Source organism: Rhododendron vialii, chromosome 13a (genome assembly GCF_030253575.1).
Source record: "Rhododendron vialii isolate Sample 1 chromosome 13a, ASM3025357v1".
NCBI lineage: Eukaryota > Viridiplantae > Streptophyta > Magnoliopsida > Ericales > Ericaceae > Rhododendron > Rhododendron vialii.
In genome coordinates, this window is record NC_080569.1 from 11,591,873 (window position 1) to 11,662,790 (window position 70,918).

Genomic DNA, 70,918 nt, shown 5'->3' on the forward strand with positions numbered 1-70,918 from the left:
AAAAGCACAAAACCAGTCAAATACTGCGGAAACTGAAACTAGAATGCCACAGATAATGCAAATGGTCTGAAGATATATTACCTTTCTAAGGGAGAAAGCAGAACACAGTGATGTTTTGTTTCAAATGAAAAGGGTGCTGCAGAGCATGAGGGCTGGCCCATCATCACATTTCCTAGAAGGGAAGAAGGTTTCAAACTAAATATGGTGACAAGCTTGTACAGGATCATAATAAAGCTCCCTTTACTAGGCTCAAGGATTTCTGCTCTCAAAAATGTTACCCCTCTGGAAGTACTTAAGGTAAGGAGGGCACGCATTATCTAGCAGCTGATTCTGATTAACAACTACTTCCAAAGGAAACCTAACACCTTTAGATGTTCATTGCTCGGTTTAATAAAAAGATATGAACTTGTCAGAAGCACACGCGTAGGAAAAGGCTTTGGCACCAGGTGGTACAAGTGATTATAAACTTCCAAGTTATCTTCCTTGAACAGAAGTGAAGCTTCAATGAATCCAATTGGGGAAACAAAGATCTCATCTTACAATTCTTTTAAATTAGCATAGGTCTGAAGCGTCGACCTCAAATTGGAAGAGAGCAATAAAATGATAAATAGTATACAATTGCAAGATGCACAGATCAAAAGAAAGAGTTCTGCACGTCTATAAAGTATAAATAAAATTCTTGGTCGTAAAACCAGAAATTATTTGGCCTACTAAATACTTCCTCCGTCCCATATTGTTTGAACTTTTTCGATATCATGTCAGTTTTCAATCATTTGTATATTTCATTATGAATCTCCAACAATATGTAATATAGATCTTGTTTGATAGTTCTTGATTAGATCTATAATACAAAATTTTCAAAATTATGAAAAATATCATAAATTGGGAGATATAAGAATTTAAAGAATGGCGCGAATATCGAAAAAGACCAAAGATTTTGGGATGGAGGGAGTAAGAATTTGTTGTGCAACTTGTGCTAACATGCGTGGTTCATATTGACCCAGCGTATTATTAACCATCTATGCTTCAATATCTTCATCAAACCCCCAGTAGGTCGAACAATTTCAAAATTGAGATAGCAGCCTATTAAATACAATTACATGCAATATTCCCAACCAAACTTTAGGAATAAATTGTTTTCATGTAGGAAAAACTATCTAAGTTACCTTGCTTCACATTCGGCACCAGAATGACCTGGGACGTACATAGAGGCCAACCGCTCCCAGTTAACCTTGGGCAAAAACGATCTAATAGTCTCAGGGGCGATATCAAGATCCCTAATTGATGCAATCATACTATCAAAGTCATTTGAATCTCCAGAGGATCCCTCTACATCACTGTTAAGCAAAACTTGTCAATCAATATACAGTTGAGAATAAATACTCTATCAAAGACGTAAATAATAATTTTGGAGAACAATTCACATATATGATGGACAAATATATAATAGAAGATGGTACTCCTATGAGAAAAGAGAAGGGCTCTCCTCAAACATGCTAACCTGAGTTAATATAGTAATTAGCAGTATAATTTTCCCAGAGTTTAACATTGTTAAGTTATAGAAACCATTCCTAATAAAACAAGCAAAGCATTACAAGTACAAAGAAAATTAAGCCATAACCTAATAGTATCCATTGTGATGGGAAGTGAACTAAAAAGCCAATATTACTCCAACTCCAGCCAATTAGCAAATATCCCTTCCAGACATTGGCAAGCCCATTCTCAAAAGAAATATGGAAAAACATGAAGTTTAAGGTAATGAGCTGCACAAACATCAGGAGTTTATCAAGAGAAAGCGTACCTGATTAAATCAACTGACTTGTGAAGCAACAGTTCTTGGAATTGCTGTTTTATTCCCTTGGCAAGATTCTCCCTTTCTTCATGAGACCACTTTTCATGATTCAACGAGATTGGAAATTTCTTCAATACCATTCTATAACTAGTGACATGAGAATTCTCATTAGGGCCATAATATAAAGGAGAGCCATTTTTCCCATTCACCTGCAAGAACCACAAAGTGCTTATTCAAATACTTACTTATTTGGACAAGAAAATATTCAATTGAAGCTCCCAAAATAGAAACAGACTCAACATGAATGGGAGACATGCCTACAAGATCAGCAACGGTAAAGTGTAAACCAAAATTCCAAATCAAAGTTGACATAAAATTTTGTTCCAGGGGGAATAGTTTCTAGTGTTTGGTGTGGCCGAAAAACAAAAAAGTCAGCAGTTTCCATTCTCAATAGGAAATGAGTGGATTTTGGTGGGTTTTCCACTCTTTAAAGGTGAAAAACGTTTTTCTGCACCACCACCACCCACCAGCACCATCATTACTAGGGGTTGCAACTTGCAACCTAACACAGGAAACCATGTTCCATCCAAAAAAAAATTCTACATTTTCCTCTGAAGCAAAAGTAGCATAAGACCATTAAGTAACTCTCAATATCTAAACCTACCTGCTCTAAACCAATCAATTGCAAGCATTTTTACCAAATTCCACCTAGTTCGTTGAAGGATAATATTGTTGATACAACAAATGGACATAGAACAGGGTAGCCTAAGTTAATAAGCACGTGAACTTGGTATTATTCAACCCCGCTCTTCTGATAGAGTTGTAAACATTCTTGGCAAAATTCCAACTACCAATTTGTGATTGGTAATACGGACGTAAAAGGGGCAACCCTCACAACTTGTTCCAGCAAGCTGTCTCTAAACCCGGTCCATTTACTAACTAATCTCCCTCCATCCCTCTCACACACACACATCAAGTAATAATGCTGTGATTAATGCACACTCCATGGCCCAAAAAAGGCCTTAATAAGGCACAACCAAACTTCATTTGAGGAAGCCAAGCCTCTTCAATCTGCAGTACATGAAATCCTAAGGTGCACACCTCGTCACCTCCCGTGAGGTCCTTGCTTAAAGAGGTTCATGGTGCAGGCTGCACATTAATACTTTAACTGCTCAATCATATACTAATCATCCTGTTAAAATAAAAAAGCATATCAAAGTCTTATTTGGTGAGTCACTGTGCTTAATTCAAGCATCTTATATATTCTGTAAACTAGGTTCATAGGCTTACCTTTGACAGCTCAAATTTGATTTTTGTAACACTCAGTCTTCAATATGATATATGATCAATTGATGTTTTCAAGTTCCGCATTAGAGTTGGTTTTCAATATGAAGGTTTAGGACATCTTGAAAGGGTTGTGATACTACTTGATGGCTTAATAACTCAGAAGTTCCTCAACCAAATAATTCTGTTCAGATTTAACCCCTCCGGCTAAAACCAACCCCACAAGGCTTACATAATTACATGCAAAGACTAGTCTTACATATAATAACAACGCCCAACAAATGAAAACATTTTGAAGCTGGTAAGAAATCCAACAAAACTGAAGCAATGACTATATCAAAGGCAAAAAAAAGTTGACTAAGAGATTGACCTTGGAATTAGCCCTTGGCTTTATGGCTGAAATCAGCTGGACACGAGCATCCTTCTTCTGGGACAATGCTCGCCCAGTCCTTTTTTTGCAGCTAACCTGAAAATCTCTCAGAAGTTTAACACGCTGCTTCAGTGTTTTGTTCTCTTCAATCCTTGCTTCAATCTGCATCAACTTGCTTCTAAGAAATTTCTGACAGGCCCTGTTCTTCTTGATGGCATCAACAAACATCTGTGCAGACTTTGGGAAGCTAGAACCGCTGCATGGCATTATAGCCAAACCATGATCATCTGGTTGATGCCACTCAACTAAGCCTGATGAACTAACCCCGTGAGTAATGTTATTAATTGATTCGGAACTCTGGGAGGTGGTGTAAAAATCTAAAGAATCTGGAAATCCCTCAGAAACATTAGTGCTGTCTACAACTAAGTTATTGGAAGTTTCCTTCTCCAAGGCTATGCTGTTGGAACGGACATGCTCCACTTTACTCATAAATTTTCCCTTGCCATTTTTCTCCCTGTCTGCAAGGAATAAGAAACAGATGCATGAAAAAGGCTACAAAAAGATAAGGTGAAATATGAGGAATGGATGCAGATGCAACAAAGAAAACTGTGGACCCCACATTGGCATGGTTTTAACCTTTCAAGCCATCCTATCTACGTCAAATAATACATCAAACCAATAGGTATTTTTCTTGATATTCCCAAGTAGCAAAAATGACGTGGGGAGAAATTACCTTAAACAAATGTCTATACAACAGCTAAAAGGAATTACATTACATGAGCAATTTAACACTGACTTAAAGAATGCCTATTATCTAACGTCTAGAGATTGATATCTAGGCTTATCCAAGCAAAACCATAGAAGAAATGCAGACGCATTTGACAACAGCCACCCAAAAGAAACAAATATCTCATTTGAAAACTATGTAATCATTTGGTATAAACCAAATGTGATGAGTTCACAGAGATTTAATTACGACTATTAAGAATTGAGATCAATATATAATAGGTACATGAAATAAGTTTGACGAAATAATCCATTGGGGGAAAAAGAGTTACTCCATCAAAGGAATATATCTTTTTTTTTTAAACTCTGATGCAAATGCACCTCTTTGATGTATTGCTTCTTTGGGGATTTGATACAATTTCCAGTAGTCATATATTCTTGTGTTGGAACGTGATACTTATGAGTAATACTCGAATGAGTAGGATGTTTCGTGTATTTTTTATTCCCTATTTTTCCCTTCCCATTCAATGGAGAAAGTAAAACTTTCGGCTACTTCCCTTTTGACCAAAACACTTTAGTAAAGTATAACTTCATTTAGTGTGTTTGTATATATGTACAGATTACTGCCCGATTTTCAGTTCAATTATGTGGTTTAATGTTTAGCCACGTGGTCTTCGTTGTGCGAGTGCATCATTATTATCTGAAAACTACTATAAACATTATCTATTAGGCTTAGTGTTTCCACAATGAAGGGCAAAGGGCATGATAGAATGGGCATGTATCATCCTTGTTTTTGTCGGCACCTCGGTTTACTTCAATTTTATTTCCTATTCATTAAATATGTCGTCGTTGTTTGATTCTGTAGACACTTGCTAACATGTGATTTTAAAACTTGGATTGTCACCAAAAACCAAGATAAACAAACACCAGTCATCAATTCGAAAACGAGAGTAGGCAAGGTAATCACCTTGAACATATCCGGAAAAACGCTTTTGAATGGCACGGAGTATCTCGAAATCGTCCTCATCATCATCTGGGTCCGAGAGAGCCGGCGGGAGCGTGCTGAGGGGCTTGAGAAAGAGAGGCGCCTCCGCGTGATTGCATGCCGACAACCTCCGCTGTACCCCGCGAACCAATTCCATGTCGTCGTCATCGTCATCGTCGCAATCAGAGGCGGTGGTTTCATTGGCAGGGGGTTGGAGGGAATTGAGGTCGGTTCCCGTGAGAATGCAGGCCCTCCTTAGGGCTTCCATGTCCTCGTCCAAGCCCTCGTCGCCCTCACTCCCGGAGAAGTCATCGTCTTCATCTGCGTCAGATACCATGTCGATTGGGGGTTCTGAGTTCTGAGGAAGAGTTAGGGTTTGTACATTGGGCGGGGGCGGCCTAAACTGGAAGAGGGGGGGGGGGCAATTGGCGGTAATATGTATGTGTACTGCCAGTACTATGAAGTCTTACGAAAGCACTTAATAAACCCAAACGCGGTCGTTTGGTTTCCTCTATTCCGAAAAGTAGAAACCCGGTCCCCCTGAGTTGAGTTTTGTTCACCCTCCACTTAAAAGGGTGAACATTACTCTCCTTCCTATTGGTTGAAATGATGTGGACTCTATCACAGAGATTTCATGCTTTCCAAAAAGTGTATTGCATGGTAAGCAAGCATGACATCACTTTGTAGTGAGGTCCACACCATTTCAAACCAATGAGAAAGAGGGTAATGTTCACCATCTTTTAAGGAAGGTGAACAAAATTGCACTCGGTCCCCCCTCCAAATTGAGGATTGTCTAGGGATTCATCACCACAACCGCTAAGCACAAACCGGTGACCGGTGAACAAAGTAATGAAATAACACTTATATTGGGCCTAGAGTCGTAAACGAGCCAAGCTTTTTCGAGCTCGAGCCTTAACGAGCCAAGCTCTTATTGAGCTGAGTTTAGTCATTTACTAAACGAACCTCTTTAATCGAGTCGAATCACCCTAAACGACTCGAACTTTTGTTGAACGAACCAAGCCGAGCTCAGCTCGTTTAGCCTTCTTAATCGAGCCGAACCACTCTTAACAACCCAAACTTTTATCAAACAAGCCGAACTCGTGAGCTGCTCGGTTCGTTTACAACCCTTGAACCCAAATCTCAACTCCATTCACAATTGTCAAGTAATGACCAGGCAAAGTAGCCTGCCACGTTGGCTCTGTCGTTTATAGCTCTCTTCAGTTGCGTAATATAAGCCTTGTAGTAGTTTATTATCCTTGTGATGTCGCGCAATCCATTTGCAAGCGTAACATTTCCTGGATCATCCATGCCTGCAGATCGTGCATAGAACTATAGAAGCAACATAACAGTTAGGCCTCTTAATACTTCACTATTATTAAATGGTAGGAATGAAAATATAATGCATAGGAGTAAAAATAAAAATAAAAAACCCAAAAATTAAGGCACACCATTTTCGGCTAAAATCATCGTAGGATTGCCATAATGTTCCTTAATTGAAGTCACAGCTTTGTAGAGCCCCCGCGGTACATTGTATACAACCAATAAGAGTAAGCCTGCATGTATTAAAAAAATGACGTAGTAAATTAATTGAATATCCCGCGCTAATCACAGTAGCCCCGTTCTGCTAAGGTTTTCATGTTGGGTAATGATAATGTCAAAATTGTTTCTGTTAGTGCCAAAACTCCAGCGCATAAAAGCCTTGTATACGGCACATGGTATAAGCCTTTTGTGCACTAGAATTTTGACACCAACAAAAATAATTTTGGCATTATCATTTCCTTTTATGTTTTGAGTATTTATTTTTTTCTTTACGAGACCGTTCATTCTCTCATGATACATCACATTTAATTTAAAAAATAAATATTTATTTCAAGAATAAGTTCTTAATTTAATTAGTGGAACACACCTATGACATCTAATTACCTTCATTTGTTAGCTCTAAGCAACTACATTTGATTTGCAAGCATTTTTAATGCAAGTTTACTAGTAACACTTATATTAAATACAGTTTGTGAACGAAAAATGATTTTTACACTCCATTTTTTTTGCTTTTATCCACATAAATTTATAATATTGTCCTTAAATGTGTACAAAAGTGTATTGAATGATAAGATAGTAAATTCAAGTGGGTAGAAACAAAAACAAGAGTGTGAATGATTAAAAAGGAAGTGTGAAAATCAATTTCAAAATTTTTATTTTTATTTATAAAGTTACAATTGGACCCGACTACTCAACTCAAACTTCGAAGGAACTAGTGGCCCCCAATTTACCATTAAGGTACTCACTCAATAGAGAATCGAATCCTTGACCAAGAAGAATACTCTCAAAGTGAGTTCTTTGCCCCTGCCACCGGAATAACCTTGAGTGTGTTTTGTTGGAATAGGACTACTTTGTGAGTTTATCTTGATTCTCTATCAATTCGAAACCGTTGACTTGGTAAAAATATGACCTTCGTGGGAGAGATCAATCCGTCTCGGTCTTCACGGGCTGCATTCTTCTTCGATTCTAATCACAACCGGTGGTGGCGCCATCTCTCTCTCTCTCTCTCTAACACTAACAAAATCAAGTTTGGGGAAGAAAACCAAAAACAATTCTAATTCTTCTGCAGTAATTTGGGGATCTCGAAAAAGTGATACAGAGCAGAGCCCGAGTAGCCACCGCTTTTCTCTTCTCCACTTACCGTATCCAGGTATGTTTCGCGATCCACACCCATTTCCCACCCCAATCATATTGCATTCTCTTTTCGGAAAATGCTCTTGTTCTTTTTTACTATCAATTTGGGTCCTCCTTTTTTTCTTTTCTGTCTTTTTGCGTATTAATGTATGTACATAGGAATAAGCTTCACCTGTTTTATCATAAAATGGCGCCCAGATCGTTGAGCAAGTTTTGAGGAATTAATGTACGCCACTTTACAACTCCACCATGTGATGCTTGGACTCTTATCAGTCATTTAGCCGGTCCCACCTGATGAAAGAGGCGTGTTGTGCATTAGGAGGTAACGGACAGCCAGCTAACTAGCACATAAAAGACCTGTTAGATTCTTATGACATGAATCCAATTATGGAGACATCAAATTCATGGAACCGACTGCTTGATGGAAACTCAAGGCTTGGTTTGATTTGGTTCGCTGTGAATGAAAGTTAGTTTGGATTATAGACCGCTCATTCATTTGGTTCATCTTTCATTTTTGGTAGATGGAATACACCATTTTGTTTGGGTGGTTCCTCTATCCGGCCCGGGGAAGGCCACATTGGACACACCCACCACCTACTTGTAAACTGATAACCAATACATGGCCAACACATTTCGATATATTCATCAGTTGTTTTTCCATGAACAGGAGCTGTAGCCTTTAGCTAATCTGTTATAGTTCCTTGTTTTCCTTTAGTTTGGAGTCTGCATGCTCACTTAGAGGAATCTATGTTTTTGAACGAATTTGTGGTCCTATGGCTTTTCTATTTGTGTTTGTGTAATTAGTAGGGGCATGAATGATGATTGTCATATTTCTGTAGATGTTGGTCTTTCTGGTTATTCAGAACAGAGGATTTTGTTTATTTACCTTGTTAGTATATGATTTCGGGTTTGCTGTGTTTAATTCTTTTTTTTATTGAATTAATCAGCACGCTTCTCCAATTTTTCTCCAGGATTAAGGTCCTTTCAAAAATTGCAGACTTCTGAAGGCACAAATTTGCTACTACATTCTCACAATCATTGGTCCAGGGTTTGAAAATTGATGAAACCTGAAGTGTTAGAAATCAGGCTCATGGGAAGATAACCACGAAGTTGGACCAAATTTCTATGATTTCGAAAAACAAGTACTAAATAATGTGGTGGACAAACTTACCCAAGCGATATGTGATTGTCTTCTTAACCTTCATCTGCACTTGTGTATGCTACATAGAACGTGTGGGCTTCTCAATCGCATACACCTTTGCTGCTGATGCAGCAAAGGTGAACCAATCAACCAAAGGCACCATACTTTCAGCATTCTACTATGGCTATGCCTGTTCACAAGTCCCAGGTGGATGGGCAGCTCAGAAAATTGGCGGAAGGCGTGTTCTCCTTCTCTCATTTATGTTATGGTCCCTCACTTGTGCTTTAGTACCGGCAGACCCACAGGGAGTCATGGTTTTAGTAATTGCCCGTTTATTAGTAGGGGTGGCACAAGGGTTCATCTTCCCATCGATACACACTGTCCTAGCACAATGGGTGCCACCACATGAACGGTCAAGGTCTGTTTCTCTCACCACATCTGGAATGTATCTAGGTGCAGCTATGGGAATGCTTGTGCTTCCAAGTCTAGTGAAGTTTAAGGGAGCCCAATCTGTATTTCTTGCTGAAGCAGCTTTAGGTGCCATGTGGGCTCTACTTTGGTTCAAATACGCCAGTGATCCACCTCGTGCTGAGCATCCCAAAGCAGCCGCTGCTGGATTTGGGGAATCTACTTTACCAATTGGAGGGATTCAGAAGGTAAAACAAAGCGCCCAAATCCCATGGAAAAGGATAATGCTCAGCTTACCAGTTTGGGCAATTGTGATAAATAATTTCACTTTCCATTACGCTTTGTATGTGCTCATGAACTGGCTTCCCACGTATTTCGAGCTGGGACTCCATGTTAGCCTTCAAAAAATGGGTTCGTCGAAAATGATGCCTTATCTCAACATGTTTGTGTTTTCAAATATTGGTGGAGTTATTGCTGACCACTTGATTACAAGAAGAATCTTGTCTGTGACTAAAACCAGAAAGGTGTTAAACACCGTAGGATTTCTAGTTGCTTCTTTTGCATTGATGGCACTTCCTCTCTTTAGAACATCTGGTGGGGCTGTATTCTGTTCTTCTATGGCTCTTGGTTTTTTAGCGTTAGGGAGAGCTGGGTTTGCAGTAAATCACATGGATGTTGCTCCTAGATATGCTGGAATTGTTATGGGAGTTTCTAATACAGCTGGCACATTGGCTGGGATTATTGGGGTTGATTTCACTGGAAAACTTCTCGAAGCTGCTAAAACTGATCATTTGGATCTTTCAAGTCCAGAAAGCTGGAGGGCTGTTTTCTTCATTCCAGGGTTGCTTTGCATCTTTAGTTCTTTTGTGTTTTTGCTGTTTTCAACTGGTGAGAGGATTTTTGACTGAGAGGAAGCTTGGTTTTGCATGTTATTCTGGAGCCCTTTGGTGCCTGGTCTCTGGCAGTATATTACTAATATTGACAAGGGATATTTGTTCAAGTTATAAAGCCCTGAAAGACGAAATCAACAGGATCGTTGAACACTAATTTGCTGTTATAGGCAGATTGCGGATATGTGTTGGCACGTGGCAGAAGCTGACTTATTCATTTTTTGGATTGGTATACCCATATTTTGCACAGACTTTTTTATTTACTGAATACATAAGAATACTTGAGGTCACCCTTTTTCTGTGAGGTAGGTTTTTTCATTCTGAATTTCGGAAATCGGATGATGTAAATCTTCTGACTGGTTGATTAAGGCAATTAGTATGAGCTAACGTACCCCACACATTGTATGAGACAACCAACTCTTCCTGATCTAATAGGGAAACTTTCTGTTTTGTCATTCCTATTTCTTTCTTGATTTAAGCTTCTGAGAACCCTTTTTTGGTGGGTGAATTTCAAGCTTCTAAGCTCCTTGCGTAAATTGTTGTGCAGTTTTACTTTCTCTTTCACAAAATTTTCTTGTTCTCTGGACTGTCATTGGCACATGAATGGACTTTTTTGTTATTTTTACATTTCTATGCATGCAGGCTTGCATTTTGCTGTTAGGATTATGACTGAAAATGGTGCTTTTGAGGTTCTCTTTTCTTTATAGATGGGGGTGGATACTGGCCAAGTATTTTCCTTTTCCCATGTTCCATCCAAAATTTCCGTTTGGATTTGATTTCTCACGTTATTCTTTTCACCATGACTACTGTTCCATTGTTGAAGCATGGCTGCAGTTCCATTTTGAAGCATGGCTGTTAGTTTTGCCAGTCGTTGTCTTCAACAGTTTAGTTTGGCTGCTGCATGAATCTATTCTCTAAATCTGAGCATTCTACAAAGGGGTTCCGAATCCCAGTTTCGCAAATATTCAAGCTATTGCAAGGCTTGCAATGAAATCTGCTGCAAAAGATGCCAAACTACAGTGGCTTATTGCTTGCATGCTTCAAGTAAATTGAAATTCTCAACATATCTGCTCAATTTGGATGCTCGTAATCTTTTGTAGGAACAGGAATCAAATTCCTAATAAAAATCAAATTTCTAATAATTCGATACGTGGACTAATTATATTCCGCCGTTTGGATTAATTAAGTAATCTTCTCTGGGAATCATTTATTTTGGAAATATCCTAAAGTCCAACGTTTCCTTTTTATATTTATCGAGCCAAGAATCCAAAATTCTCATGGGGGGTGGGAGGGATCAGATTCCTCTTGTATTCAGGAATATGATTCCTCCTAGATTAGGAGATCAGTAATCTCATTCTCATTCCCACTCTTCACAAACATAGAAATGTTGGAGTTCCGGAATCATATTTCCATTGCCCCCAAGATACTTGCCATCCAAACACAGCTTTAGGGTGAGAAACATGATTTGTCAAGATGGTTGTCTCACCTGCCTCCCAGTGAAGGCGTGAGTTCGAGCCCCACGGAGGGTGCGACTGGTGTCCAAGGCTATGAATAGCCTCTGGACCCCTTATGTACTAACATACTAGTAACTAACTACTAATTCCCCCAGAACCCACTGATGTACAAAGATGACCACACAAAAAACACAGCCTTAGGGTAACTTTTCGAATGTCGCATTTATTCGGAGGGTTTCTCTGTTGCATTTATGTTACAAAAATGATACTCACACAATAATTCAGACACAACAATTTACACAACCTCTCACATACATGTGGGCTCCACACACACTACTGTGTGTGGAGCCCACATGTATGTGAGAGGTTGTGTAAGTTGTTGTATTTTGATTGTTGTGTGAGTAGCATTATTGTTTAGTGTGTGTGGAGCCCACATGTATGTGAGAGGTTGTGTAAGTTGTTGTATTTTGATTGTTGTGTGAGTAGCATTGTTGTTTATGTTACGACTGATGACCAGGCCTAGTCCTTTTCATCTACAGTTATCTTCTCCTTTTTCTCACATTCCCCTCCTCAAAACTTTTCCTCGGACAAGTGACAATTTTCAAGCATATGATCTTCCTGTTCTAAACTGAAAAATGAAAGCAACTTTGGCATAGTATAAAGCACAAAAAGTTTCCTTTACGCTATAACTTCAATCCAACTTTGATAAACAAAACTTCATTTGTCCTAAAAACTAGTAGACAACAACATTGCTTTATTTCTTAATTCTCATCCATATGAGTATAGAAAGTTGCCTAGGTGTATAAAACAATCCAATGTACAACTTCCAAACTATACAGTAAAACTCATCAAATATTTGTGTGGTGGGCATGGCTCGGCGAAGTGACCCGGGCAATGGCCGCATCACGCTGACGACTAGTCAAACCCGTGGACTTAAGGGTTGGATGGACCGGCGGTGCACAACATTCAACATGTCTCTGCCTGACCTGTCTCGTCGGGCCAAGTTCGTGCACCAGTGGAGGAACCATGGACCTGGATACGGGTTAGTCGGTTATATCTTTCTGTTCGACGGTGGCCCACCGGACCAATTGGTAACTCTACAGAAGCCCGAACACCGAACACAGCCGGGCTGTCGATCAGTAGAACCGTCAACCACCGAGCCACCCTTGCTCCCTAACTTGGAGAGGAAGTCAGGTAGAGTCGGGTAGGTGTGGCAGGTGGCGTGACACCGTTTCCCCAATTGAATGAACGGATTGTGGAGCTCGTGACAGGCCTTTGATTGCGGGCTTGATTTAACGAACCAAGTGGGAACCAATCACTGAGCGTGTGGTGTATACGTGTGGGTTGGGCTCCAAGTTACCTTTGCCTATAAAAGGAGTAATCCACCTTTAGAATAAGGTGATTAATTCTCTCTCCGAAACCTTAAATACAACCTAAAAAGCTTCTCTTTCCTCTTTCTAACTTGTTTGTCAGAGTGCCTATCCTGGACTTCCCATGATCTGGGTTTGGGCATTAACGTGGGTGCTAAGTGTGCAGGTCTCAACCACGCTCAAGATACACCAACCTAGCCACCATTCAAGAGGGTTCAACTGGAGAAAGCGCAGCATCACAATTGGCGACTCTGCTGGGGAAAATCTTCTGACTCAGATCTTGTGGTGAACCCTTTCTCCTCGCACCCTTTCTCCCTTTTCTCTTTACCTCTTTGTTTAAAGATGACTGGCACGGATAGACAACTTCTCAGTCTCGCGTACTTCGTTTCGAACCCCCAAGCCTCTCCAACAACTCAGCGAGTATGGGAGGATTTAGGGTTTGTGGGCAATGGCTTCGTTACGGTAGGGTCAACTGTCGCTGGGATGAGTAACCTTATTGCAGGAGCAACTTCGTTTCACGTCAACAGGGTCAACTGCATGGTGGGCGATAGCCTTAACCCTATTCCACCTCCTCCGTCAGAGCTCCCGGTGAGTATAGCAGAAGAGTTACTACGATTAAGGACGTAGGTACAAGAGCTCCAAAAGCACTAGGGGGCCTCTCCCGTCTCATGCAATCCACCTGTCCCAAACGGTCAACACTGCTAGGGCCTCTACCTTTACAAGGCTCGGCCCACTGTGTTGCCTAGACGCCAATGGACGCATTCACCTAGAGTCCAGACACCGAACGGCTTCTCACAACGAACCGTCTGGCGATGGCCACACTCGCCGAACACTACTACCTGAGACAAGCACCACGGACTCGAGCGCTTGGACGAGAGGATCTCAGGATATGGGAAAACACCGATAGAGGTGGCTCGTCGGACCGGCAACAAAAGGAATATTGCAGAAAATTCCCATGACAACCATCCTATTAGGTCTCATGATTGTTATGCATCCAGGTCTGCGGACTGGCGGAATGAAGACCGCGGGAAAAGAGTAGGAACTCATACCCAACAACGTTTGCCGGGGCACTCCGCACATCATTCTTGACAGCAATTGCCGAGGCACTCTACGAGACCGTCTCAAGCGCACAAGGAGGACAGCCAAGGGCTGTTCCCTGAGGAAAGGTGCGAAGTCAGCAGCGGCGATGGAGCTTTGACTGTGGTTAACACCCAGACCTGTGAGAGAACCACCTACTGGGTGGCACAACAGCACATGGTCTCCCCACTAAGGAAGGAAAATGTAAAGGCAACGTCAGGGTCCAAGAAACGGCACTCACCTGAGCAGAGTATCGGTTGTCGAGGACCTCGAATGCCGCCCTCCGACAAGCGTTCAATGGATGCCATCCCCGAGACTTACGTCGCACATTCGGTAGTCATTGCACTGAACCCTTAGGTCACAGCTATAACCACAACCGAGAAGACAAGATCACCTTTCTCCAGAGCCATAATGGAAGAGGTCCCCCCTTCCAACTTCAAGGTCCCGAAGTTCAATACCTACAATCCACGGTCGGATGCTCCAACCAATGATGTGCCGGACGTTCTCCCTAAGCCTACCTGATGCTACCATGTTGTGGTGCTCCCAGCTTAAACCAGGATCTATCAAAAGCTTTGGGGAATTGGAGCGTTCGTTCACGGTCTGGTTTGTAGCAAGCAATCAGCGGCCGAAGACGATTGAAGCATTGACGGATTAACGGCGGAAAGTTGGCAAGTCCTTGAAGGACTACTCCGATCGCTTCTACAATGTTTACAACTTGGTTAAAAGTTGTGACCAAAAGACCGCTGCTACAACTTTTAAACGCGGTCTGGATCGAACCTCCAATCTCTCCAAAGAATTAATGCTTCGATCACCGAGAGACATGTCAGACCTTATGCACACCATTGCCCGTTATATTAAGCACGAAGAATATATCGATGGGTTCGATACGGCAAAGGTCGCCGACTTACTAAGCCCGCGGCGAAAGAAATCAAGAAACAAGTCAACAGTGTTGTTTAGGAGAATAAGAAAAGTGTATAGGGTATTAATGAACCCTAACACAAATAACTATTATTTGTATTAAGAGATAACTTGATACAAGACTTGTTTAACCAATGTGGGACAAGACTCATAACAACTACTTAAATATTCCAACACTCCCCCTCAAGCTGGAGAATAGATATCACAAAGTCATAACTTGTTACATAACAACTCTAACTGGGGCTTGAACAATGACTTAGTAAACATATCAGCTAACTGAGCACTTGTAGACACAAAGGGAATAGCTATCACACCACCAACTAACTTCTCACGCACCATATGACAATTAACTTCAATATGCTTAGTCCTCTCATGAAATACTGGATTGGATGCAATTTGAATTGCTGCCCGATTATCACAATACAAATTCATTGGCAATTGCACACTAAATCCTATCTCCTCAAGAAAAGATCTCACCCATACAATCTCACATGTCGTGTAGGCCATTGTTTTATACTCTGCCTCTGCACTAGACTGTGCAACCATTGTTTTATACTCTACCCAATTGTGGAACTAGATCTTGAGACGGAGGAGGCGCGACAGAAGGCACTGGTGGGGCTGTTAATACTTTCTGCTGACGTACATACACCTGCAAGGGTGGCACAGATGGTACACAAACAGGAAACACAGACTCAGTCTCAGGAAGGTCAACTGGAGTACGGTGACCCGAGTAAAAGGGTAATGACTCATTAAACGTGACATCAGCACAAACAAAATGATGACGTAAAGACGGTGAGTAACACTTATACCCTTTCTGAGTGCGCGAGTATCTCAGAAAAATACACCGAATCGACCGTGGATCAAGTTTGTCCCGGTCAGGATCAAGAGTATGAACATAACAGGTGCACCTAAATACTCGTAGGGGTAATGAGTGGAGAGGCCAACTAGGAAATAAAACCGTATAGGGTATCTGACCGCCTCTAAATGGCATACGATTGATCAAATAACATACTCTAAAAACAGCTAGCATAACTCCAATAAGACTTAGGAACTTGCATTTGGAATAACAAAGCACGCATAACCTCCGATAAATGCCTAATCTTGCCTTTAGCAACTCTATTTTGTTGTGGAGTCCGAGCACAAGAAGATTGGTGAATTATACCATGATCATCAAAAAACTTAGAATGAGAATTATGAAAATATTCACCTACATTGTCAGAACGAAATATACAAATGCAAGTATCAAACTGAGTTTTGATCTCTGTATAAAATGACTTAAAAATAGAAGACAACTCTGACCTCTCTTTCATGAGATAAAGTACGTAACATGAGAGTAATCATCAACAAAGATAACATAATATTAGAAGCCAAAAATATTAGGAACACGCATTGGACCCCAAATATCATAATGAACTAATTGAAAAGGATGAGACACACGACTCTTAACCCAAGGATAAAAAGACACTCGATGATGTTAACTAAACTCACAAACTTCACATGGCAAAACATTAACACGGCTACATGAAGGTACCAGCCGTTCAAGGTTTTGAAGGGATGGATGACCAAGACGACAATGATGTTGATATGGTGTCACCGAAGACTGAAGGGCAACAAAGCTAGGGCAAACATCATCGGTAAAGTAATACATGCCACCACGTTCAGTACCACCACCAATTTTCTTCCCCGTCTTGAGATCCTGAAACACACAACCACCGGAGAAGAATGTGACAGAGCAATTTAAAGATTTGGTAAGTTTACTAACAGACATAAGGTTTAATGGAAAACAAGAAACATGTAATACGGAATCTAAAGTCAAAGAAGAAGTGACATAAATAGAACCTAAACCGGTAATATCAGTGGTAGAGTCATGGGCTAATGAAACACGAAATGGTTTATCAATAGACCGATAGCCAGAGAGAATAGTAGATGTACTAGTCATATGATCAGATACACCAGAATCAATGACCCAAGGACTAGAAGAAAAAGAATATGCAACATACGCAACGGAAGAACCTGTCTGAGTTGGTATCAACAAACATTGGTACTCTTCCATGGAAATAGTCACTGTGGCATCAGCAAAATAAGTAACCGGGCGAGTAGAAGGCCAATCATGAAGATCGCAACAATACTCAACTGTATGATTGTTGTCATTACAATAGATGCAATGTCGAGGAACACAACCACGACTGTGATTGCTACTACCAGTTTGACCAAACTCATGGCTAACACAACGACTACCAGAATTAGGGTAACGACCACCAAAAACCCTATCACAGAACCCATAATCTCGACCACGAAAACCAGAAGCAAACTCACCACTCTCCTCCATTGCACTGAATTAACAACCACCAATAAGAACCAACTAATACAATCAACAACTACCAATAGATCACCAAACCAGACAATCACCCAACATCATCAACAACACAAGATCATATGCGATCAACTAGACAACCGAAGATTAACTCCATCTACCAACAAGTCTACGACCAGAAACAAATCATGGAGTAATACTTGCTAATAACAATACTAAAATCAACAGACCTCAATAATCCAAACATTCATACTACCGACGGTAACCAATCGAGAACACCAACCAATAGGCGACATAGACAGCAACAAATCGAGATTTAGATCGATAGCTCATAAAACAACACATAAATCGAGATGCATGTGACTGATCCCAACCGAACAAGGCTTGAAACATTGAACGAACAACAGGAGACAAATCTGGCTGCCAGCGAAAACCTTTCAGACTATTTCGAACATAAATCATGGGATTCTGGGCTGTTTTGAACATGATTCAGGGGGTTTCAAACCATATTTAGGAGTTTTAAGTGTTGATTATAGTGAATGAGGGTCGATTCGGGCTCAATAGGGGGTGATTAAGGTTTTTCAAAAATTCCAAAGGTTTTTTAGCAGTTTCAAATGGGTTTAGTGCATGGGGTTAGGGTATCGGAGGGTGTACAATGTTAGCAATGAATAGTACCCGCGATGAACAGTGCTAGCGTTGAACAGTGCTCGCGTGAACAGTAACATTATGTGGTGATGATGGGTGGTGGGGTGTGGGTTACGATTATGATTAGGTTTAGGGTTGGATTAAGGATGGCTTTGATAGCATGTTGTTTGGGAGAATAAGAAAAGTGTATATGGTGTTAATGAACCCTAACACAAATAACTATTATGCATATTAAGAGATAACTTGATACAAGACTTGTTTAACCAATATGGGACAAGACTCATAACAACTACTTAAATATTCCAACAAACAACATTGCCAAGAAGAGGGGCAATAGTGACTGTGGTGATAAGGGAGGTGATAAGAATTGGGACCGACAGCCGAGAGATGGCTGAGACCACCTCGCCATTATAACTTATTTTAAAGATCCCATCTTCCGGATGCTCCGTGAGAGCGGCCAGCTGCCTAGATTCCAATGGCCCACGATAAAGATGGGCACGGATGATGTGAACTTTGCTCCAAATCGGAAGGAGTTTTGCACCTTTCACAACGAGTGGGGACACTATACGACGGCGTGTCAGCCGTACCAAGTGTACCTTGAGGAGCTAATCCAAGAAGGAAGGATGGACCAGTGGATTGATTGGGCCAAATCGCCGACCGCGGGGGTCTGGAAGCATGACCGACATATAGAAGAAATCGTGCCTTGCATCCCTGGCCCGATGGGTCATCACCAGGCAAACGAACTGCATTCAAGGCCTTTAGCCTAACCGACCCAGGACCACTTGTCCCCAGTGAACACCCCTTTGGTCGGCTTCGCTGGAACTCCGGTTTACTCAATCGGCAAGATCATTCTCCTCATTATTGCTGGTTCAGTGTAGCTAGATGTTGAGTTCATTGTAGTGAACTTGCCGAGCCCCTACAATGCTATCCTAGGCCACAACTAGATGCACGACATGAGGGCCGTCACATCCACGCTCCACCAGTGTATCCGATTCATCGATGAACCGGTCGATAGGAGATCATCTGAGGCGATCAGCTGGCCACCAAGTAATGCTTTATCAATTCTATCCGCGGAAATGGCAAGACAAAAGAGGTCCAGTGGATTGAGGTGCCGGACGGAGTAGAGCCCCGCAACACAGTCAAAGAAGCACTACAGGGACCAGATGAAATCGGCAGACCGGCCTGTGATAGAGCCGTGGAAGATTTGGTTCGGATACCAATCAATGAAAATGGGACTCGGTTCTTTTTGGTTGGCTCGGAACTCAATGAAGCCAAGCGCAATCAATTAGTCCAGTTCTTCAAGGATAATATAGAAGTCTTTGCCTAGACCCCGTACAAGATGTCAAGCGTGAGCCCTGATGCGATAAAGCATTCGTTGAATGTTGATCCGGGCAAGAGGCCCACCGTGCAGAAGCCCTGTCATCTAAAGAATCGCTCCGGCCATAGAGGATATCCCTGAAAGCCTTGTCATCCACTTGAAGGGGAATGTGGATACCAGGGATGATAGGCAGCTCGGCTTGCCGGGCGAAATTGCTTGAGCTTTCATCAAAGCTCATGTTGCCCATTCGGTAACCCCTGCCGAGGTTTCGGATAGTTTCCTGGAGGTCTGGGTATGCATCGGCATTTACCCTCTGCAAGCCGGAGCTGTGAGAGTCCACCATGCTGAAGACCTAAACAAAAGGGAAGAATGAAGAAAGTCAATATCCTACTTCAGCACGGTCGCTCTTATGCGCGTTCCTCCAGAGGAGAGCCTCTAGCCTCCACCGGGGGATATCCTGTGAGGTCTTCCTCGGCGGAGGGCACGAGGCCTCATCGAGGAAGTTCCCTACGTCAGATCGTGGCAAAAATTGAAGATCCACCGCTAGGCTACGGAGGAAGACCGCCAATAAGCGATGGACCACGACCGTAGGGACTCAGGTGGAACTGTTCAAGTTCAGGGTCTTGTGCAAAAAAATTATCCATAAGGCATGGTGCGCTGTATGGCACGAAAAAAATGAAACAGCAAAGAGATCAGAGTTACCTGAAAGTGCTAAAGTCGAATGACGGTGAATAGTGGTGCGACGGGGGACTCTGGAGAGCAATGGAGGTGAAAGCAGAAGTTGCAGAGCGAGAGAGCAAAGAGTGTTCTCTCTCTCGCCCCCTTCCCTTATATAATGGATGAAGGGGGAGGGGGGAAGCCTAGGGATCGCACACCGGAACCGAAGCGACGCGACACGACCCTGTCCACTCTTAGAGTGCCACGTGGAAAGCTTGTATCGATCTGTACTCACAGCGCCCCCTTCCCCCCTTCTACCATGTGGCACTCTACACTGCTTCAAATTCACACCTAACCGTTCGATCTCTGAGCCAAGCAGTCCCATCAGCCCCCTCTACAGCAAATATCATCATTACTCCGGATTCAAAATGTAATATCCCGTATTTTTCTAAATAGTATTTATTTGAGTTGGGTAATTAGACAACACAGGAAAGGAAAAAAAATGGCCACTCGGTGCCTTGTGTGCAACGTGCAGGCTGGAAAAAAAAGGTTGATAAGCAAGTGTTAGCCTAGTCATCTTATGGCTGTACATGTGGTGATTGTATAGAATCCATGGGCAGGTGGCACACCTATGTGGTTTTGCACGTTTGTGTGCATAATTTATAAGGTGAAGAATCCTTGTCCTGCGGATCTAAAAAAAAAAAAGAATCCTTGTCCTCCTCTTAGATAGTAAATTGATTCTTTCCCATTTTTACATGGAGTTTCCTACTGTACACATGCAAAGTCGTGAGTTATCCATCATTTGGAGCAAGAAAATTGGTGATTTGAGGTCCAGTAGTCGTACAACTTATGGAGTCAATTCTTGAGGTGGTGTTAATATATCATACGATACTCATTTAAGGTACCGGGTAGTGTGCAATACATTCCTAGCTGAATCTCTTTGCAAAGAGTATTCTTTGATTCTCTCATATTTGTACTCATTTGATGTCTAAGCTTCTTGATTCAGTTATTGTCACTTCTTGTTTCGTGACACAGAAAGTATTTGGCTGAAAGCCATGGAATAGATTGGTACATGTTTAAGCCCACCGGGTCGTAGAGTTATGAAAGATGTACGATGGACTGACCCACGGGGAGTCCAGAATGTTTATGGGGCCCATGAGCCCAATTCAGAGTTTGACCTGGGTGATGCTTGGCATGTTACCGAGATGAGCCGGGTATGAGGCTACAAATGAAAACGTTCAGAATGATTCTACTTGATTTGTTATCCTTGTTTATTGAGCACATTCTTATTGCTAGCCATGTTAATTGTCCTCGTATTGCAAATACTACCCGGGCGTTTTATATTTTTCAGGTGCAGAGAAAGTTAGTGGGGACCCGAGTTAGAGTATTTGAAGGATTAAGCTTTATAGAGATTGTTCAGAAAATCTATATCATTTTGGAAGTTTTTAGGGCCCACTATGTATATTTGTTCTTGAGGACTTGTAATTACTGGACATGTATTATTTTTGAGGCAGTGTAAAAATTCGGGTCGTCACACAAAACGCCTCTTTGTTCCTCATGAAGGCCCGGCGGGTACATCTCGGCGTATCTACCCCGAGGTGTACCCTCAGGAAAACATTAGTTTGGCTAAGACATTACCAAAATGGCCTGGAGGGACCACTGGTCAACTCCTCCCATCTTTGTCCAAGGGTGGAAGAAGTTGAGGGGCTATTGTGGTGGGCATGGCTTGGCAAAGTGACCCGGGCAATGGCCGCATCACACTGACGACTAGTCAGACCCGTGGACTTAAGGATTGGATGGATCGGCGGTGCACAGCATTCAATATGTCTCTGCTTGACCTGTCTTGCCAGGCTAAGTTCGTTCACCAGCGGAGGAATCGTGGGCTTGGATACAGGTTAGTCGCTTATATCTTTCTGTTCAGCGGCATCCCGCTGGACCAATTGGTAACTCTATAAAAGCCCGAACACCGAACACAGCTGAGCTATATCGATCCGCAAAAGCATCAACCACCGAGCTACCTTGCTCCCTAACTTGGAGAGGAAGTCAAGTAGAGTCGGATAGGTATGGCAAATGGCATGACACTGTTTCCCCTATTGAATGAACGAATTGCGGAGCTCGTGACAAGCCTTTGATTGCGGACCTGATTTAGCAAGCCAAGTGGGAACCAATCACCGAGAGCGTGGTGTATACACGTGGGTTGGGCTCCAAGTTACCTTTTCCTATAAAAGGAGTAATTCACCTTCAGAATAAGGTGATTAATTCTCTCTCCGAAACCCTAAATACAACCTAAAAAGCTTCTCTTACCTCTTTCTAACTTGACCGTCGGAGTGCCTATCCCAAACTCCCCACAATTTGGGTTTGGGCGCTAACACGGGTGCTAAGTGTGCAGGTCTCAACCATGCTTAAAATACACCAACCTAGCCACCATTCAAGAGGGTAGTGTTCTAAAAGGCGGGATTAATCACCGGTTAATGGGCGATTAATCGAAAATCTGGGCTTATTGATGAAATTAAGGGCTAATCGGTTGAATTAGTCGGCTAGAAGTTTAATCGGAGTTCGTTGGCGATTAATCGCCGCTTAATTGGTTGGCGTCTAGGCAGCAATAGGCGATTAATCAGTTAATGGGCGATTAAGCGGGGTAAATCTAAATTTTTAGAAAACGAAGGGGGGTAACTGTTATACTCATACCAGGTTAATAAGGGCTTTTGAATCAGTGTTAGGACTCTCATTCGATCATCGCCTCTCATCTATCTGGGTCTGGGAAGAAACCTAATCATCGTTGACGTCAGGTCATTGATCGCCTCTCATCATCGAAGCCAATCATCGCCAACGCTAGGGCCTGTCATCGTCGACGCATTTCATCACCGCCTCAGCGCCTCACGGCCCTCACTGCTGACTACTGTAAGTTCTCTCTCTCTCTCTCTCTCTCTCTCTCTCTCGTGTAGTAAGTATTGACTGTGTAACTACACAGTATTGAGTCTATTGACTTTGATTGTACTGTAAATTTTTATTTTGTAACTATTTTTTGGTGTAGTAAGTAATTCTGTAATTGTTTTTTAAATCTAGCATTTTTAAATTTGCATTGTAACACAGTGTAACTACACACTAATTGTTTTTTAAATCTTCTCTTTTTTGTGTGTTACTGTGTAGGGCTAGTAACTGTCAATGGATCAAACTTTTCCATCTTCGGAGGCCTCTAATTCTGCACCGCTATTGAAAAGAAATTCGGTTGATATTGGATGGGATTATGGAGTTATTGTGGATCCTAGCAATAAGGACCGCCTACAATGCATTTTGTGTGGGCTTGTAGGAAATCTGTGATTATTAATGGTTGGGAGGTTGCAGAATATTTAAAAAAAAAAAAACAGACTAATTGTGACGCGGCGGAATTCACAAAGAGATTAGTTACGTACTAATCAAAATGAGATCGGTACTCAAAGTCACGAGCAGTGCTTGAATCCACAAGAAAGATAGACAAAATCTGAATGTTATTGATTAAAAGCTTTTAAAAAGTTTTATAATTGAATAACTTACATCCCTATTTATGCTAATAGGAGTCCTAACAATAAGGTAACCACTTAAAGTGGTGACCAAGCAAAACAATTACTTGGAAACCAAGACCATAATAAAAAAGAAAATAAAATCTCCAAGGAAATAATAAATCTTACAAAAACTAGAAATTAGAAAAATAAGATACGTGCAAAACAGACAATACAAATATAGTTTCATAATAATATTGTTCCTAAATAAAGGTTTCCAAAATATTAAAAAAACCTACGATCTTGTCCTGCATCAGTCTCATTTTCTTCAAAAGAACTCGACCTCGAGTTCTCGTTGCTTGAAACAACTTCACACGTTGGCACTTGTCTGCATCAATTTTGTATTTCAAATAAATTTTCTCGAACACGAACTTCAACAATATGCTCCACTCTGCTTGACCTTCAAAATATTCATGTCCCATTTTCCCATAGGTTGCAAGTTGACAACAACATTGACGAAACATGGAATATTTCAACTTCATACTTCTCCAAAAATGTCAAATAAAAGTTTTCATGCAATAATCTTTTCTCTTCATTCTTCACCTTGTTGACAAGATTCACTAGATGCACATTGGGAATTCATTCAAACTGTTTCACTCCAAGAAGATCGACAAAAACAACTTTAACCCTATCAAAGATGCAATTATTTTATGAATCCATCGTTTGGATATACGCTTCAAATTGATTGTTGGACAATCCTTTTGAAGGTATTTCATTCGACAACTCTGTATTGATGGCGAGACCCTCCTCCTCAGCACAAATATTAGTATCAATCATCTCCAATAGACAACTGTTTCGATCCTCAACAACTTGATCACCAACATCGATATCAATTTATATTTCTCACTAACATCAATGTTACTTTTCTCATCATCAACTTCCATTATAACATCTTTAACATTTTTATCAGCATCACATTCAACCCGAGAAACGAGATAGGTACTCATAATCACAAGCAGTTCTTGAATCCACAAGAAAAATAGACAAAGTCAGAATATTATTGATTAAAAGCTTTTAAAAAGTTTTATAATTGAATAACTTACACCCCAATTTATACTAATAGGAGTCCTAACAATAAGGTAACTACTTAAAGTGATAACCAAATAAAACAATTACTTGGAAACCAAGACCATAAAAAGGAAAATAAAATCTCCAAGGAAATAATAAACCTTACAAAAACTAGAAATTAGAAAAATAAGACACGTGCAAAACAGGCAGCACAAATATAGTTTCATAATAATATTGTTCCTAAATAAAGGTTTCCAAAATATTAAAAAAAAAAACCTACGATCTTGTCCTTCATCAAATTGCTAAAAGGCGATTAATGGCCGATTAATAGGACACGAAGCTCGAAGGTGGTCGGCCGCCCGCCTAGCGCTAAGCGCTTTTTAGAACATTGCAAGAGGGTTCAACTAGAGAAAGCGCAGCACCACAATTTGTCAATGTTCAAATCGACGGTCTATAATTCCAATAATGACATGTCTTGTGTATGGCAGCATCAAGCTGGTTTTCTCTATGAAGTTATTCGATTTCCGCATGTACATAGTCAACAAACACAAAATTCTTCTCGAGTTCGTGGAAAGTGTAAGCCAAAGCAGCACTTACAATTGCCACTCCACCCAAAATAATCCGCAATTGCATATTCGCAGGGATTCCAGCTGTTGCAGCGAAGACAACAGCAGAACCAATCAAAAGCTTCTGCAATGTCTGGAATGTTGTGTAAGCCTTTCTACAAGATGAACACTTCAGGGTGTGCTGCTCATATCTATCCAACATCTGTGATGGCAAAATGCAACTCATTAAGCACAAATTCAGGAAACAAGTACAGAGTGTTAGAGCTATATAACAGGCTTTTACAACAGCCATACGCATGCCTCATGAAGTCGTTAATTTCCAACATGAAATGAGTTTTTTTGTGTATTATCTCACGGTCATGTTCTTGTAAAGGAAACAAAAATCCAGTATCTCGCAAAACCACAACTAAGACGTGGTTTTGCAATACAATCATAGCTGTACACCCAAATTGTGCATGGCATTTGGGGACAGCTGCAGTTAATTTCCAAACTGAGCCTGTCCATTTTGTTTCTTGTGGTCCCCTTTAAGTACTCAGTTCAACATTGAGAAGCAAAGATGTAGATACACATACAATGGGGGAAATAAAGATGTTGCAAATCAATGTCTAAAAATCAGAAGACCAGTTAAGGAAACAGCAAGAACAAAAGCATATAGATACACATACAATGGGGGACATAAAGATGTTGGAAATCAATGTCTAAAAATCAGAAGACCAGTTAAGGAAACAGCAAGAACAAAAGCATATTTTAATAGATTTTGTGAAGATACTTAAAAAATATACTTCCCAGCTTCCCGCATTATACGTTGGAAATGTAGTGCGAACGAAAAGTCCTCATGTTTGTAGCAAGTGTTTCCCAGAATTAACAAATAAAATAATTGCTTGAGCTTTTCTTTGTACTTGTCGTATTTTATCATTTTCTCTACCCTTGTTCTTTTTCTCCTTTGTTGCTCCACTCGCTTGCTACTTTCAATGTCGAATAGGATTTAAGAGGAGAGAAGCTTGAATTGCTTGATTTGATTTAGTCGTCCCTTGTTTCTGTTCAACTCGATATTTTCTTCAATTCTTACCAAGACCCCTAAGGCACGTCTCATATGCATCTAATAACTGAATTTTTTAATCCTGCTTAAAACAGAAAAGATAACATGAATAATAGTGTACACTTCTATGCTCATCCGATGTGTCATTGCGTCTGATACATGCTGTTTATCTGACACATGTCAGAAACGAACATGCGACGCTTGAACGCCAGTATAAAACTAGTTTTCAACTCCTTTTTTTTACATTGTTGTTTCAGTGTACATCCCCGTGCATAAAGCTACCATGTTCAAAGGGCTTTGGAAGTTAAAAACGTCAAGGTTTAGTTGCAATAGGGATCGCCGTCAACTGAATCAGATCTGTACCTGACGTTTGGATAGGACTGTTGATGGCAATGGTTGTTGGTCAGTGATGCCAAACCACTCAGGTTGGCTATTGCCGTGTCGCCTCAGCCAATTCCGAAATGCCAAGACAAAGCGATCAGCTTGTGTGGGTGTAAATGTAATCTTGGTATACTCCTTGTTGACATCAGCACCACCCTCCTTTGACTTTGATAGGAATACCTTCTCTTGCCCTTGGAGCACGATCATGTCCCCATCATATACCTTGTTTGAAGTCCAATGCTCATGCCATCTTGGAACCACCTGTCAATACCACTAGTTAGATTTAATGACTGAGACTGACCCATTAATTTAAGGAAAGAATGACAATTAAGTTCCAGAATTGACTTCAATGATGCTCCAGTGACAGTATGGAAGGCATCAATATTCACCACAAGTTCACCAAGATGTTTCAGAATACTAATTTGGAGTTCTTTCTACTTGGGGATGACCTGTAGCTTCCATTGCCGGAAAAGATCAGTGCTAAACTAGAGACGAGAGTAGCTGCCCCGGACACTGATAATACGGGACACGTTAAGTTATTAAGAGGAAGCTCCGAGAGACAGTTGAACGAGCGACTCATGAATGCTGCCGGGTCGGACGAGCCAATAACTCGAACGCGTTCGGTCTGTTTTTTGAGCAAGAATCACAGCGTTACCTTCACCATGATACGGACTCCAAGTTCTTATGGCATAGCACGAGGAGATTTTTCATCAATATGATGGGAATGGAAAGCAGAAGCACAACTGGGGTCTTCGTGGTCCAAGATAATAAAACCATCAGTAAGAGTAACGTAAGCATGAGACTTTTTGGTAGTACCGGTGAACCAGATGGCCACGGCGATGCTCTTTCTCGGCTTGACTAAACCAATCTATCAACCTTAATGACCTGCCTTTCCGTAGTCCACTTCACTAATCAATGGAAGAGTCAGCAAGGCAAGCATAAACTTCTGCTTCCGCACCTCCACTAGAAGAGGAAGGTTGAACCTTTGATCCTAAGAAATAGTACAGTTCAAGCATTGATAATAAGAAATAGACTAGTGCTTGCTTTTATTTGGTAGGAATTTCTCTGCACTTCGCCCTGCCTGGATTCCGATATTTGACTTTTCTTTTGGTATTTGCTCCAACAAGGGCCTAAATTGCTCTTCCTATGAACCCTTTACCCTTGCCTTACGCAAGTCTGGATTCCGATATTTGACTTTTCAATTCCTATTGCTCTCCAACTAATGATAACCAGTGTTTCCACATCCTCACTTCAAAGAGATATTCTTTAGAACCTTGAGCTGCACACAAGTTGCTGAACTTATGAGGATTTCTATGGTATCCCTGTTGACTGTTTGATTGCTTGGTTTTTTTGCCTAAAGGCCTTCAATTCACTTCACTTCCTGCAAATCTTAGAAGTTGCATACTCACATAAACATACACAGAGATAAATAAACACAGGTACTCTCTCTCCCAGAGTCAAAACTGCATATTTCGGATCAAAAAAAAAAACCCGCATATTTCCTTCTGATCTGATGACCATTTGAGTTCAGAATAGAGTAGAATTCCAACAGGAGAAGCTTTATGTTTATTTTGTAGCACTCTAGCTTGTGTGTGTGTGTGTGTGAGAGAGAGAGAGAGGTGTCCTCGCAAATGTCAAGCACTAATGAGCTATAATGGTCCTTAAGATTTGATCTCTAAAACAACAGTCAACTATATACATGACCAAAAAATAAGCCATGTACCTATTAACAACCTCAATCATATCAGAGCAATTTAAGGAACAACTGGACAAAAGTTTCACCTGCCACCACGCTGGGCCTGGCATTGTGAACTGGAAGAAATTTCGAGCACTGCAAACAATTGAACGGGTCTTTCCTGGCGCCATTGGTACATTGAAGGAACAAATCCAAATTACCCATTTTTGATCACCCACAATGGGAAGCTTAGTATCAATCTCTATTCTGAAAAGACAAGAAGTTAGCACATTGACTGAAATAGCAAAGTGCTTGAGGCTACGCATTTTTGCATGCAACCATTCTACTACCGTAAATAGATGCTTCTACACAAGCATCTGCATGAACATAAGGATGGCTTCCAGTACAACATACCATATCACAGATGGAAATACTTCATTTAATAGATAGTCGAAAGAAGTTACATCCCCTAACAAATAGTACAACCTTGGAACAAGTTTTTATTCCAACTTCCAAGACTCAAAGTACATCAAGAATAAAAAAACTTACGTTAGTAACTTTTCCAAGTAAACATTAGATTAGGAAGCTTTGGGTTTACTCTTGTTCTGTGACCAACTTATTTCACTCCTGCGAACGGGAGAAGACTGGAATCCAGTTCTTCTCTTTTTGATGTGGTGTTTAATACTTTAAAAGCAGGCAGTGGCCCAACTTAAGGGGGGGGGGGGGGGGGGGGGGGGGGGGGGGGGGGTTGTGGCGGGGGAAGCAAGTCTTGTAGGACTTTTGTTTTGGGACAGGATGGGGTAACCCCTCAATTTAGGACTTTAAGTCATGATAGTAACTTTGCAATAATGAAATTATGTATGGACATTTTCTGCAAATGAATTTTTCACATTGAACTTTTGTCCTTACACCATCTCCTATGCTATCAATAAAACTATTGAAAGCCCAGTAAAAGATCTGAAGCCTCAGCACAACTGAATACATGCTCAACTCCGATTTACTTGTGGATTCTGAAGGAAAACATATTTCACAAAATCAAGTAGAAGAACATCTGTGTAGGATACATGCTACTTAATTTAAAGCGATGACCTTACTTGTTCATGTAATAACAAGGTGCAATAAATTCGGCACTGATTTTTGGGTTCCCATCATTTGCTCCAGCAAAGCCCCAATGGCCCGTGGACTCCATCTTAAAGAGCAAAGGCTTGGCTCTATCCCTCCTCCCTGTAACCTGTAAAATGGTTCGGCAAAGGCAGTAGCCTTAGCATGTGCTTAAGTAGTACTTAAGCACATGATGTAACATAAATACAAACAAATAAGCTATACTGAGCAAGTTAGCATCCTCTAAACAAGTTCCTATTGACTTTGTTCTTTGTTGGGCAACACATAACGTTTTCCAACAACACCAATGCGCAAGTAACTGAATCTTCCTGAATCCATGAATCTCCAAGGCAACGAAAAATCAGAGCAAATGGGATTGGTAGCAATGGATTGCAATCTATACAGTAGCAACATTTTGGCAATAGCTTTCTTCCTTTAAAACAAACACATGAATGTAGGCATGAGAATATGCAACTATCTTCTGTGAAAGTATGAAGAATTTATACATCAGCCCATTCAACAGAGAACCCCCCCAAAAAAACACTATAGAACAAATCATACCAAAATGGTTCTACTCACCTTTGATTATTGGTGAGGAGACCATCAAAACCCAGCTAATCTCCGTAATTGATTCACAAGTGGATACCGCAAAGTCAGAAATCAACCAGAATTTGGAGTTAGAGATTCATATTGGATTAATAACAGTATTCTAGAGGTCTTGCATACTCCTCAACATTCCACCTCAACTTCGAGTGATTATTTCGGACCTAATCACTTATTCATCTTGCTGTGTACCCCTTCAAAGAATAAAGAAGGATTCACACCAATGTGATCAAGCATCACAACTTGTGGCATAAGTAGAGTCCAGCTGACTCCTCTTGGACCCTCTGGAAATTTTTTCAGTTAAGGATGTTCCTCAAAGCGGGATAGAACTTATGGTATATGCAGATTCCTGCTGATTGAACTTTACTTTGTCATGCTAACTGGCATCCTCTTGGGACATTGTTTAAGCATTACGGAAGAAGAGTGGTTTCAATTTGGGCAGATCTTTAGCTGCTAAGGTATGTTCCATAATCGAAGATGGTGATTGGAAATGGCCAAGGGCCAGAAGGTGCGGTAGCAGTAGGTGTACGACAGCCCTCTCCAGTCAGTTCATCCTAAAGTCCCAATAAATGCAGGTCAGCCTAGGTTTGGGCCGGATTTGGGTGTTTGGGCTTTATTTGTTTATTTGCGTGTTGGGTTGTGCTGTATTGTCTTATTTGTTGTGGACCCTGTTAGACCTTTGGGTGTTTTAGGCTATGCCCTTGTGTATTTCCAACTCTTTGTTGGATCCCCTTCCCCTTTCCCCATTTTTTAATAAAATTTCATCTTTTGCCGATCAAAAAAAAAGGGGTGTAATTAATCTTAAATATGCATTTTGCCATAAAATCTGAATGGCCTAGAAACGAAACACTACTACTGCTCATTAAACCTTTTTCTGCTATTGTCAGTATTGTTTATTTCTACTGACAGGGCATCCACAAAAAATGAAACTACTCAATACATGTCTCACAACTTTAACTAAACCGCCTAGCCCTGGAATGGAATCGCTTTCCTGATTCGGCAACATTATGAATGCAGTACCACTATAGTGGCTCCTTTGTTAGAAAGGAAGCATACTCAAAGCCCAACTGCTTAGATATAAGCGTGTTCACCTTGTGATGCGCAAAATCAATGTGGGAAGGATCAGAGACATTCTCCATGAGGGTATCATATCCATAGAATAAATCACGCTGGATCGTCACAGTTGAATACTCCGGATTCTCAAAGTCATCAGGCAACCTAAACAATTCCCACAAGGAGCAGCACATCAATAAAATATCTGAAAGCCCACGTTCCCAATTAACTATATGTCATATTAAATAAACAAGCTCACAAATAAACAATTAAATAAACCACCATTTGTTCAACAAAGAATAAATTACATGGGGGGCTTGGTGGCTTGAGCTCTCTCCCAGCCATTCTCATCTGGCCAAACAAAGAGAAGACCCTGAGACACCATAGTCGGAAACCTCGTTGCACACGCACTCGGAGATCGAATAGCTCGAGCTTCCGGCCCCTCCGGCGAGGCCTGAGGGATCCCAGTACAAGATCCACACCCATCAAAGGACCACCCATGGTACGAACACTGCAAGTGCCCATTTTCATCTATCCTTCCTTCCTGATATCAACCAACAAGAAATCACCAAAATCAGTCCAGAAAAGAAAAACTGAAACAATAGAATTGAGGCTGCAACCCCGAGGTTGGCCTGATGATCAAGGTCTAAGTCGTGTCAGCTCCACCTAATGCCTCATGTTTGAAATGTGTCAGCTCCACCTAATGCCTCATGTTTGAAATGTGTCAGTGCTATCAACTCTTTTAGGTGATATGGGGCAGGCGCTATCAACTCTTTTAGGTTGAAGTCTATGTGAGGATTGCGCTAGCTTTAATTGGGTCCCACATTGGTAGACGGTCTAGATTAATTCCTTCATGGGATTGGTCCTTAGATCCTTAGAGGATCTCCAGCCCCTATTTTAAGACTCAAATTTAAAAATGGGGCAAAAATCACAAAAATCTTTCTCCAATCTTTGACCCAAACCTTTTCCATTTTGGGTTTTACCCATTTTTTTGCCCAAATCTGAGACAACTTTTGCCTTGACCCATTTCTCCAACCCATTTCTCCAACGGCTAATTAGAGAGAGAGAAAGAAGAAAATGTGTAAAATTTGAGTTTGATGGTTGGAGATGTATCCACCCAAAATTTGACTCAAATTTGAGAAAAAATATGAGTGAAGGCTGGAGATACTCTTAAGATTTAAGATTAGTTAAGGTGGGCGAAAACTAGTTGGGACACGTGAGTTGTCAAAAAAAAACCAAAAGGATTGAGGGGTGGGGGATTACAGAGAGAGGAGCAAGACGGTGGGGGCATTTGTCGTCGAAAGCAACCCATTGGGACTGCGATGGATCGAACCAGAGGACTAGGTCGCGGTTGAGGAGCTGGAAAGGGGTTGGGATGCCAGGGTTTAGGTCTTCTATGAGAGAGATTGGGTACCAGCGGTCCCTCCAAATGAACTTAGAGGGAGAATTCTCTTCGTTGTCTTGGATCTCGACTACTTCTTCTTCTACCCCATCGGATACAGATTGAGATTGTGAATGAGGTTGTTGCGTTGGTGGAGCAGCTACTCGAAGAGGAGAGAGAATCTTGCGTGGAACCAGAGTGAGGAAACAGATTTTGGCGGGGAAAAGGAAGAGAGGTTTACGTGATGGTGTGGAAATTGGTGTGGCTGGAGGTGTGGTTGAAAGTATTACTGAAGCCATAGTGGGTTCAGTTTTGTGGTGTTGGAATTTAAATGGGAAGAATGTGCGGTTTATGAGAGAGAGAGATAGAGAGAGAGGGGTTGGGGAGAGGGCCGGCTCCGGGATAAGCGCCGCAAGCCTCGGCAACCACCGACTGGGACAACCCAAAAACAAAAAAATTTAAGTGATATATAAATTTAAAAAAAAAATTTCATAACGCCACAATTCTTGGTGCAGTGGTTTCACGGGCATATTGTCTATTTGTCAAAGCGAGGTGCTTGGTTCAACTCCCAGGCGCGCTCTTTTTTTTTCTTTTTCTCTCCATTTTTTTTCGTCATCTACGTCTTTTTGTTTGCTCCAATCTGCAATTTTATTCTACCTCTTTTCACTTTCCTCCCAATAATAATCTACAAGTGATATGCTCTTACATTTGATAAAAAAAAAAGTCATAGTTAAAATCAATCGAGTAAGCTAACACGGTTTTTTTTATCTTTGAACTACCATTTTCCAAAAGAAATTAAAAAGATTAGTTATGATATCAATTGAAAATGAGGTGTAATTCTACTAAAAGTATTTTTGAGCATTTGAGACTTTTTTTAACTTCTTATGTGTTTCAAACATATACTCCATCAACTAAAAAGCCCTAAAAAAAAAACAAATAAAAGTTAGTGGAACGGGCCTCAGATTTCTGGATAAGTAAAATACGATGACTCGACTAAGAAATTTGCTTCAAAAAATGCTAGGAGAAGTTGTTTTCTTTAATTCGGATTGTGCTAATCATAAAGTACTATAAAAGGGGTTTACATTTTGATGTTAATTTTTTTTTGATATTATTAAAGCTAAAAAACAATGTATTTTTTTTTTGTACTTGTATTTTTTTTGTATGATTTAGGCCCCGTTCGACTAAATAAGTCAACTGGCTTACTTTTTTGTCATTGTTTAATTTTTTCGTATTTGTTAGTTTTCGTCAAATTTTTGGAAATTATTGCATCGTCATTACGAAAGGAATCTAAAAAGTAAAAAATTATTATTGAAATCCATTTTTTTTAATAAAGACGAAAAAAATTGTCTTATTGGCTTATTTTTATCTTTATTCAAAAAAAAATAAGTTTCGATCGTAATTTTTTACTTTTTAAATTTCTCTTGTTATAACGATGCAATAATCTCAAAAAAATTTGACGAAAAATTAACAAATACAAAAAAAAATATGCCAGTTAACTTATTTAACTGAACGAAACGTTAATAATAAGTTGACAACAAAGTATGAGATTGGATTAGGACAACTCAAATGTCCCAGCCCCGGAGAACTTTGCGTGCAAGTTTGCAAACTAACGCTATGACCCGGGGGGGGGGGGGCGGGCGGGGGCAAAGGGGTTGCCTGATAGTGACTAACTGACTATCCTGCACAAAGGGAGTTCCTTTCTTCATCAGGTGAGAAAAGGGTTGGCACCGTCCAGATCGAGAGGTTCGATATGAACCGTCTAATGTACGCCAAACTTGCCTTGCAATCCTCTGAGACGCAATTTCTTTGGCGGAACTTGCCTGGTAAGGGGAATCCACTCGTATATCTTCATTTCTTGATGTCTTTCTCGACTGACTGAAGGTGGAGAACTCCATAAAAAGTCTATGTCGTCATTTGCGTGCAAGTTTGAAGAAGAAGATCCGTGGTCGGAGGGACGGAGAGTGAATAATTGGACTCTCCTCGAACAATCACGGGCACTGGGATGTTCTCTCGGGCCCCACCGTTTTGATCATTACCAGTTGAGTGGAGGGCATGCAAGTTATGGAGTACTACTTTTTTGTTGTTAATCGATCGGTGACCACAGCATAATACATCAATTGTATGAGCCAGATAACTAAACCTAATAAGACTCGAACTCCCAACCTCCTAGTAAAATGCAAGAGTTCTAACCAACTGAACTTGTTCCAATTGGTTATTATTTTATTACTTCAATAGTAATCGAGAAGTTTCTATTTTCAACATTCGTAAAGATTCCATTAAGAGAAGACGCGATTCACAACTTATACTGTTGAAACAAAACAAATCTGAAGGCTCGATTGACAATTATATTGTTGAGAAAACTTTCACTTTGGCATATATGCACGTAGAAGAATTTGTTAAACTTCTAGAGTTTTAGTATCTTCTACATTCTGAATGATACTCACCGCCTCACAGTTAAACAGCTATAACTGTCAACATAGAGAGAAAGAGATGCATGCACTCTTAATTTATGTTCTATTTTTAAATAGATATCCAAAAAGTGATGTACTCCACAACTTTTGGTTATTCAATTTTGGTTGGGCGATGCTCTAAGAACTTCATATGTAACTTGGAGGGCAGAGGTGGCCTATTTGGTGTTGAAACTTGAAAGCATGATAAGCACGGTTTAATTAAGGCCCAATCATTGAGCTAATTTGCTTGCTCTCTCTTTTTTTTTTTTTTGGTAAAAGAGATTTTATTACCAAAAAAGGAGACACGATACAAAGGGAAACAAAATGGCATACCCCTGAACACATTACAAAAAACAGACCCAAACTACACAAAAAAACAGAAACCTGGGCTATACAGACAACTCAAAGCAAAATTTTCCCAGAAATATTCCAAGCTTTACAAAGGTCTCGATTAACACTATTGCTGCCCACTTTTTGCCAAGAATAGACTCTATCCCGAACATCAAGAACAAGCTGCTCCATAGTGCCTTCAAGAATTTGCTTGCTCTTGGAACGGGACTTCACTTCAATTAAAGAATGTATATCCCTTAGGACCCTTGCGGCCGGTAGGAGAAGAATAGGATAACAAGTAGGTGCATTTTCGTAATGCCAGAACTCGAATTCGGGCATCGTATCCAGTGAAAAAGTCTATCACATCTATTAGGAAGTGGGTCATTGACTAGATTTACCTATTGGTGAAGACGAAAGTGCTAAATCCCATTGTATAAAGCAGACACATTACTACCGCAATCTCGTGAGAATGCCTAACGCCATCTCCAATCGTGGAGTTAACAATGTGTTGTTTCATGACACAAAATTATGTAAAGTGGGACCCATTTTTTTGTGTGTTGGGTTTTGCCATGGTCAAAATGCATAATAAAGAAAAAGAAAAATTAATGGTGTGTTGTGGATTAATTGGCTCATGTTAATGTGATTGTTGGAATTACTCTAGAGTGGGTAATTGTCGGCGTTGTTCCAAGGAGCATTTGTGATGCTTGGTCTCAAGAAAAAAGGTTCTCTTGGAGGAGTAGTGTGCATGTGTGTTGTGTGGCGTGTGTGAGAAAATAAAATTTAAAAATTTTTAAAAAAAAAAAAAAAGGGTAAGAGGGCAATCTCCCCTTTTGAGGGTCGCCGGGCACCGACTCTGAGGTGAGAGGAGAGTAGATGTGAGAAAAATTGGAGATATATGAGGGAGTAAAAACATTGTATGAGCCATGGTGTTGGAAGGTCGAGGAAGGTTTTCCATCTCATATTGTAAATTTGTAATCTCATATTTTTTATATAGTGGAATCTCTCTCTTTCGTAGAATAAGCATTGAAACCGAACCACGTAAATATTGTGTGTTCTTTTTGAGCACATTTAATTTCGTACGCTTCCGTTGCGGGTGAGATGTAAGAAAAATTCCAACATTGTGTTGTATGACAAATAGGAGTAAAAGTTATTAGTAACTTTTAGTATGAGAGTTGTTCTTTCAACAGTGTAATTAAAAATTAAGTATTGATAAAGTATTAGTTTCTGATCCTACTATTGTGTAAGTCTATAAACTTTATCAATACCCAAAAAATAAGTATTGATAAAGTTTATAGACGTACACTGGTCACACTTTTTCCTCTTTCTTCCAACTCTCTATCTCTCTCTACCCATAACCGAAGCTTTTTGCAACAATTTCTCTCCTCTTTTTTCTATCTCATTCGCCCTCGTAAGTAGAAGTGTCAAATGGGCGGGTTTGGGTCAAAATGGGCAAGTTATAAGTGGGTTGGATCTTTAATGGGTCATCGACCCATTTAGACCCATTAATTATGAGTTCAATTACTCATACCCAACCCGACCCATTTATTTAAAATCAAACCCGACCCGCCCATAAACCCATTTACATACTATATACTAAAATTTAAAATGGCTAAAATACCAATGTACATTAAAATGACCATATTACCCCTGTAAATCTAAATGACAAATACCCCTATACACTAAAATTACTATACTATCCCTGTACTACTAAAATGATCAAATTACCCCGTTACACATAATTACCATATTACCGTCTCCTTATCTCTCTAGTCTTCATACTCTTCACTTCCCCCACTCCTATACACTAGCCTATCACATTCCACATGGGTCTCGTAAATAATGGCATTTATTTGTTATGCACAGGTTTAATTATAAAAACAAGAATGATTTTTGTCTTTGTTTGTCTTAGATAAAAATGAAAAATTTAGATATACCGATAATATTTTTATAAAGAACACAAAAAAAAAATCATTCTTATTTTTTATGAGGCACAAAACTAACAAACGCAAAAAAAATTCAAATAAGGAAAAAATAAAAAAGTGGAAAAAATTGTTAGTGGAACGGGGTCTGAGATTTTGATTTAACTGTATTATCGGCTAAATTCTACTGCTAGTCTGCTGGAGTACTAAATTTCACGATTTCTCAAAAAGAGGGGAAAAAAAAAAGAGAAAAGGAGAAAAAAAATAGAAAAAGGGCAGAGAGAGAGAAAGAGAGAGAGAGATCAGCATGGTATGGCATTTTCGTAAATCCACCAAGATAAAAGGCTACGCACACACAAAGGTGCTGTGCCCGAAACGCCACATTCAAATCTAACTCAGTCAATTTCATATCCGCGAATTTACAAATGGACTGATGAAGGTTTTTTTTGTTGGGTCATAGTCATGATTTATTGGGTCATTTAAGTTGACCCAATTAAGACCCAATTAATAATGGGTTAGATAGATTGAGACCCATTCTAACCCAACTAATAAATGGGTTGGATTGGATCTATTCTAGTAGATGGGTTTGGGTTTCTTAATGGGTCTGGATTCACTTTGCCACCCTTACTCGTAAGTCAAAAGTACTATGACAGCTAATTACCTAGTAGTAATTCGAAAAAAAGTTAATTACCTAGTTAGTCGATGTTAATTTTAACGAAAAATGCTAACCTTTGCCCTTAGAGTAAAAGATAATAGGTAAAAGTATCATTTATATCCGCAAAAAGTTTATTGATATTTGTAAAAAGTATATTAATATTCGTGAGATATGCATTGATATCCGAACTTGTTTGAAATTATTTGTGTATTACCCTTCATCTAATGGGCGGAAGTTAACAAGATAGAAATTTAAAATAGACTTAACAACACTATTGAAAGCCCAAACAAATCTATTTTATTGAAAGCCCAAACCTATTAGTTTCTGATCCTAATATGACCTTTAGATCTGTCATTTGAGATGGCCTGTAGAGCACCAAAACATCTCTTGAAACTCGTGATGAGGTTCACCAATACAAGTCGGGCAATTTGTTGATGAATATTTCATGGGAAAATGACGGCGCAGGACGTGTTTTGATAATTAATATCCGTCAAGAACATTTTCATTATTAACAAATATTCTCAGCATGTCTTTGACGGGTATTAATTATCAAAACATGTCATTAACCGTCATTTTCCCATATTTCATTAAAAAAAGAAGGCCCAAAGCGATGAATGAGCCTGTCATAGTGGAGCCAAATAATACCATGTAGATGAAAACTTAAAAAAAAAACAGAGTTACGCAAGAAAATTTAATAGTTAGCAAATTTTTAAACATGGCAGGTTTGTGTGAGAGAGACTTTGTTTCTTATGACTTAGCCGCTTTGGTGAATTTTCCACTTAAGTCCGTTCTGCTACACTCTACAAGGCACAGAGAATAGGATTGATAACTTCTCTACACCTAGATGGGAAGGAATTGACCATTTGAAAAAAAGGAGGGTACAAGCGGACGATATACATTTGGTGAGCAAGCATAGGCCTCCGATTGTTTAGAGGTTTTCAACCCTAGGTTGGTGAGTACAAGTGTGCTTGGGCCATTTAGAGGATAGAGGGGCTTGTATACAACATGAATGGATGGCTACTGCTACGAAACCGCCAAAATTTGTTCTTTTTCAATGTGTTAACCAATAAATCCGTAGAAATACCTAATTTAAGATGGCGGGTTCATGTTACAACATATGCAGCTTTCTCAAGTTCGCCAACAGAGGTTTCCTCCGACGACTGTACTATTGTAAGTTGATGAATATTGGGTAATGGTCTCCGCCTATAGTCGTGAAAATGGATGGAGGCTATACCTAATTGAAGAAGACTTCGTTTCAACCAATGTAGACTCTTTGATTCTATTCCCGTGGAAGGTTCACCGACAATAGGGTTTTTTGCTGCTCAAAGGCTCCACTGGATAGGGGACCTTCAGCATTTGTTGACGGGTTTCGAGTGTTTTTGTTCCTCTTTTGTAGTTTACGAGGGTCAGCACTTGTTTTTGGTTATTTTAGTGATTTTGATGATGTTCGGGTCTTCACTATAATGGAAGATTTTGTAGAAGTAGTTGAGCAAGCATTGGATGAGAACTTAAAAAAATCTCCTCTACACATTCCTTCCCATCAAACGCTTGCTCAACTATTTCTACAAAATCTCATTTATCCATTATAACAAAGACCTGAACGTCATCAAAATCACTAAGTAACCAAAAACAAATGTCAACCCTCGTAAACTACAAAAGAGAAACAAAAAAACTCGAAACCCGCCAACAAATGCTGAAGGTCCACTATCCAGTGGAGGCCCCTTCTGAGCAGCAAAACAGTGAACCAATATAGCCTCCACGGATTAGAATCAAAGAGTCTACATCGGTTAAAACAAAGTCTTCTTCGATTAGGAATAGCCTCCATCTATTTTCACGACTATAGGTCGAGAGCATTGCCCAATCTTCATCAACTTCTAATAGTATAATCGTTGTAGGAAACCTCTATTGGCAAACCTGAGAAAGCTGCATATGCTGTAACATGAACCCGCCATCTAAAATTAGGTATTTCTACGTATTCATTGGTTAACACATTGAAAAAGAACAAACTTTGGTAGTTTCGTAGCCGTAGCCACCCGTCCATGTTGTATCCTATTATCTCAAAGCCCCTCAATCCTCTAAATGGCCCAAACACACTTGTACTCACCACCTAGGGTTGAAAACCTCTAAACAATCAGAGGCCCTATACTTGCTCACCAAGTGTACATCGTCCACTTATACCCTCCTTTTTTTCAAACGATCAATTCCTACCCATTTAGGCATAGAGAAGTTATAAATCCTATATTCTCTGCACCTTGTAGTCTGTAGTAGAACGGGCTCAGGTGAAGAATTCACCAAAGACACTTAATTACAAGAAACAAAGTCTCTCGCACAAACCTACCATGTTTAAAAATTTGCCTGAAGGAACAATTGAATTTTCCATTAATCGAAGAAACTGCTAGTAAATACACAAGATTTTCTTCATAGCTCTTCATCGAGCAATGCTAACCAAAATCAGACTTCTAGATTGCATGTCTACATGGTGACTAGGTCGATGTAACTATCTCTTTGGATCACAAACATCAAACAGACACTATCTGTCACAAAATACCTATTTCTTCGGGTACGTTTGATGATCAGGTCCAACATCACGGGAACCAGTATTGATGTAAGGGCCACGAAAAGTTGCCTGAGGTGGTAGCGGCTTTGATGAGTCAATCACAGGATTCATCTTTGATGACCTGGACCTGGAAATAATCAATTATTAAGTTCTGACTCCAAATGTACATATATACACACAAGATTTACATTAAATATCCTATCACTTAAATCTAGATTTACTTACGCCATGTAGAAGGGAAAAGCTAAGCCGGCAGATGCAAAAGCTACTAAGCCTGCGGCCACAACGGTATTGCGTGTTCGCGACATCAAGAGTGCTATAGCGAGCTACCAAAAGAACCGCAAGGCGTACGACCGAGAGAATGACAAAATAGGGTTCTAGTTACTGCAACCAATGACAAAATGTTACCAGCTCAAACACTGTTCCCTACAAAAATACTGGTGGGAAATGGAAATGTAAAACTCCCACACAATGTTAAGGTGATTTTGTTTATCAACGCAGATGACAACACAACTGCAAAAGTATTGGAAAAGTTCCAGAGCATTTTCCATTATCAAAGCAACATGTAAAACAATCAACTGAATTTCTATTTTTAAATAGTGTCTGAAAATCTTCAAATCTCCCATTTTCAAAGTAGCGAGTAAAACAATAAACTGACTTTCTTTTTCTTTTTTTTCTTTTGCTCGGCAACTGAATTTCCATTTTTCAAGTAGGGCAAACTAATTTTCCATTTTCATAGTCGTCAGTAAAACTTTAAAATGAGTGGAAAATTTCAATCCAGAGCAAAAGTTTTTCAGGCAACAAGTAGACAGGCAGACAACAAAAGTAAATGGCAAGGAATTAGAACAAGTGCAATGTCAGGGAAGCTTGCTGGATCAGCACATAATTTAGAATGGTTTACATTTCCCAAGAAGATGCTAAACACCATAACCAATCTAAAAATCACCAGAGTAAATATCATGAAAAAGCCATTCAGTGATTCAGCCATATCATGAGACTCAGGCATTTACAAAGAGCACCAAAACATAACTTGTTTTTTTGGAAGATACCTAAAACTTAATAACAAAATAACCGAACCAAAAAAAGAGAGAACAGCAAGTCATGGTGTCGCTCAGGAGATAAAGGAGAAAATGGGGGAATCCTTCCATAAAACCCACTGGAAATGCATTAGGAGCAATATATGAATGATAAATTCTAGTGACAAGTTTTGGATATCCTTTATAACAACCATTTAATGACTCAATCTTCATCGATGTTGCTTTCCCGAACAGATGTTGGATTATTCTTCACTATCTCCAATTTCTTAAGGGGGCTTACTGTGTTGATAGCATAAGCTTTATATCATCCTAATTTCTCTTTTCGTAATCAGTGAAAAGACAAGGCAAAGAAGAATTTGCTATTAGAGTTCTATTACTGGAAAGAAATAGAATATCTCACACCATATAGCTAGGGACTAGGGTTTTAAAAATCAAATACGTGGCGAAGCTCACATCAAGAATGGTATGTCGCTCGTGTTAAGAGAAAATGTAACTAGAAATACTACAACAGCTAACATTAAGTAGCAACATTTCCTTGGATCATGACGGTGTGACAGTCCGAATACTCAAGCAATTCCTAGATGTGCTTAATCTAGATTTTGTAACCAAAAAGACAAAGTGGCAAAGGTCTTTAAGTACACCAACTCAACATCCTAAGCATCAAACTAAACAAAAGTTTTGCAACTTTGGCCTACCTTAGTAACCACAACAATGTGATGCCAGCAGAAATATTTCCTCATCCAAGAAGAATGCTTAATGATTCGAAAAAGAAAAAAAAAAAACAATCAAGTAGCAAATAGCATATATATACAACTTACTGCATCCAATACTACACATAAAAAGTTACTAAAGCTACGTTTTTGACAATTTACTTGTTTAGATAGAGCTTCTAACAATTTCACTTATCTAAGAGAACCAATAAGTGAAGCAGAAAAACCAGACTCAATTGCAATTGCTACAACAAATCAGAACAGCTCCAGACACTGAAGCGAAAAAACAAGGGAGAATTAAGCGAACAAACTTTCTGGAAAATGAAGATCAGCTGCGAGAATTGGCACATGGAAACTCGGAATTTTTTACTAACAAATATGGAACAGTATATCGATACCAAACTGAACCGCCGAAATTACCAGGGCAAAACATTAGAAACAACACCAATTGATGTGGAGAGAGAGAGAGAGTACCTGGTCGATTTGGGGCGCGCGAGAGAGAGAGAGAGAGAGAGAGAGAGAGAGAGGGAGCCTGGTCGATCTGGGCAGTATTGGGTATATGTGGCGACGATTACAAAGAAAACCCAGAATTTGATCCTTGTCTCAAATTACTCCCCTTGATTGTACCTTTTTAAATTCGAAGTCACATAATACACATTTAACAACAATGTCAGCCCACCATTTATTACTAGTAACTTGTGGAAAAGTTTGAAATTTTCTAGATAAAAGCATATCTTTTAACTTATTATTTTGCGGACTGGACAATCGTTTTTGGACATTAATAGTATATGAAATCAAACTTAACTATTAACATTTTTTTATCTAAATAATAAGGGAGAAATATTTTTGAATTTTATCTCTCTATAAATCATAACCATTGATTTGCTCCATAAATCATACGACTCTCCCTCTCAAACAATATTAATTGCACAATTGTCATTAATTAGATCTCGCGTTGCACCGTGCCTTTAGGCACTGACAAACCCTTGTAAATAGATATCGATGGTAAACACCACTTGCGAATATTCTACTTCTCTTTTCTTTTTGAACACAAACACTCTAAAAATTTAATAAATTTGCGGAGTATAAAATCATTACACCTAATTACAATAATCAAAGTTTGTGTTTCGATAATTAGACAACACTTGGCGTTTCGATTCTAGAATCGAGCTAGTGAATGGTTTGGTATGTGTCCATTAATTTATGATGTAGAACGTATCTTCAGGAATTTTCTGGAAAGATTTTAATAGGATCAAACCAAAGAAGAAGTATTGACCAACATATTTAAGTTATGGGGACTATTAGATTCTAGAATTTTCTTTTTAAATTTATGCCACTTGTTTTGGCAACTTTTATTAGGGAATAATATTAGTAGAAGATTTTATTTAGTGTAGCCAGTTTAGCACGATTCTAGTTTCTTATTTTGTTTTTTAGAGTTTTTTTATTTTTTTATTTTGTTTTGCTTGGTCCTTACTCCAAATTATATTCTTCGTAACCAAGCATTACCTTATTAGCTAGGCCTACTACTAGTATAAATAAGGGAGCAATATAAATGCAAAATTCCATTTATTTTCCTTGTGCGTAAGAGCATCCCCATTGTAATAAGCAAATGGGTGTAGATAAGCAAATTTAAGAACAATGCTAAAAAAACTCCTCACATTGTAGTAAACAAAGTTACAAGTCTTTTAGCAAATAACTAAATTTCACGCATTTTATAACCAAACTAAACAACTTTTACCAATAATCAAACTCAAATACACCCTCACATTGGAATCATCTCATTGAGAATAATAATTTGGTATAGTCGGGTGCGTGATTGGAACTCGTTTGCAATTGAACAAATGTGCATTGTATATTGTGGGGGTTTTTTTGGTTTGGAATCCAAAAATAACCAATGTAGAGGTAGAGGTTGTTAAGTTTGATTATGGACTAAATGGATAATCAAACGTTGACATGTCACATTTTGATTATTGATTTTGATTATTACCATTGCGGATGCTCTAAGGTGGTTATTTCTTTCTTATGGATTCAAGAGCCATCTGTTAGAACGATCTCTAACACATTCATCTACTAAAATGATTTTTAGTCTCTCTTCCGCTACAACACCGCTTCAAGTGATATCAGAGCGAGGACCTCCCTAGTTTGTATCAATGTCTGCCGACGAAGTGAATGGAGCAAACCATAAAAAGGTGATCGAAATATCGATGACTTATGGGGGTGCATTCGAGAAGCAACAACAACAATCCAAGATAATAGTCAGACTTTATTGACTTGACAAAAGGGACCCTATACATTTTTTATCGATGCCTTGTGCGGTGCACAATCGAGCTCATTCCATAGACAAAAGGGGCCCTGCACATTTTTTTTTATCTAGCAATACTTCTGAATCTTCTGATTGGAAGAGTTATTTTTAGGCAACACCGTCACCTATATGGCTCTATACTTTTCGTGCGGCTTGGAGTCCCAATAGTGCAGCAACATTTACGGGAAACAAATTTCTTTCCCCGAGCATGACCTCTAGGGTAGTGGCCCCTTCAACTCTTACAAAAAATATTTAAACCTCCCGAACGTTCTTCTCATGACCTCTAGGGTAGTAGTCCATTTTTTAGAGTCCATTATTCTATTTTGGAATGTCTCTTTATAAGTGTCTATTTTGTAAAGTTAGTGGATAAAAGTTGATGAAATTTTCATTTTACCCCTAAAAATAGATTCCATTTTGAAAAGTTAGTGATTAAAAATATAATGACGATGTTAAGGATGGAAAATGGAGGTAAAAATTGATGTGAAAGATGTAATAATGATGTCTTTTTAATAAGTTGAAATTACGTAGCACAACACTTAAAAAGGGACGGAAAGAGTATATTATATAGATGAACAAAACCAACGAAGGATATCAAATGGCAAATTTTGTAGATAAACATTCGACCACAAGTTAAAATAACAACTAAGCATTTTAAATTCATAGAACAAAATCAAGTTGGTCTCACAATGCTAGTATCTTGTTGGAAATTCAAACAAAAGATTCCAAGATTTGAACCAGCCTTTTATTTATTCTACAGCAGCTTCACTGCAATTCATACAACTTCACATCCAATTACGCAAAAATAAACTCCATCCCCAATGGACACCATGCCCCCATTCTTAAAGACATTCCAAACTCTTCTCAATATTACTATCATTTAACCACAAAATGAATGTCATTGAAGCTTTGACCAATTCAAAAACTCAATTCCAGACTAAGTAAAGGGCATAGGATAGAATGAAAACAGAGAGAATCATTCAGAGAAAAGGTAGAAACAAAAGCAAAATGAACTGAAACTGCAGAGCACAAAATGGAGCAAACCCACAGAGGAATTACAGCCATTAGAAGTCTACCAACAGTTCAACATCAACTTCTGCAAACAGTAACACCATAATCTACCAACAAAACACTCAAAATGAGAGTCTGCAAACTAGATAGAAGTACGAAAAATTGGTACGAATACCGATCTTAACATCCTAAGGCATCACATATAAGGAAATCATTTCTAGCAGAAATGAGGTAGTGATTTATAGTAGGCAGTGATATTTCACTTGGAAACCATGTTTTACTGAGCCTGGTTCTCCTGCAGCTGTTGATAGTTTAGAGTCCTCCTGAAGAGCATGATGTGTGGTTCTGGTCGATGAACAGCGTAGTGGACCCACCCCCGGCTTTGCTGCACCCCAATTGCGCGCCATTCATTCTGATACACAAATCAGAGATACATACAAAAATCATCCAATCTGATTGGTGGTAGAGAAAAACTTGGGAAATGAAGTACCTAATATCTGGATCACGAATTAAACATAGGATGCCAAAATGAGCATTTTACTTGCACTTTGAAGGAAACAAACTCTCTAGATTCAAGAACAGATGAGGATGGAACTGTCAGCAGTCTGAGAACCATAACACAGGATCTCGAAGATACACACAGACTGAAATTTTTTTAATCACAAGCACATATACACCCTAACACCAGTTTACTTGTTTCACCAATATGGTCTACGTTCACAGTTGTTGAATTGAAAGGCACTCTCATCTCATGTAAAAAAAACAACCATACATCCACAATAGCCATCTGCGACCTGGATGGCTATGTAAAAAGTAATCAGGCTCGACATTTCAAAATGGAAACAATTAAGATAGATTGAGATTTCTATGGCTTCAAGACCAATGATTTGTCCGACGGCTTCAAGAGCAGCACAATTGAGATTTGAGGGTGAAATTAGACCACAATCACAAACCCTAGGATAGATTTTTCACGAGGGAAAAGAGAGTAAACTGTCAATATCCATCTAAATTACATAAGTCAGTCATAGTAACTTGCTTCTTGTTGTAGTACTATTTACTACCCTAGTTTTTTCAAGCTAGCGAAAGGAATACTCCATAATTTTCGCGCTAACCAAACAGACCAAAAACAGAAAAGAAAAGAATCTGTTCAAAGGAATAAGAAGTGAAAGACTAATTAGAGAGCCGATTACATACTTCAGAGAGAAGCCGATTCTTCGGGAGCAGTTTGGCCACTTCAGGAGGGAGAACCACGTGCCTGCAAATTAAAAAAAAAAACGAAAAAAACAAAATTGATTTCTCATTTAGATGAGCTTTTCAAAAAATACAGAAAACAAAACGAATGCGTGATCAAAAGGGGAAGGGAAATCTGAGGAGAAATCGATCGAGCACCTGTACTCGTAGGTGTCGTCGAAGTACTTCTCGGAGTACTGGATCTGACCCATGCCTACAATGCAAACCTACTTCCTGAGTTCGATTTGGCGCCGCTTGAAGAAGACACTTCTCCGTTGCTCGTTTCAATCTGCACGTGTAGATAAAATTCTTATAGTGAAGCCCTAACTTCGACGGAGAAAATTGATAGTAAAATAAAGCGAGGTGTGCATACCCTATCACAATGAGAGAGAGAGAGAGAGAGAGAGAGAGAGAGAGAGAGAGAGAATATTAATATACTATGAGTTCATAATTTTGCCCAAAAACCACCAGTGAAACTAGAGAAAATGGAGGAGATCTGGAGAAGTGGATTTGAATTTCAAATTTTGAATACATGCCCGCTCTGGTTTGCAACCATAACGGTACACTTCTTTCCTAACGTTAATAGTAGTACTACTAGTTAGATTTATTTATCTTGATGGAAAAAAATTTAAAATAGTCTTAAAAAATTAAAAAATAGTACTTAAACTAGATAGAAAAGATAAAAAAATAATTTGACAGAATTTTTAAGTCTTATTTTGTGTCTTTTCTGAATTTTTTGATTATACTATATGTTATTTATCATTTTTTTTTTTTTTGCTTATCAAGTCAAATGCTCAATTCTAAATAGTTTAACAATTAAAAAACACTAACCACCAAAATTTTAATAGGTTAAAATTTAATGAAAATGTAATCCAAATACAGGGTCCCACCAAACTTTTTTTTTTTATAGGTGATTTGAATTTTATAGTATTTATTTAAGAACTAATAGAATAATATATCAATAAATAACCACGTAAATACTTTCAATTTAAAAACTAATAGAATAATTTTTTACTTTTTTTGTTCCTCTCGTGGAGACAAACCAACAATACTTAAAAGCCTGGCGAAAAAAATTGAATAAGAACAAAATCAAAAAATTCACAACTTTTTGGTTAGTGGAAACACTTCGTAAGGGAAGTGATTCTCAAAAGTTTTTGAGTTTAGTGTAGAAAACTAACTTTCGAGTTTAGAGTAGAAAACTAATGCAATGTGAATTTAAAAAGTTAGACTTGCTAAAATAGAAAAGTGACTTTTTAGGTACCTTATTAATAAGCGAAATTTAAAGAATCTTGTGTTGATGCTCCAATACATATATTGGAAATACTGATTGCAAGTTTTGTTAGGGTTCTGAAGTAACATTAACTTATAAGGTCTTCATTCGACATTGTACGCAATTAAGAATAGCATAACTCTTTTCTTTCATCAGTAGTTATTATTATTATTTTTATTTTTTTTTACTAAAAGGAGAAATAGGATAACCCGTTGAAGGTTGGGAATTCAAAAAGGTTTCGAAGTTTTGAAAGAAAACTCAATAAAAGTGGTTTTGCTTTCTCATTGGGGTAAGGTAGGATAAGTTCGACAGAGGAATTTTTCCAAGCTCAAACCAATATAGTACTACTTTACCACACTGATTCAATTTTGTTCATACTTGCCAAATATACTACTTTAGTCTCAAAGTTAGAATTAGAGTTATTTAATAACTTCGGATTATAGGAATCTTGATGGTGTGACTCTATGATATGCAATCGAGTTGTGTTTTCCCAATACGTGTACTAAAATGACCAAAAAGTCCCTAATTGGAAAAACAGGAGCAATAATCATCTGGTAGTTCGGAAAACCATCACTGGACCTGTGTTTTTTCATAGCTTACATTATAGCTTCACTTTCTTATAAATGCACTCCAAAATTTGACTATTAATATTTGAAATTACACACAATACAAGCACTAGAAGACAAATTTTGGAGTGTTTTTTATAAGAAAGTGGAGTGCCAAACGCAATTTCCTTTTCCAAAACCACGATGAACACACAAATGCACATTCCGGAGGAGAAAGGCTGCAACTGCAAAGATCCATAAAAAACATACCATTAATTACAAAGTTATTATCATAATACAGCCCTCGGCGGAAAGTTTCAATTCAAAAAACCATACGAGGTTGCAATTCCAAAAGCATACATTGGTGACGGAACAAAACCGGCATTATCTTGAACCAAAAACCGAACACCATATATCCTATACAAAAATAAGTAGACAATTGTTCCTCTTTGACCTTGACGATGTATGTTATATCAAATGAAGCATTTCAAAAACTTGGATCAGTTCCTCCAAAATGTACAGCAGCGCCTACTTCTGTATATTCATTCATGCTATCAAAAGCAAATCCTATAGCTTGCAAGGCGGAGAGGTAAAGCGTCTAACCTGTACATTACCAAAACACCATTTCCACCTCCTGTACATATTCACCCAAAAAGCATTGGAGCGATTTTGTTTTTCGTTTCGTTTTGGGTTTTTTTTTTACTTTTTTTTTCCGCCATAGTTTATTTTTGTGTCTTTTCAGCCACAGAGACAGTTGTTTTCTTGATTCTGTGTGATTACCGTTCCAGCATCAGATGATTTCAAGACTGTGCCACTGATTTGTGAAGCATTGATGTCCCTTGAAATACCATCAACGGATATTCCTTCCTGTATTCCTTCAGCTGCAGGGAAAAAACATAAAAAAAAAAGGTACCATGTAAGTGCACAAATTTGTGACCAAAAATGTAAACAACGAAAATGGACAAACCTCGTCTTCCGCGATCTTCTTGAAACCAAATTTGTTAGTCCATAAAGACTCTGCTTCATCAGCAGCCGGTAGCACAAGGTTTCTTACGTTCAGAGATCTGAGTAGGTTCTCCATGCATGAGAATAGCACTTGGAAATAGCCCTACACAAATAGCACTCTCACAATCAGTAACTTTTTCACCAAATCGAATTGAGGATAAATTACTCAAGGACATTACATGAGAAATAAGAGATTGTTTTTCTGCACATTATCTAAAAAGAAGTGATAAAGTTTCTCATTATTCCAAAAACCAAAAGGAACTAAAAGGTCAAAAATGGAACAAAAAGTACAAAAAAATTCAGCGTGTCACATTAAGCTAACCTGTCCTTGACATTCAGTGCTTGTTGCAACCAAAGGAACTTCAGCCACACTCTCTCCAAAAACCCGAATAATGCCCGCAGACACAACAGTGGAGCTGCACAATCAGAACTACAGTTATTAACACATAAATACATGGAGCAACAGCTACTTGAAGTCCCAAGGGGCAAAAAACAGCTACTTAGAGCCCTAAAAAATACTAATACTTACTTGACAGATAAAATTGCACAAAACATTCCCCCAAATTCTTGATCCCTCACGTTCCTTCTACATGAACAGTTAAACAAAGAACCAAAGTTACTGACATGGAAATTCCATGTGATACAAAGCAATACCAACAAACAAGAAAAAATCACTGATAAACAAGAATGATCAGAAAAAGAATGTCAATGCTCACCCATAAACCATGGCAGGAATAAGATCAGAATGGCGGACATTCGAATCTGCGATCGGGTCAAACCGGTCCTGAAGTCCACAGAAGAGATCACAAACAAATTAAACAATAGTGCTTCATCGAAGATACTTCTAAGGTTAAGCCCAGAAAACATGAATTCATACTCATAGAAAAGCCATAGCTCCGAAAGTCCCAAGATAAAACCAGGGCTTAACAACAAACAAACGAAATTTACATGGGGAATTAGTAGTTCCAGAAAATAACTCCACCCAAAGAAAATGAACCCACTAATACCAATTTTGAACAGACGATGCAAAAACAAACTCACTGGCATGGATCGCCTTCTATATTCAAATAGAGATATTTACTTTTCTGTTTCCCTTGATTCGAATTCTTGCAGGTTGGATAGAAGCGAGCCACCAAAAAGGTAGCAAGTGGAGTCCAGATTGTAAAAATACCAAAATTGACTCCCAGTAAAACCAATCTTCCCGATGTCACTTAGTTTGGCCTATTATCGAATGGATGATCAACACATTCCTCAGATCCTGATGAAAGCCAAGGGAACTAAGATATCACATTTTCTTAAAAGAATGTACTTTATTTTTGTTTACTTGGAAAATACTGATTTGAATTGTTCATACATAAATAGTTGGACTGGTAACCTCTTTTGTGGCCTTGTTTTATTTGCCATTCCTCAGTTCTTTGTTTCTTCTTCTGTCTCCATTGTCGCACAGACAGAAAGGCTTCGGAATAATTTTTCAGACTGTTCTTAAATTTATGGCCTCTAATACCTTCAACATTATGAAACATAAGGCACTGACTAAGGAAGCTTCAACACAAAGCAAACAAAGATAATACAGTTCCAACATCTAAACATTATCTGATGCCTAAGGGCCCTAAAAGAAAAATAACAAAGAAATATATAACTGAACGCACATCAAAAGATTATCTGACATTGCACTTTTCAAAAAAAAAAAACCCACACTGAAGATAGCTTATGAACTAGGGAAAATAGCAATCAAAGATTACTCACGTGAAAGATAGCAACAGCTTTCACAAACAAGGCATTAGTATCCACAGAAACCATCTTCCCACTAAGAAGCCTCCATTTTATATCAAGATCCGCATTACTGTCAGAACCTTTCTCTACTAGCTTTTTCTTTATTGCATTCAGCAGAGGTTCCTGTAGCCTTTCCTCTCCATTAGCTACCAGCGTTTGCAAAGAATGATGAATCCTCTTGCAGTCCATGCAACAGAACCACTTTCCTTCAGGCAATTCCTGTTGTATGTCCATAGCAACATATTATTAGCATCGTTCCATGTGGACGAAATAAACACAATGATGGAGTATACAAATAGATATGCCGAAACGGACAAACAAAATGACAATAGATGATCGGCAGACCTTTAGATCCTCCATTTCATGCTCCTTTAAGCAGCCGACATGATATTCCTTCTCACACTAAAAGAAGAGAGGGCAGCACAAAAACAATGGTCTTTAAAATCATAAGCATATTAGAAACTAAACAACATGGAAACTCCAATATGACAAAGCTAAGAAGCAAGGACACATTTACGATGGAAACTCCAATATGACAAAGCTAAGAAGCAAGGGCACATTTACGATGGAAACTCCAATATAACAAAGCTAAGAAGCAAGGACACATTTACTAAACTCACATTTCTGTGTACACATGGACACATTCTGGAGTTTCCAAACTCAAATATGTGTCCCGCTTTTCTTTATACATTTTTAATCAGACCTACAGGGACACACTGGGAGACCTTATGGACATGTTAGAATCCAGAATGCAATTCTATAAAGGTTTGGGAAGGTAAAAAATACAAGGTCAATTCAGTTCCACGATTTGTGGTTTTTATTCCTAATATGGTAGATATTATTTTTTCCCCTTTTCCATGAATACACTGGAGACACCTGTAGATAAGAATTTTTCATAATCAATTTTCCTAATTTGTGAAAAATTAGGATGGTTCTGCATGTATACATTCTTCTTAGTGAGAAAGCGAAGACTATCACAAAATAAGATACCTGATCACAAAGTATAACTGTCTGTGGGCCAAATTCTGATTTGCTGAAACCATGACCTCTGTATACATCATTAAAAGGAACAAATAAACAATAAGCACGTACGCACCGATCTTTGGAAACATGAATGAAGCAGCAGAAGAGACACAAGTTAATTGCAAAATTTGGCTAAAATACTGCTAGAGAACGTCATCCGACAACTTGGCAGATTGTACTGAACATTATCACACCACTGCAACATGATGCTACATGCAACAGAGCCATGGGAGGCACGAATTCTGAAGAACAATATGAAATTGATTGTGTTTTAGCGAAATCACTGTTCGGAAGGCTTCAGTATTTATCAACATTCGATAATTTAACATAATTAGGAAAGGTAGTAAGCTAGTAGAATAGACTATCAAGAGACAGCATAAGCTTGGAGAGAGAGACTATTGTCAAAGCATTAAGGAAAAACCTGCATAGTGCGCATCCACCAATATCAGCATCTGCAGATTCAACAATGCGGATGCACCGTCGTGTTATCTCTTCCACAGGATCAATTCCCGCAATTCTTCCAGCAGCCACGGCATTTGCATTGCGCTCCACGAATTTTTCTTTCTCGAACATGTTCAGGCAATATTTACAGTACCAAGTATCACCAGGGATGCTAGGCAGAGAAACACACTCTACAATTGGATATAATGACAGAAAGCATAAAGAAAGCTATGTCAGAGAGCTCTTGTCTTTTACGTGCAAATCACATTTCTGAAGAGAAAGCGTAAAAAAAGTCGCTATGAAGGAACAACTATCCTATAGGCAAGAAAATAGCTCAAGAAATGACGAGCACAAGGAAAAGTGAAAACAGAGTGTTTATTTATTTTGAAGAGGGAAAACAGAGTCTTTCAATACATTGCAATTATCTCTGCGACCATACAACCTCATGTATCCCCCCTCCCCCTCTCATGGAGTTATAAAACCAAGAAAGATGTGGCAATACGAAGTTATCAAAGAAAGGTGAACACCTGCATGGAAGGCTCTAGGGCAGCAATCACAACATAAAAGGTCCCCTCCATCTGCGCAGATCGAGCACAAATCATCGTTTTCCTCTGTTGACAACTTCCTCAGTTTTGACAGTTGTATTGACAACTCATGAAGAGAGACTCCATTTGATGTATAGATGTGCAGGTAACTACAAAAGGAAATTGTGGGGGAAATCAAATTCCTCAAACGATGTACTCCGATAAAATAGTCACCCAAAACAAATGCCCACTAAAAATCCCAAAAAAAAATCAGAGGAACACTCACGGCTTGCGCCGAGAAGCCCAACCAGCATGTGCTTCAAACTGTGAAGGGCTCACCTGCTCATAAATGGTTCAAAAGTAAACATCTAAACGAGAATAGTGAACAACCAGGCAAATTGAGCAGCAACAACAGTACCTCGCTTTGGCAGCACGAGCAAAATATTCCAAAGCCCTTCTTATAACCTCCCAAGCATTTCTGTGCCATGAAGTCATCCGAAAAGGGAAACTTGTCACGTCAAGTTGGCATAGTTCAATACAAAATGATCTTTGACAAAACAACACAAACATAACTTCTAAATGAAAACCATAATGGAAATGTTATAATCTTAACAACAACCTTCCCACGAGCAAAATAGCATAATTCGGTTCCATCAGGCAGCACATCATTCTGAAACACCAACTTGTGCATCCGCAGATCTCTAAGGAAATCACCCAAAAAAATGTCATTAAATAACCAAATTTCACAAACACACCACACATGTTGACAAATATACATCAACCACGCAACCCAACTTAACAACTACAAAAGAAATACATCTGTCAGAGAAAGCATACTAACTTCCGAGTTATCCTCCCCCTCCGGGATGCACTACTGGAGCCACTATCAGATGGTTTTGGAATGGATACAGTCCTAATCCGGGATGCACTACTGGAGCCACTATCAGACAGTTTTTGAATGGATACAGTAGTTGGTGACCTAAAATTACGAAGGTCAAATATTAAAATCAGTGCATATATTTCTCTACAAAGAAGTTATGCTACAGGTACTGCATGATAGATGGAAAAAGTATAATCTAAAGCCAGAAAACCACATGCACATGCAAATACAAGTAAACAACTGAAGAGAAACCTAATTAACCAGGAAAAAAGTTCTCAACATAGGCTATCAATATTCCTGTTAGCACTGATTGTTGCCGAAAAAGGGCTTCGTCATGCCATGAATTGCGGATGACTGGCTTCGTCATGCCATGAATTGTGGATAACTTGATCTCATTCTTTCTGAACGCTTTTAAAAGCCACCACGGGCAAACTCAAATAACTAGTCAAATACCCACCCAAAGTGATCTGGAACTTATTGTAGAAGAAGAAACTCTAGTGCTCCGATGTTCCAAAGACAATCAGATAGCATAACTACCACTGAAGCATTTGAGCTGGCTTTCCTCTCATTCAAGAATCGAGTTTACACAAGGATAAGAGAAAGATACAGGTATATCGATGTAATCATTGCAGATATAACTCCTAGTGAGAAATAGATATCCATATCATGAGTTAAAAGATGTATAACCCAATGGTTCCAACAGATTCTTAAAAAGGAGGATGAAATTTACATGTGCAGGAGAAAAACTACAACAATGAATACCTCTCCCTTTTAACACTTGATGGAGCAGGACTAGATCGAGATTCTGTCAAAATCATGCACGAATTGCACAGTAGCACTGTTCTACCGGAGCCAGAATTAGAAATAGGTCCTACAAATAATCAAATAAAATGTGTCAAATTCTTTACATATGCAAGACACAAAATATAAAAGCAGAATAATACAACAGTACCTTTGCAGTTCATACAGGAAGTCGTCTTGTTTTGTAGAGAACAACCAATCACATTCTGAATATTTACTTCCAAAGAATCCAAAGGAGCTTCTCTGCATGCCTTCAACACATCACGAAGGGTATTCCCGTTATCCAAGTAAATATACTCCGGTGGACGTTTATTCCCACTACCCGCATGTAACTCAAATTGGTTAGGTGTCACAACCTACATTAACCAAAGCAAGAATTCATTTACACAACAAGAATGGTGTCGACATGTAAAGACAATTAATGATTATACAAAACTCACTTGAGTTCCACCACACAAATCACAAGAACACAGAATCCCAGCGCCTTTGATTATCCCGCGAAGACCAGTATCTGATGGCCCTCTCGTCTAAACCATTAAAAGCCATAAAAACAAATAAGCACCACACATACCCACATCTGCAAAGCCTAATGCAACAGATATTCTCAAGGCATAAGAAATATACCTTCATACCACGTAGGTACGTCACCGGCAAACCCTCGAGCAAACCAGTTTCCAGAAGCTCCTTCAACATTGTTGGGTACTTCTTCACCTTTATCCTTTTCGGCATTTTCTTCTCAAGTTTCCCCAATAAAACAGATTCTGAACGGTCTCCCGTCTTTACTTCTTCCGTATCTGATCTCTTCAAAGTTTCATTCACTACTTTCACCACTGACCGTGTCACCCGCTTCACAGGCGTTTCATCAAAAGCCCTCTCTATAACACCATCAGCCCTCTCTATAAATCCATCAGCCCTCTCTACAACTCCATCACACGGTTCTGTATTTAACTTCCGGGCTAAAATTTCTGCCCTCTCTACAACTACATCACCCGGTTCTGTGTTTAACATTCGGGCTGAAATTTCTGCCCTCTCTACAACTCCATCACACGATTCTGTATTTAACTTCCGGGCTGAAATTTCTGCCCTCTCTACAACTCCATCACCTGGTTCTCTATTTAACTTTTGGGCTGAAATTTCTGCCCTCTCACTAACTCCATCACCCGGGTCTGTGCTTAACATTCGGGCTGAAATTTCTGCCCTCTCTACAACTCCATCACACGGTTCTTTATGTAACTTTTGGGCTGAAATTTCTGCCCTATCTACAACTCCATCACATGCTTCTGTATTTAACTTTTGGGCTGAAATTTCTGCCCCCTCACACGGCTGCTCCGATACATCCTTCCCTGCATCCTCATTGGCTGCATTGCCCTCATCCCGAACCAATTCGATGCCCATTGATACCACCTCTTTGACTGCAGATTCCACAAATACACTCCTCTGCTCATCATCGCTGGTCGAATCAACCACATCGCTCTTGGGCTCGTCCTCACTAACCGAAATCAATCTCTCAACATCACCTCCTTCAACATCACTACCCACATTTTCAGTACTCCCAATTAATTTGTGTTTTTCAACAGACTCCGAGTCTTTATTCGACTCGGAGCTCTTGAATCTCTTGCTGCTCGGGCTATCCTTCGATGCTTCGTTTCCCAAAGCCCCATTTGGAGTCCTCCTAGCCCGGGTCCGACCCGTGGAACCTGCGCAATCCGCCTGAGACTTCCAGGCGAAGGCAAATTCGCGCTTCAGTCCGGGCCGCACGCGGGACACCACCACGTATTCCTCCGTGTCAGCGCCGTTCGCCATCGAAACACGAGCAATTAATCCAACAGATCTGCCACACAAAGAAAACATCACAAACAACCCACGAAAAATCAATAACGATGACGTGTTATTCAAGAAGCATACCGTTGAGATCAACAAATCCCTTATAAATCAACTTAAATACTTGCGAATCCATAAAGGGGCGCAGAAAACGAAAACAAACCCTAGAAAAAGCAATATCGAAGAACCAGATTCAGATTGAAAACCAAACCAAACCAAATCCAATACGCTCTGTTTGGTGCGGGTGTGCTATATCGGGGACAGGAATTAGAGGGATTTGAAATCGTTACAAAAATCTGAGAGGGTTTATATTCAGCAAATCTTACCGGAGGAAGGGAGAAGTTGTAGATAGCGATTTTGATTTTGATTTTTAATTTTGAGGGATAGGGAAGGGAAGATGGATAGGTATACGCGGGACAGAGAGGGGCCGTGGTGTAGGGGGAGGGGGAGAGGGAGAGAGAAGTTATATCTAGACGGGCCCACCTTGATTCTTTCATATGCCTCCAATGCCCTTGCCAGTTGCCAATCGGCCATAATACTTTAATTTTGGATACATCTCACATTAGTCCCTGTGTATTTACAGTATTTTCTTCCTATCAGGAAAAAAGTACAGAGGGAACAGGTGATAATTGCGTTTGTCCGGTTTCCCGAGAAGCCCCTCCTAATGCATGCACACGTACACACGCATTAGTCCCCGTGTATTTATTTTCTTCCTATCTATTTCCTCCGTCTTTCATTCTTTCATCTCAATTAACATTTTTTTCCGTTCAAAAAAGATAGTCCCACTTCAAATCTAAATGGACAATATATAATGAATTTCTTCTTTCACCCTTCCATTTATTAAATTTGTAGTATAAAAAAATAAGAAAAGGTAATCATTGAAGGGTAAAATAAGAAAAATAAGTTTTTAAAAGTGTAATGATTGTGTTCCCTATATAGTTGTAATCCCCAAAAATGACTAAAGAATGGGGATGGGAAAAGTATATAAAAGTATCGAAGGAGCAGTTGATAGGCGCAGTTTGTCCTGTCTCTCGGAAAACCACTCCAAGCACATGCACACATTAGTCCTTGAATATTTATTTTCTTCCCATCTAAATCGAGAAAACCACTCCAAGCACATGCACACATTAGTCCTTGAATATTTATTTTCTTCCTATCTAAGTGTACCGAGGGAGTAGTTGATAGTCGCGTTTGTCCAGTCTCCCGAAAAAACCACTCCAAATGCATGCACAATTGCACCCATTAATCCCTGTGTATTTAATTTTTTTCTATCTATATAAAAGTTTGTGTTTGTCCTATCTCCCGAAAAGCCACTCCAAATGCATCCACACGTATTTTAGGTCAGCCTTCTTTTGCTTAATTAGCCATGTTTTACAATGTTTTAAAAATCAGACCAGTGAGCGAACCAGAAAAAGTCGGGTGGATGAGTCACTGGTTCAACCGTGGTTGAACCAAAGTTAAACTGTGATGTCATAACTATGTCAAAAATATATTATTAATAATATATTTAAAAAAACATAATTAGTACTACGTAAAACAATAAAATTGTAAAATAAGGTAACAAGATGTCTGTTGTTTTTCAAGAATCCCACATCGGAAGATTTACCCTTGGGCACTTCTTTTTGAGTCTTTATAATGTTTCTGAAGCCCACAAATTATGCGTACAGCTGGCTTGAGCCAACAACAGCGCAATTAATATTGCCGTTAAGATTCTTTCTCAACATTTAATAGTTCAACAACAGGGGTCGGTTCCAAGCGGTTTTAACCATTGAGGCCAGTTTTGTAATAATAACGGTTTCAGGGTTTATCCGAACTGGAGTAAGAGCCCATCAAACAGGCCGATTCGGATCGGGTTTCAAAATATTGATGTTTTTATCTAATCATAACTTACCTTCAACGTGTAATCTAGTGCACGTTGTTCTCCCATCTAATAGATATTATCAGATCTTTTATGTGCTTCTAACTTTGTTTGAATTAAAAGCTTGTAATAGAATTTCTTAATATGGTTATCATAGCATTTGGTGAAAAGGAAGTATTTTAGAAATTCTTACACATGCATCGCACGTGCCCTTCCACTAGCCTGTAAAAAGAGCAGAGAAAGTAGTTGATAGTCATTTTTGTCTTACGTCCATGGAAGCCAATCCAAATGCCCCCAACAAGTGCTGTGAAAATTTTGGATATATTTCACATTAGTCCCTATGTAGACAATGGCAAATATGTAGTTTAGCTTATTTTACGACAAGTATATTTCTACTCTCATACCAAAAGAGGTAAAAAGAAGTTTTCTGGTTTTTGTTGAATGGTACTTAATACAAGCATGCAAGAGAAAGGAGAACGAACAATAGAGAATCAATAAGAAACAAAAAAAAAATTAAGGACAACCCCAATCATCTTTCATCGTCTTAAGTTCTGATAAGAAGCTTTCTACCGCCATAAGAACTAAACATCCGGTGAAAATATTTAACAACTCTTGCAGGATGCTCCAGAAATATAAGTATCTCGTAACTGTGTAAGCATGCAAAGAATAAGAAAGGGGAAAAATGCAAAATATGAGGTATCATTGGGGTTAAATGGCAGAAGGCAGAACTTTAATACCAAATCTCCTATCAACAGAATTATGGAGGAGTTAGTGACAATTGAAGCCACCATTCGAGGGTATTATTGTCAATTGTGAGATATGAACAGGGCAGCCCAATCGGCGTCTTTCCTTCCCCGATTTTTCTTTCGATTTTTTTTCTTATCGGAAAATTTTGGGAAACGCGCGAAGCGAATCTTCTCGACGCCTTGTACCACGCTGGTGATGGGCGCGGACCAATCGTCTGCTGCCAAGTGTATAACTCGCTTTGAGTTTAAACCTAATTAACATGGCACCCACCCGCGAAAGAGGCGCGTGTGAAATACGTGAACCCCTTCATGGCATGTTTTGGTCGAATAATAAGTAAGCCAGATTATTATTTTTTCGTTATTCAAATTTTTTTATATTTGTTAATTTTGCGTCAATTTAGTATGAATTATTGATTTGTCTCAACGACAGAAATTTGAAAAGTAAAATTTATGATCCAAATCTTTAAAAAGTTCACTGAAAACAATAATAATCCAAACAGACTTATTTTTTGGATTATTTGTATCTTTATTCAAAACAAAATCTAAGTTTAGTTCACAATTCTTTCCTTTTAAGATTCCTCACGGCAATACGTATTAATAATCCAAAAAAAAATTACATAATAACCTAATAAATGCATCAAAAATTAAATATGGACAAAAAATTATCTGGCTCAATTATTTAGCCAAAACACCCCTTAGTCACATGATCTTTCAAAATGGCCTCACTCCTGCACTTACCTCACATTCACGAATTCTAGTTATTTGGTGGAGTTTTGTAAGACGCTTTCCCGCACCTGCACTATGTGACTTTGGAGATCCATTGATGGCTTAATGTTTATGCCGGACAATGAACTGTTCAAATATAATTTGAGAACCAATAAATTTTGAAAGCATTAGAATTATGGGGTTTTTTTTAATATTAAATTGTCGAATTCAAACAAAACTTTTATCAAACTTATTATTAGTTAATCTCCGGTGCTTCTCAAAAGAAAACAAAAATCTCAAGTGTATTTAACTTCCGAAGAAGAATAAGGTCACAAGAGATTGCTTTCATAAGGCCTGATTCCGATAAATAAACTGTAATCAATATTGTAGAGAGTAAATCTACCAACCAAGAGTTAAAATCAAACTCGAAGCCTAACGGAGTCCCTTTGCACATTAACTATACGTGGGAAGTTTGTCACGCTCGTCCATAGTAGAGTGAGGGAGTAGTTTTGGAGACACCTGTATTTTAAGTTGTAGTGGGGCATCATTATTCTTCCCTTCTCAGTTCTGAATGGAGTATATTGTTTGGAACTTTTAGTGGTGTCATAGTGGTGAGTTGGTCCATTCAAAATTTCGTAGGGGAGGCGGGAAGCCAAATTGGGCACCAGCAATCGTAAACGTTCAAATTATTCGAATTACATACAGTATACTTAGGCCCCGTTCCAAAAACCTTCTTAAAAAATAAGCAGCTTATTTCACTTTTTCAAATTCAAAAATAATGTAAATGAAAAATAAATTTTCAATTTTTTTTGCATCATATAAAAGATCTCAATGAGATCTTTCAAATAAGATCCATAGTGCATATTTTTAGATTTCAATAAATCCCTCATTTTTGAGCTTGAAATTGCCTTTTTAAAAAATAAGGGTTTTTTTTGAGTTCTGCAACGGGGCCTTAAGGGTCCAAACTCCGGAAAAAATTTCAGTGCTAAGCGGGTATCACGTGATGCTCGCTTGCTCATCCGAGCCGTTCATTTCATTTTTGAAAGGCTCAGATTTGGAGATAAAAAATGAGAGAGAAAGTGTTGGGGTAAGAGGAGAGAGAGAGAGTTTCAATCTGGCCGTCCAAGAGTGTATCGGACAGCTCGAATACGCCGAATGGGTACCATATGGGATATACCCGCTCGGCACTGAAAAATCTCTCACAAACTCTCTGTATGTCAGTAACTTAACTACAAGTTGAAAATCATTTTTTGACCGAATATTCAAAGGAATCCGTTATTTCAACAAAAATGAAATAAACAAAGAAAGGAAGTCATTGTTTGAAAAAAGGCTCATACAAGAGCAATTGAAGGGTTAAATTAGGACCGGGGGAAGCTGTTGTGCAGCTTCGTGCTGCACAGCGTGTTGTGCACTTTCCGGGGAGCCTTGCCGGCATCGGTCCGGCGATCAGAGACGTTCACCGCGTAGAGCTCATCGAGTTCTTTGTGTACGCCAAAAATCAGCTTGATCAAATATTGTTAAGTGCCTTATCGGAATATATATAACTTGAAAAAAATAAATCCTAATGGATACAAAACACTGGATCAAAACCACTGAATCCATTTTTTTCATGTTATATGTGTTCAGATGAGACACTTATCGATATTTGATCGAGCTGATTTTTCGCGCACACGTAAAACTCGATGAGCTCTACGCGGTGAACGTCTCCGATCGCCGGACCGATGCCAGCAAGGCTCGCCACAGGGTGCGCAGCACGCTGTGCAGCACGAAGCTGCACATCAGCTTCCCCCCGTCCGTTAAATTAGGTCCGTTTGTTTGACCAAAATGAGGATCGTATCGGAAAAGATCGGATTATGTCTTTGAGAAAATCGCAGACCAGATGTCTTGTTAAAATTGTGATGGTATTAATTACTATTAGTATGAATAAAGGATCGTCCTATAACTTACCCCCACCAAAAAAAAAAGGATTGTCCCATGTATAATGCAGAATAAGAATGGCGTGGAAGTGTGATGCTGTTTATTAGGTGAGTTCTTTCTAAATTTATTTTGAAATTTTTTTCTTCATGGTATTTTGGGACTTATTTTGCCCTTTTGTTAAAGTAAGTCATTCTCCCTTAACTATTTTTGTCAACATGGTAACAAGACCCTTTTTTTTTTTTTTACCAGAAAAAATAATTCCACCGGGCCAATAATTAATCAAGAACAAATGGTATTTTGCTACTCCCAAGAAGACAAAAGTATCAAAATAAATTTAAGGAGGACGGACATAATTCAGGGGGTGTTCCAGGTAACCTTCTTTTCTAAAACTTCTTTTTCTTCAATTTTCAAACTCAAATATAATGAAAATAAAAAATAATTTTTTTGATTTTTCTTGCACCGTATAAAAGATCTCAATGAAATCTATCAAACAATATCCATATTGATAGAAAAATTATTTACGTAAACAGATGATTTTTAGGCTTGAAATTACCTTCTTTTTTCCAAAACCTTCATTTTATTTAGTTGGAACACCACCACAGTCATTATTAGAGTATCTTCAATTAATGGAAGAGCCAAAATAAGGGAGTTGGGGGAGCTGTTGTCTCGGCTAAGGGGGCAGTGCTCTGGTCTCACTCTAATGATCGGAAACATTCACTTTGTAGAGCTCATCGAGTTGAACAAGTATATAAAAAATCAGCTCGATCGGATATCATTAAGAGCCTAATCGAAACCTTTTTTGTCTTGAAAAGAATGGATCCGAAATACTAGATCAAATCTACTAGAACCCATTATTGGCAAGTTATATGTGTTTCGATCAGGCACCTAATGATATCCGATCAAACTGATTTTTTGCATACTTGTTCAACTCTACGAGCTCTACGAGGTGAACATTTTCGATCATTGGAGCAAGATTGGACTAAGGCCCTCTCAACTGTGACAGCACGCTGCTGTCCCTTCAGCTCCCTCGGTCCCAAAATATGATAGCTAAAGAGTATTTTTGATAAAAACAAAACGACCTACTTATGGATTGATGAGGCTATTAATTTATTGAGTGGACGGTCACTCCAATGGAGTATCTAAATTTTATTATTTGATGAAACACAAAATTATTTGCAAAATAAGAAAGGGAGGTCTATATTCCATTTTGAAGAAGATGAACTAATCCTATTGTGAGATTAAAGTCCACATGAAGCAGCAAACCTACTACTACAAAGCAAGGAGTAGCAGTGGAAAATCCTTCATTTTTATTTTTTTAAAGAAAAAATAAATCAAACGTTTTCTACATTATTGTTGCAAGGACGGAACCAGGATTATACCCTAGCAGTGGCGAAATATATACTAAAAACATCTAGTGGTGGCGAAACTATATAAATTGTGCATAATTTTTTTTTTACATATAATAATCGTATTTTCTAAAATTCTTGTAGTGGCGGTCGCCGCCACTAGACCCCCCCTGATCCCATCCTTGGTTGCAAAGGCAACTTTTTGAACATCTCATTTTATCTCATTGTACAACATCTCATTTTTATCCCCAGAAAAAAAAAATCAGTTTTATCATCTAAATATCTCTCTCTCTCTCTCTCTCTCTCTCTCTCTCTCTCTCTCTCTATATATATATATATATATATATATATATATATATATATATTGGTGACAAAATTTATAGGTTGAGCTATTTAGTGTAGGTTTATGGGTTAATTTATCTAGTCCATTGAAGTTAATTTTTTGCACATTCACTAGCTAAAATTTTAACAATTCACAATAATGAGTGATTTATAGTGTCTATTGAAGATGCATTTGTTTATTTACTTTTTTGGACAAGATAAATCCTAATCTACTAATAATCTAGGGGGAAGGAGATGTGGTTGGTGGGGTTTGAACTTTAAACCCTCCTATGGTAAAATGAGAGTATATGACGCCTATCACTTGGTTGCCACTCCATTTGCACATTTGTTTAGTGGCAGCGGCGTCAAACAAAAAATGGGTCTAGGGGTTGGGCTGAAATGAGAGAGAGCCTTTCCAAAAATGTGATTCATTTATTGAGTTACTGATATTTGATCGGCTTGATTTTTTGAATGTTTTTTTAAACATTTTGAAATCAGGACATGCCTGTTTTTTGAGCACAGATCCCCCGTAGTCCGGTTGGGTTAGTGTCACACAAATAGCAGTCTTGCTACACACACAGCAATCTGTGCACAGATTGTGCACAGATTTCGTTACGGGGCCCATCACGGATCCCACACAAATCATCCGAGCCGTTCATTAAATGTAAAACATTTTTTCAAGGGTCTCCGTAAAAAAACAAGCTCAATTCAATACCTATAGATGTTTCATCCAACCGCCTAACTTTTCATTCAAATTTTCGGATAATGAAAAGTTATATGATTGGATCGAGCATCTATAGGTATCGGATTGAGATTATTTTTTACGGGGACCCTTGAAAAAATGTTTTACATTTAATGAACGGCTCGGATGATTTGTGTTGAAACCGTGGTGGACCCCATAATGAAATCTGTGCACATATTATATGTGTGTAGACTTTCTGCACAAATAGGGGGTGTACGGGTTGGGTTGGGGTGTTCAGGGAGTAAAATCATCCAAAGATAATTTTATTTACAATCACGAAAAAGGATGAAGAAAACAAACGTACCCTTCGGGTTTTGGTCAATGGTACTGGAATTTGTGTTTAAGCCCAGCCCTATGTGCTGTCCACTTTACTTAATTGCTAGGCCATGGTCATTTGGGGGGTTTGAGGGAGGTTTTCTGAGAGTAATGAGTGGAGAAAGATAGATAGTAAAAATTTATTGGAGACCGTACACTGTAGTTTTGAGACCCCTAAACGAGTTTGACTTAAGATTTGGAGAACAGAAAATACAAAAGAAAAAGAAGAGGAAAACTTGGGTTGAAATTTGATGTAGTCGAGGTGCGTGTTGATTCAAACACCTGAGTTATAAAAAAGAATAGTGTGTGGTGGTGATTCTAACTGTGAACCTTGATCGGACCTCTCGAGCTACGGGATAGCCTTGCTCCGTCACTTGACCTGTGCAACTAACATCAACCATAGTGACTTGGCCGGTTGTAGTGGACCGTCAAGGTACTCTGATGGTTAGGGCAGAGAAAAGCGGCGTACCCCTTCATGGTTTTGGCTTACCCTTTATCTACAACCTCCAAACTTGCCTTCCAAGTATACACGTGTATAGTACATGAAATAACCGATTTTGCTGACGCTACTTGTGACGCACTAAGAGAGGCGGTTATTGTTCACGTGCATGAGATTACTTTCGAATATGCACGCGCTCGGCATGACTAGTAACCGTTTGGGCTGACGTCAGTTATGGTGTATGGAGCCAGATGATCAGGTGTACGTGGGTAAAGCTTCCTCCGTTTGTTAAGTGAATCATACCGGTAGGGATCCGCCGAACCACTTGGGGCACCCGTATGCCTGTACTGGATTCTTAGAAGTTCCAGGTCAAATCTAACTGGCCCGGCCCGTCGTTTCGGTGATGCCTAATAGACGTGCGGCTCAGGTGCAGAGGCAATCTTTGTCCCCTGAGGGGAAAAAGACGTTCGGCCCACTGCGAATGGAAATTTGGATTTTCGATAAAATGAGTACCTATTCCTATTTTCTCCGACTCCCCTTCTCAAAAGTACACCACGATTGGTTATCTTCTAAAAGAAAAAATGATTTTTCAGTGTCTTAAATTAATTGATTCTTCATTTTTTTTTGGGTTTTTAGTAGGGGCGGAGCTATGTTGGGGCCCTGGCCCCCCTGTCCCAGCTCCCGAGTTTTAAAATTTTTATTTTGTACATATCTGATTTTGAATATTATTGATAATTATTCATGTATAACTATTTATAATCTTAATAATTTTGGTTCGATTTGATAAAAAATCGGTTATTTTACATTATCGTTTCTCAATTTCTTTCATAATTAAAAAACAAGCATGTGACAATTGAAGTAGCCTAAAGAATTATTTTCATATACAAATCTAATGAATTGGAAAGCAAAAATAATAAGTATATGTTCTGATAAAAAATGTATGTCTATTAAGCCGGCCTATCCCCGGGTCAAAATCCTGACTCCACCACTGGTCGTTAGGCCCCCGTTCGGCTAAATAAGTTAATTGGCTTATTTTTTGTCCTTATTCAATTTTTTTTTGTATTTGTTAGTTTTTCGTCAATTTTTTGGGGATTATTGCATAGTCATGACATGACGAGAGGAATCTAAAAAGTAAAAAATTATGATCAAAATCTATTTTTTAATAAAGACGAAAAAATTGGCTTATTAGCTTATTTTTGTCTTTATTCAAAAAAATTAGGTTTCGATTGTAATTTTTTACCTGTTAGATTCCTACTGTCATGACGATGCAATAATCCAAATAAAAAAAATTGACGAAAAACTAACAAATACAAAAAAAAATTAAAAAATGACAAAAAAAAAAAACCCAGACGTCTTATTTAGCTGAATGGGGCCTTAGTGATTGGGACGAAAAGAGTATATACATACTCTACGTTTTGGTAATTTTTATATTGATGACTAAGCCTCGTTTTGCTAAGGTTCTTATTTTTTAAGTATTTATTTTTTGCTTTACGAAACAAGTTATTATTTCACAATACATCATATTTAATTTAAAAAATAAATACTTATTTAAAAAATAAAATAATTATTTTAATTAGTGAAACAGGGGCTAAGTTGGCAATTAATTGATGGGGTAGCTAATTGTTTTATATGATCAATTGAGAGATCATTTTCCATGAAAGACTACGATGTTTTTTTTTTTGTCAAAGTTTAGAGGTGCTTTCATTAATAAAAAAATTATGCGTCGAAAACGGATAGCCACCCCCAAAGAGGGAGAAAAGCAACCACAAAGGAGGCCTGGTTTATTTCTGTCCCATTTTGAATTTTGTAAGACTCCTCGTATTTTGATATTTTCCGTCATAATTTCCCCTATTCTAGCTGTTATTTCTGTCCCATTTTGATTGTTTTCATGTTTTCAGGTTTGTATTAAGGGTCATCATCAGGCCGGGCTGGGCCGGCTCAGCCCGCTAAGTCACTATCCAAGCCCGCAAGTGGGCTGGGCTGAGCGGGCTTTTTCCTTTTTGCAGGCCGGGCAGGTCGGGCTGTGTTTCTTAAGTTGAAGTCCAAGCCCACGGGCTAGCCCAATTGCCGGACTGGCGGGCCAAAGTTCGGGCGGTCTCACAGGCCGGGCCTCACAAAAAATATACATTTACATTAGCATGATAAAAAAATGTATATAATATTAGCACCTCACACTCAATACATTACAGTCATACACATTATATATTGTATGTATATATTATATATTATACCATTGAGAGCATAAAAAGAATTCATCCAGCCGACAAGGCTTGTACAGTCAACCACAAATGCATAGAGCACCCCACGCACTTCTTTAGTCTTTCAAGACTAGACTTTTGTTTCTCTTTCTCGATAAGTGAACTTCTTTTCTTTATTTGCTTAGTAGAGTATAATAAATTAGTATAGTTGGTGGTGGTGGTATAAAGTTGAGGAAAATAAATTAGTATAATGGGCGGGCCTCGCAGATGGGTCAAGCAAAAATACTTAGGCCCGAACCCGCCCATTGAAAACTACGGACTGAGCTAGCCTGCCCGTTGAACGGGTTCAGGCCGATGAAAGCCCAGCAGGTCGGGCGGGCCACGGGCCTTTGGGCTAAATGATCACCCTTAGTTTGTATTATTGGACTTCCCCTTTTAGTTAAGGACTTGGATCATTTGCTGGTCGTGTTCGCGTCGACTTTGAGATTGGGGCTGTTCATTTTTTTAGCCATTGACGAGATCATAGATTATATCAAAAGTTAAATTCATCGGACATCGTTGGGCAAAATTTTGGAACGGAGAGAAAAAAAGGGTTTTCGATTCAATATAGCATTTTTTTCTCAAGATAAATGATTTCCATTATCATAGTGGACTATGAAGTAGCCCTGTTCCAGAATACATTCTTAAAAAATAAGTACTTATTTCACATTTTCAAACTCAAAAATAATGTAAATGAAAGATGGATTTTCAATTTTTTTTTGCACCGTATCAAAGATTTTAATGAGATCTATTAAATAAGATCCATATTGATAGGAAAATTATTTGCATAAGCACATAATTTATGAGCTTGAAATTGTCTTATTAAAAAATAAATATTTATTTCTTTTTGGAGCCTAAATGTTGTACCTGCTTTAATTGACTTTGTTCTCCTCTCTTTCTAGGTCTAGTGGGTATGAATTAGGCGAAGAGCAGCACTCATTAAAGTACTCTATGTAGTCAACGTAAAAGGATCAGGAGAATAAGGATATGGTAGAAGATGAATTGATGATCCAACCAAAATCCCTCGCTTGTTGAAGCCTCGTGACCTTCTTGCGGGATATGAAATGACTAGTGCTAACGAGGATATGTATACGCATCTCATGAAACTGACTAATGGTTCATGGGAGGGAGGGGGGCTGCTGTCTCCGAATTCGGGGCCCGCTCCGGTTTCAATCCGATGATCGGAAATGTTCACTTCGTAGAGCTCGTCGAGTAGAACAACTCTGCAAAAAATCAGCTTAATTGGATATCATTAAGTACTTGATCGGAACATTTTTATCTTAAAAAGAATGGATCCGAAACACTGGATCAAATCCACTGTAACCCATGGACTAAGAGTTATATGGGCTCCGATCAGGTACTTAATGATAACCAATTAAGCTGATTTTTTGCACAGTTGTTCTACTCGACGAGCTCTACAAAGTGAACGATTCAGATCATCGGAGTGAGATCGGGATGGGCCCCAAAATTGGGGCAGCAGCACGCGAGGGGACAACACCCCCCGCGTCCTGGTTCATGATATCTTTTGAACCATATGGACTTAAAAAATAAGTACTAATTTTTAATTTTCAAACTTAAAAATAAATGGACTAATTGAAATAATTTGTTTGATAGATCTCGATGAGATCTTTTAAACGGTGCAGAAAAATTTAAAAATTATTTTCGAGATCTATCAAACAAATTATTTCAGTAAATTTATTATTTTTAAGCTTGAAAATTACAAATAAATACTTATTTTTTAAGCCCCTTAGTGGAACAGAGCTTATTAATTCTACTATTGTTTGGTAGAAAAGGCAGCAAATGGTAAGCGGGTGCATACAGGGGAGGCTCCTGTCCAATTTGGGCCTTTGTAAGCCTATTTTGAACCTACAATAATGATTGTAATAATTCAATTTGTAGAGCTCATTGAGTTTTTCGTTCATGTAAAAAATTAGGTTTATCGAACATCGATAGATACATGAACGAAATAGATTTATACAAGAAAATATGAAAAATTTAAGTTTGGATTTATTTTTTTCCATTCTATTTTGCTTGTACAAATCTGTTTCAATCATGTATCTGCCGATGTTCGATAAAACTAATTTACTACAAGAACGAAAAACTTGAAGATCTCTACAAAATGAACAATTCCGATAATTGTTGTTTCCAGACCCACAAAGGCTCAAATTGGACAGCGAACTGGAGCCTCACCCAATGTGTATGAAATATGATTGTATTTCATCATTCCCTCTTTTATAAAAGCAAATTGACGACAAACAATCACGCAATGTGCATATGCAGCAAACATATCACAGTAGTAGAAGTTTTTTTTTTCTATGTAATGTACCGGACCCTATCTTGTTGAAAGATCTCATGTCTTTCCAGTATTAAAGTTTTAAATTTTTAATTAATGCGTCACTTCTCCTATATAAAATCAAGACTTTTTTTTTTTTTCCTTCCAATTGAACCGGCGTGCAAGATAATTTGTCTTGATATCTCCTAGATTAATTTTATAGTATTCTCCGTCAAATCAAATACTGATCCATACGGTAAGCAAATAGTATCATGATATATATTGATACGCGCGTAGAAAATGCCCACCATCAAATTACAGTTACAGAATGCTCTATTGAATCATAGGATTATTGTCTAGGAAAATCATGCTGCTTGCAAGTTGACAACCCTTGAGCTGCTTTAGTTCCGTAGGGAAACTCGACCTAAATACTTCAACGTTTAGTCATATGTATACATATAGGGATTTGAACCCACAAAATAAATAGGATGCGTAGAACACTCTACGTTCATTATTATGAAGAGAGTGGATCTGATAATAAGTGAAAATGCCAAAGGGATAAAAATTGCCCTGCCGAAGAAAAGAGGATCTGGAGTGAAAAACTCATCGAGATGAGCTTAAAAGCTCCATACCCAGCACTGCTCCATTAAGACATATCAACTGGGCCGCCACCGCCACCGCTCACCAGGGCTGCTCCATATATACCCACTGCCACTGGGTGCCGCCTTAGCCCTGGTGGAGGCTAGAGCTAGCTATACCATGGTTAAGGTGGCACCAGGCCCGGGAGGGCCCGGCCTTGTGTATTGGTGACCTTGGAGGCTTGAAGTATATATAGCAAGTAGTGATGCCTTGCTGGGAATGAAGATCATGTCATACAACAATTTATATACATATGAAGAGAGAGAGAGAGAGAGAGAGAGAGAGAGAGAGAGAGAGAGAGAGAGAGAGAGAGAGAGAGAGAGAGAGAGAGAGAGAGAGAGAGAGAGAGAGAGAGAGAGAGAGAGAGAGTTTGGGTTGTTGGCACTTGGCAGGGAGCGGATCTTCCAAGGGATATGCCCCCTCCATTGCTCCACCTTTGATGACCACACACGTCCTAACTCCTAATTTCCCCATCATTTTCTATTTTGCCTGCCCACAGTTTTATATTCTTGTGCGTTTTGGATTGTCCCCCGTTCCTTTTTGTTATTGGTAACCCAGGGTTACTTTCTCCGCACTTCGTATTAATTTCTACGGACAATTCCTTCCACAGTCCTTTTATGCACGACTCACGTATGGAAGTGAAGTGGACTCAAAAGTTGCCGACAAAGGGAATTAAACATGAGATTAGGAGGGTCAATCTTAAAAAGGAACGATAATAATTTTTTGATAGTC

General features: G+C 38.9%; 6 protein-coding genes across 15 annotated transcripts in view; 1 reads left to right on the forward strand and 5 right to left on the reverse strand.

Moving 5' to 3' along the window:
* LOC131314974 (uncharacterized) overlaps positions 1-5,586 on the reverse strand; it is a 9,110-nt gene extending 3,524 nt beyond the window's left edge. Inside the window, exons 1-4 of the mRNA XM_058343984.1 lie at positions 5,140-5,586; positions 3,447-3,964; positions 1,802-2,001; positions 1,167-1,337 (exon numbers count right to left, since the gene is read on the reverse strand). Of these exons, the coding sequence (XP_058199967.1) occupies positions 1,167-1,337; positions 1,802-2,001; positions 3,447-3,964; positions 5,140-5,494 (1,244 nt within the window). The 5' untranslated portion in view covers positions 5,495-5,586. The remainder of the gene's footprint in view (positions 1-1,166; positions 1,338-1,801; positions 2,002-3,446; positions 3,965-5,139) is intronic.
* Positions 5,587-7,573: 1,987 nt separating this feature from the next.
* On the forward strand, positions 7,574-10,724 carry LOC131314975 (probable anion transporter 5). Of its 2 annotated transcripts, none has more exons than XM_058343985.1 (2): positions 7,574-7,846; positions 8,802-10,724. In XM_058343985.1, exon 2 carries the CDS (start codon positions 8,983-8,985, stop codon positions 10,285-10,287), a length of 1,305 nt encoding a protein of 434 aa, XP_058199968.1. In that variant the 5' UTR covers positions 7,574-7,846; positions 8,802-8,982; the 3' UTR covers positions 10,288-10,724. The 2 variants fall into 2 exon arrangements, with proteins under 2 accessions (XP_058199968.1, XP_058199969.1); XM_058343986.1 differs by having other exon boundaries at positions 7,588-7,846; positions 8,778-10,724.
* Positions 10,725-24,561: 13,837 nt separating this feature from the next.
* Positions 24,562-32,777, reverse strand: LOC131314976 (pheophorbide a oxygenase, chloroplastic). The gene is made up of 7 exons (XM_058343987.1): positions 32,251-32,777; positions 31,296-31,531; positions 31,026-31,152; positions 29,325-29,461; positions 28,338-28,497; positions 26,538-26,816; positions 24,562-25,337 (listed from the first exon to the last, which is right to left on the reverse strand). Exons 1-7 carry the CDS (start codon positions 32,665-32,667, stop codon positions 25,083-25,085), a joined length of 1,611 nt encoding a protein of 536 aa, XP_058199970.1. The 5' UTR covers positions 32,668-32,777; the 3' UTR covers positions 24,562-25,082.
* Positions 32,778-40,078: 7,301 nt separating this feature from the next.
* LOC131314977 (uncharacterized) lies at positions 40,079-44,486 on the reverse strand. Of its 4 annotated transcripts, XR_009196551.1 has the most exons (4): positions 44,014-44,028; positions 42,501-42,653; positions 40,505-40,663; positions 40,079-40,406 (listed from the first exon to the last, which is right to left on the reverse strand). XR_009196551.1 is itself a non-coding variant. In XM_058343988.1 (3 exons), exons 2-3 carry the CDS (start codon positions 40,585-40,587, stop codon positions 40,271-40,273), a joined length of 213 nt encoding a protein of 70 aa, XP_058199971.1. In that variant the 5' UTR covers positions 40,588-40,663; positions 42,501-44,486; the 3' UTR covers positions 40,079-40,270. The 4 variants fall into 4 exon arrangements, 1 of the variants encoding a protein (XP_058199971.1); XR_009196550.1 differs by lacking the exon at positions 44,014-44,028 and having other exon boundaries at positions 40,505-40,705; positions 42,501-42,773; XR_009196549.1 differs by lacking the exon at positions 44,014-44,028 and having other exon boundaries at positions 42,501-42,761.
* Positions 44,487-45,359: 873 nt separating this feature from the next.
* Positions 45,360-47,104, reverse strand: LOC131314978 (cyclin-dependent kinases regulatory subunit 1). Of its 2 annotated transcripts, XM_058343990.1 has the most exons (4): positions 46,940-47,104; positions 46,726-46,855; positions 46,531-46,591; positions 45,360-45,748 (listed from the first exon to the last, which is right to left on the reverse strand). In XM_058343990.1, the coding sequence occupies exons 2-4, from the start codon at positions 46,776-46,778 to the stop codon at positions 45,614-45,616; spliced, it is 249 nt and encodes an 82-aa protein (XP_058199973.1). In that variant the 5' UTR covers positions 46,779-46,855; positions 46,940-47,104; the 3' UTR covers positions 45,360-45,613. The 2 variants fall into 2 exon arrangements, with proteins under 2 accessions (XP_058199973.1, XP_058199972.1); XM_058343989.1 differs by having other exon boundaries at positions 46,726-47,014.
* A 1,968-nt stretch (positions 47,105-49,072) lies between these two features.
* On the reverse strand, positions 49,073-57,129 carry LOC131314980 (uncharacterized). Of its 5 annotated transcripts, none has more exons than XM_058343995.1 (20): positions 56,976-57,129; positions 56,048-56,659; positions 55,453-55,720; positions 55,269-55,355; positions 54,980-55,184; positions 54,790-54,898; positions 53,989-54,126; positions 53,767-53,848; positions 53,566-53,625; positions 53,434-53,486; positions 53,151-53,317; positions 52,604-52,814; positions 52,150-52,207; positions 51,505-51,561; positions 51,133-51,378; positions 50,103-50,170; positions 49,916-49,972; positions 49,709-49,802; positions 49,349-49,489; positions 49,073-49,262 (listed from the first exon to the last, which is right to left on the reverse strand). In XM_058343995.1, exons 2-20 carry the CDS (start codon positions 56,629-56,631, stop codon positions 49,182-49,184), a joined length of 2,766 nt encoding a protein of 921 aa, XP_058199978.1. In that variant the 5' UTR covers positions 56,632-56,659; positions 56,976-57,129; the 3' UTR covers positions 49,073-49,181. The 5 variants fall into 5 exon arrangements, with proteins under 5 accessions (XP_058199978.1, XP_058199977.1, XP_058199976.1 ...); XM_058343994.1 differs by having other exon boundaries at positions 55,877-56,659; XM_058343993.1 differs by having other exon boundaries at positions 55,763-56,659.
* Positions 57,130-70,918: the final 13,789 nt, after the last annotated feature.

Bases quoted from the DNA above. Each gene is read 5' to 3' on its own strand.
- LOC131314975 (XM_058343985.1), top strand. From the start codon at position 8,983: ATGTGGTGGACAAACTTACCCAAGCGATATGTGATTGTCTTCTTAACC.
- LOC131314977 (XM_058343988.1), bottom strand. From the start codon at position 40,587: ATGTCGCGAACACGCAATACCGTTGTGGCCGCAGGCTTAGTAGCTTTT. The intron at 40,401-40,504 runs GTAAGTAAATCT...TTCCAGGTCCAG, and splicing joins GCTTTTCCCTTCTACATGGC to GTCATCAAAGATGAATCCTG.
- LOC131314978 (XM_058343990.1), bottom strand. From the start codon at position 46,778: ATGGGTCAGATCCAGTACTCCGAGAAGTACTTCGACGACACCTACGAG. The intron at 46,592-46,725 runs GTGCTCGATCGA...TTTAATTTGCAG, and splicing joins GACGACACCTACGAGTACAG to GCACGTGGTTCTCCCTCCTG. The intron at 45,749-46,530 runs GTATGTAATCGG...TTTGTGTATCAG, and splicing joins AGAATCGGCTTCTCTCTGAA to AATGAATGGCGCGCAATTGG.
- LOC131314976 (XM_058343987.1), bottom strand. From the start codon at position 32,667: ATGGCTTCAGTAATACTTTCAACCACACCTCCAGCCACACCAATTTCC. The intron at 26,817-28,337 runs GTGAAACTTTTG...TGGTATTGACAG, and splicing joins CAGGCCCAGCGTGGTGGCAG to GTGGTTCCAAGATGGCATGA. The intron at 25,338-26,537 runs GTACAGATCTGA...TTGCCATCACAG, and splicing joins CAGTCCTATCCAAACGTCAG to ATGTTGGATAGATATGAGCA.
- LOC131314980 (XM_058343992.1), bottom strand. From the start codon at position 56,631: ATGGCGAACGGCGCTGACACGGAGGAATACGTGGTGGTGTCCCGCGTG. The intron at 53,487-53,565 runs GTACTGTTGTTG...ATTTATGAGCAG, and splicing joins GCTCGTGCTGCCAAAGCGAG to GTGAGCCCTTCACAGTTTGA. The intron at 51,379-51,504 runs GTCTGCCGATCA...GACATACAACAG, and splicing joins ATGAAATGGAGGATCTAAAG to GAATTGCCTGAAGGAAAGTG.